The sequence below is a fragment of the Pelophylax lessonae genome (genome assembly GCF_965119305.1).
Source record: "Pelophylax lessonae genome assembly, chromosome: 4".
Lineage (NCBI taxonomy): Eukaryota > Metazoa > Chordata > Amphibia > Anura > Ranidae > Pelophylax > Pelophylax lessonae.
Genome location: NC_138771.1, coordinates 137,988,478 through 138,049,392, shown reverse-complemented (window position 1 = coordinate 138,049,392; position 60,915 = coordinate 137,988,478). Strand labels below are relative to the sequence as shown.

At 40.7% G+C, this 60,915-nt stretch overlaps 1 protein-coding gene across 1 annotated transcript; it reads right to left on the bottom strand.

The window, feature by feature from the left end:
- Positions 1-11,532: 11,532 nt before the first annotated feature.
- SH2D7 (SH2 domain containing 7) lies at positions 11,533-55,262 on the bottom strand. Its single transcript, XM_082255898.1, has 6 exons — positions 55,151-55,262; positions 52,686-52,775; positions 27,572-27,737; positions 23,943-24,089; positions 19,548-20,276; positions 11,533-11,707 (listed from the first exon to the last, which is right to left on the bottom strand). Exons 1-6 carry the CDS (start codon positions 55,159-55,161, stop codon positions 11,663-11,665), a joined length of 1,188 nt encoding a protein of 395 aa, XP_082112024.1. The 5' UTR covers positions 55,162-55,262; the 3' UTR covers positions 11,533-11,662.
- Between the last annotated feature and the right edge of the window lie 5,653 nt (positions 55,263-60,915).

Sequence of the window (60,915 nt, the reverse complement as noted above, 5' to 3'; positions counted from 1 at the left end):
AGTCCATACATACAGAAAAAGAGAAGATACTTAGAATGCGGTGCACCCGGGAAACACAACAGTATCACAACAGCAATGGAAGACTCAGCCCAGCCTTAGGCGATGTCATTAAGGCCCTGTTCACAGGTAGTGATTTGGGATCACAGGCTGGCAGTATCACCGTGATTCTGCCTGCAATTCCAAATCACACTGCAATGCTGGCAAAACGCAGCACGTGTGTTTGTGTTCCTTTTATTTTTAGTGGCACCAAAACATGGTGTGGTTTTGGATCCTTGTGTGATAAATCACTCAACAATCACAGCAAAACCACACCACATTTTGGTGTCACTAAAAATGAATAGAACACAAACACACGTGCTGTGTTTTACCAGCATTGCCGTGCGATTTGGATTGGAATCTGGATGTGGCGGGCGGCGGAATCACAGGGATATTCTTCCCACAATCCCAAATTACTACATGTGAACAGTCAGGGCCCAACAGGCTAACACAACAGCAATTATAGAAGACTCAGCACCCAGCACCTCAATCAACCAACTTTGCCAGCAGTTCCCACAATCTTAGATACCTAGTTATAGTATGAATCAATGACAGGAAGAAATACTGCCCTTTAGTTTTAGCCTGAAGAGCACAAAAGGGAAAGAGGCACACACACACATATATACTGTGTATATATATATATATATATATATAATACAAAATTTGAAACTGTGCATGGAAAACATCATTATTAAAACCACAACTAATTGTTGATATAAGCAGCGACTCTGCTCTGCTGTGAGATAATTAACACAGAATACATTCAAATATGTAACAAAAAGGCCGCGCAAAAATAAAGTGATAATAAAAATAATGTGATAATAATAATAATAATGTATGCTATACATACTAGCACATTATGCCATCAACTTTCAGGGAGAAGATTTTTTGTGGTTTACTGCCACTTTAAGCTAAGACCAGTAGGCCTAGCATCGCATGGAAAGGGTCAACAACGTCCTCAGTAGGACTACAATGTAGCAGCTAGCAGCATACATTTAAATAGGGATTATTAACCTTCAGGGCTGCATTCAAATGTAGTAGCACAGCACTCCATATAGCTAAGGGTAAATCTCAGAATGTTCCCACTGTTATGTGAATGTGCTGATAGCACACACATGGGGAGAGAGAGCCTGTTCATTTGTAGGTCGCCTTCCTTTTTTTCAGAGCCAATCTTTGTCATAAAATAGATAACACAAGAGCAAAAAAAAAAAAAAACCCATCCTGCCCACTGTGCTTATATTCAGAATGGCAGGATTGGTTTTTGTAAGAGATCATCAACCTTAAACCTATTTTACACTCTAATGTTAAGTCTGAGGTATGCATTACAAGCATGAAATAAGGGGAGGATAAGAAGAGTTATTATGAAAGAGTTTATAAAAGAATAGAAGAAAAAAACTGAACTTCAACTGTTCTAGCAGCCCTGAACTTGATCCATGGTTGAAGTTCAGATCTAGATCACAGCACACAGAGAGAGACACACCTGGTGGTTGTTGGTGGTGTCCTCCTGGAGTTAAGGTTAAAGTCCAGACTCCAGCACAGCAGCACTTCTCTGTGTTATCTATGTCCCTGGGATCAACTGCGGGTATAGGATTGTGTATAAAAGATTGTATGGTTGTGTTTTCATTACTGTTTTTTGTTTTTTATTGGTTGAGCCAGGTGGACTTTTCAACCTGTCTTTTTTCAACCTAACTAACCATGTAACTGTGAAGGTTAGCCATGCAGTCTGCATAAAAACTTCAAATCCTTGTAAACTGCTACCTAGACTTCCTATTAGTTACCTACAGGTGCTAGATGTGTTTTATAATTCTTCCCAAAAGCACAAGGAGCTCCATAGGCTGTAAAAATCTTTAATACAAATGCCAACCAGATTATGCATTGACTAGAGATGGCCCTGTGGTTCACCTGGTGGTCCGTTTGCGGCGAACTTTGCTCGTTCGTGATTCGCCGAACATGCGAACATATGGCGATGTTCGCGACCGCCATATTAGTTTACATTGTGAAGAGCTTTGACCCATGACACATCCATCAGGTGGTACAGGACAGCCAATTGAGACATTTCAGTACATGGACATAACCCCTACCTTATAAATAGACCTGATCTGGCTGCCATTTTACATTCTGCCTTTTGTCAGTGTAGGGAATGGTTTGCTGTGTGGAGCAGTGACAGATTGTTAGTGACACAAATCGCTAGCAAATAGGTCCACAAAAGTCCTTCTAAGGACTGGTATAGGTGCTTTTGTCAGTGTAGGGAGAGGTTGCTGTGTGGAGCAGGGACAGACTGTTAGTGACACAAATCGCTAGGTAATAGGTCCACAAAAGTCCTTTTAAGGACTGGTAGAGATGTGCTATTGTTTGGCCTATATTCTGTCTTTTGTCAGTGTGCGGAGAGGTTGCTGTTTGGAGCAGGGACAGACTGTTAGTGACACAAATCGCTAGGTAATAGGTCCACAAAAGTCCTTTTGAGGACTGGTATAGGTGTACTATTATTTGGTGTGCAGTATATAGGGGTGTAATACACTTATAATATACTTTCAAATATAGAAAGCATATTATAGTGGATTTGAAGCGGGTCGTTATATAACAATATACTTTCATAATAGTGCATTTGGGTACTGCAGAAATTTTGCCTATTTCACTGCGTTCCCTCTGCTACACACAGTGACAAACGCTACTGGGAAAAAAAGTATTATAACTGGTGTGATATACCAGTGGCCCCCCAAAACGACAGATTGAAGCGGGTTGTCAGATAACAATATACTTTCATAACAGTTTATTTTGGTACTGTAGAAATTTTGCCTCTTTCGTTGCATTAACTACACACAGTGACAAAAGTTACTGGGAATTTTTTTTTATAACTGGTGTGATAGACCAGTGGCCCCCCAAAACGACAGATTGAAGCGGGGTGTTATATACCTTCTTCCACATATACTGGGCTTCTCTAGAGACTTTTTTCACAGGGTCATTTAAAAAATGACAGGCAGAGGAAGAGGCAGGCCCTTCTGCAGGGGTGGTAGGGGTAGGGCAGGAGCACCAGGCTGGAGCCAAAGTGGGAAGTTGCAGAAGGTACGTTCGATTACGTCAAAGGATGCACCAGACTTGCTTGAGTGGTTCACTCAGCCTTCCTCTTCTGCACCCTCATCCTCTCTATCTGCACCCTCTTCATTCTCTGCTATGTGCACCCCCAAAGACTCCACCACCAACACCACCACCATATACCCTCCGCTTGAGTCACAGGAATTATTTTCCGATCCATCACAAGACATTTACGATGCACAGCCATTCTTGGCATCGGATCAGGCAGAGGAAGTAGCAACAGCCGCCACTCAGCAGTCTGACGACAGTACCCAGATAAGCCCAAGGTGGGTGGTCCCTGCTGTTGCTGCCTACTCCGAGATCTCTAATGTTAGTGGTGGGCAAGGTGACGTCGATGATGCAGAGGCAAAATTTCTGCAGTACCCAAATACACTATTATGAAAGTATATTGTTATATAACACCCCGCTTCAATCTGTCGTTTTGGGGGGCCACTGGTCTATCACACCAGTTATAATACTTTTTTCTAATTACGTTTGTCACTCTTTGTAGTTGTATTATCGCTGCAGAACTGCTCACCAGTCACAATGCTGCACAATATAAATCCACCATAAAATGTTTTCTATATTCATCCAGCACTGTGACTTCCTCATCTTCCTGCTCCTCGACGGCTTGATCAATGACACAACGCAATACACTCTCCAGAAAGAAGGCGTAAGGTACGATGTCACTGATGGCACCCTGGCTGCGACTGATCAGTTTGGTGATCTCATGAAATGGCCGCAGAAGTCTGCATGCGTCACGCATGAGCAGCCACTGGCATGGTGAAAAAAATCCAAGCTCCCCAGAACCTGTCCTGCCGCAGAGTTCATACAGGTAGTCGTTAACTGCATGTTTCTGCTGGAGCAGCCTATCAAGTATATACAAGGTTGAGTTCCATCGCGTCGGGCAGTCACCAATAAGACGTCTGACGGGCAGGTTGTATCGCCGCTGAATGTCAGCAAGGCGAGCCATTGCTGTGTAAGATCTTCTGAAATAAGCTGAGATTTTCCTGGCCTGCCGCAAGACGTCCTGTATCCCAGGATATTTGACAACGAATCGCTGCACGACCAAGTTCAGGACGTGTGCCATGCATGGCACGTGTGTAATTTTGCCCTGTTTCAGTGCGCTCAGCAGATTGGCACCGTTGTCGTACACCACTTTACCAACTGTCAAATTGAGCGGTCTTAGCCACTGATCTGCCTGTGAACGCAAAGCTGAAAGGAGTGCAGGACCAGTGTGGCTCTTGGCTTCCAGGCACAGACGCAGTTCAGCATGTCAATGTCTCACCTGGCATGTGGAATAGGTTCTGGGGATCTTGGGCGGCGCAGCGGAAGAGACGGTAGCAGCGGAAAAGGAGGAGTCAGCCAAGGAGGAGAGGGAGAATGGAGTAGGAGGAGGAGAAGAAGAGGCAGGCCTGCATGCAAGCCGTGGCGGTAAAACCAAATCTACACAGGTGCCACGGGTTACATGCTTGACGGCCGTCAGAAGGTTCACCCAGTGGGCAGTAAAAGTTATATACCTTCCCTGCCCGTGTTTGCTAGACCATGTGTCTGTGGTCAGATGTATCTTGGCACCGACACTGTGTGCCAGAGATACATTCACTTGCTGCTGAACATGGCCATATAGCTCTGGGATGCTCTTCTGCAAGAAATATTTCCTTCCTGGGACCTTCCATAGTGCTGTTCCAATGGCCACAAATGTTCGAAAGCCCTCCGCGTCCACCAGTTTATATGGCAGTAGTTGGCGGGCTATCAGTTCCGACAAGCCAGCGGTCAACCATTGGGCAAGAGGGTTATCCAGCATCATCATTTTTTTATGCTCGAACATTTGGGCCACTGAAGCCTGCCTTTTTCTAGAAAAATGTGAGGACGGCATGATGGAAGGTGGAGTGGAGGAAAATTGTGAGGAGAGAGGAGAAGGAGAAGAAGAAGAGGCTGGACGGTGAGAGCCTGGAGTGTGGCTTTGTGGGTTCTGACGGTGTTGCTCCCACTGGGCTCAGTGATGGGAGTCCAGGTGCCTTCTTAAGCCCCTTTCACACAGGCGGACCATTCAGATCCGCCTGTCCATTTTTTTTACGGATTTGAACAGTCCCCCCCAGGCATGTCTATGGGGCATCGGATGTCAGCGGAGACATGTCCGCTGGCGCTGACATCCGATCTGTCAAATCTGGATGGATGGAAACCCAATTTTCCATCTGTCCAGCGGATCATCCCTAGGAGAGTGTTGGGCTTACTGCGACTTATGCGTTGACTGCAAAGGCTCCAGCATCAGGGAACGCATAGACCGACAGGTGTCCGACTACATCGGGTTAACGACCGATGTGGACGCTCTGAGAAGTGATGAACCCCTGGACTACTGGGTGGGCAGGCTTGACGTTCAGCGCAGCAGGGGGGATCGTGACCGATAAGCTCACTTGCCTAGCTCACGACAGTGTTGACTACCTCACATTTCTAAAAATGAATGAGGCATGGATCTCGGAGGAATTCAACACATGTGACCAGTAGACCATGTTTGATTCAAATTCCTCATGACAGGCCACAAATATCCACCACCACCCATAACAATTCATGGTCCCTGTCTTAGGTAAATACAGCGGCATAAAAGGCCTTTTATATCCGTTGAATGCCTAATTGCTACAGTCTGTCCCTGCTCCACACAGCAACCTCTCCCTACACTGACAAAAGACTTTTGTGGACCTATTAGCTAGCAATTTGTGTCACTAACACTCTGTCCATGCTCCACACAGCAACCTCCAGCCACAGAATACAAAGTTCTTTGCTGTCAGGTGAACGCCTCTGGGCTAATTTTTGGGGCCTGTAATGGCTGACACTTCTGTATCCTGTGAATGCCTAATGTACCTCCAGCCACAGAATACAAAGTTCTTTGCTGTCAGGTGAACGCCTGTGGGCTAATTTTTGGGGCCTGTAATGGCCGACACTTCTGTATCCTGTGACTGCCTAATATACCTCCAGCCACAGAATACAAAGTTCTTTGCTGTCAGGTGAACGCCTCTGGGCTAATTTTTGGGGCCTCTAATGGCCGACACTTACTTCTATATCCTGTGACTGCCTAATGTACCTCCAGCCACAGAATACAAAGTTCTTTGCTGTCAGGTGAACGCCTGTTGGCTAATTTTTGATTCCTGTACTGGCCGACACTTACTTCTTTATCCTGTTAATACCTCATTTTTCAGACTGGAATTGAAAATCATTTTACAGATGTGTGAATGGACCCCATATGTATTTGACATGTATTTACCAGCTTCTGTCAGTTCTGGCTGATTTAGAAAAAAATATATATATATTTTTGCTGGAAAAAAAAACAAAAAACTTTTTATGGCAACTTTTCCAATAGCAATACTTCTGGTATGTCAGTGCCCATGTTGTGGGACTATGATGTGTGCATAGATAGTAAGTATTTTGTGGCTGCAAATATGACCTGGAGGTTTTTCATGTTCACCTGCCATTAAAATGAATGGGGCCCGTTGCGAACCTGTGGTTCGCAAACATTTGAGCGAGTTTGCACGAACCGTTCGCGAACCGTCCCGGCAGATGTTCGTCCATCACTAGCATTGACCAGCCATTACTCCTCTACCACACCTACAGTTGCTAAATGTAATGTGTGGCCGGACTGACCAATAGTAAGGAGCAGACGGGTACATGCCACAACTTTATCTTCTTGCCTTTACTGTAAGGTTCAGCTGGTAACTTATTAGGGTTAAAATAACCACAGGTTTGCTTTAAGTTAAATGTGATGAGCCTTATAGTTGTCAATACTAAACTATCCAAATATACACCATGTAATCAAAAAGAAGCTATGAATTTTGTTTCTTACATATTCCATGACATAAAAAACATAATATATGGATCAGTTAAATCTATACTAGTAAACTTTTAATCAAATTGTAAATATAAATTAACAAAACAAAATCAAAATCATTAAACATATGTGAAATAAAATAGTGGTAGAGAGATGAGGTGATCACCAGTCTTGTCAATTCTGCCTATTCTAAATCAAGATCCATAATCATGCAACTGTGCAATATACTGTATACCTTGTATAATGCCATAATTGTAGTCAACATTTTTTTTTCTCTATAAGGAGCCATGTGTGTCCCATACATAAAGCTGTGTGTACAAAGCACAACATATGGACAAGGACCTTTATTTTAAAGCCCCGTACACACGTAGCGAACGTCGGCCGAACGATCGGCCGTCTTTTGTCCAGGGCTGTCGTGTCGGCTGAAAACTGCAAAAGACTGCACGTGAATTTTGTCGGCCAACAACAGCCGACTGCAGAAGTGATGTCATGTGATGGTTAACTTTCCGTGTGTTTTTTCTTTTCTGAGCATGCCCAGTCTTGCTAATCGGCTGTTTGTCGGCCGAATTCTGTACTGACTGGCGAACAATCGGCCGTTCTGGTGTTGGCATACAAAAATTTTAATGCCTGCACAACAGATTCTGTTCGGCCGAAAATGCGCTGTCGGCTGTCGGAAGCATCATACTAACAAGCCTACAATCGGCCGATCGGTCGTCGGCCGAATATTTACGGCCGACAATCGGTACGTGTGTACGGGGCTTTAGTCTTGTCATTTTCTAAATCCCCTTGACTCTCTGCTGTAAATAACTGTCCAATTTATTAAGTTAAGTTCCTTAAAGTATAACTAAAGGCAAAACTTTTTTTTCTTTAGTTGTGGATAGAGTGGAGAGAAATTAGAACACCTGTCAGTTTTTATTGCTGGCTGTGCCCCAGATTAAGAGGTTCACCCTCTCTATTTGTCGTGTCCATACAAATTTTGGGTTGTCCTACATAAAGTAATAACGAGGAAATCTTTCAATGGGGACACTTGTTCTGGTGACCTGGGGGTCCCCAAGGAGTTCCCTTAATTTTCTGGGATTTCCTCTCACTTCCTTTTTGGCTATGGGACAGGAAGTGAAGGCAAATCTCCCCAATGGGACACAGATGGCGAAAAAAAAAAAAGTATGACATGGGTTATAACCCTCCCTTACTCTATCCAAAATGAAAAAAAAAAGTTTTGCCCATAGTTCTACTTTAACCTTGTATGTTAGCTTTGTGAATTGAGCCTATAGACATTAATGTGGCAGACGGCTTATGAAAACTGATTCCTATGTATGGAAGCAAGTTGCCTCTTGTGTGTACCGCTGTCTGCACCTCCTTTGTAAAACACTTGCACATATTCAAATGGAGGGGAGCCAAAAAAGGGGAACAGTTTTCATTCCTGGACATGTATTGTAGTTCCCTACAAATAACCCTTCAATGCCATTTTTCAAATGGAAGCAACTGTTTAGGGTTCTGAGGATGCAAGTTTTTCTTTTTTTTTCTTGGTTGAACTCAATGGACATGTTTCTTTTTTAATCTGGTAAAACATCTATATTTCTGGGGTTAGGTTTCAGCAAACTGTTAATCATTTCAAGGTGACCCTGAAGAAGTCCGCAGGACATGACGCATAGGGCAGAGCTTGCTGATGTAAGCGTGCAGGCTGGGAAGATTTGAGGACAGTCAGACACATTTGGATTATGGTTACGCTGTCTTATTATTGATTCTTTGTGCACAGAAGTAGTGTACTTTTTATGTAAGTGTTATTTTATGCATCTTAAAGTTGAATTGCTGGGAAACTACTCTTGCAGTGGGACTCCACTTACACTGCAATGGTTAAATGCTTGTTTCTGTCAAGGATACCATAAAAAAGCACTTTACTTACCTTACCCCCCCCCCCCCCATTATGATTACCTTACTCCAGTAACAGACACTTTCCTATTGCCTCCATTGCTTCAGGTTGTTGGGGGACCCTCAGCGACCGCACTTCCAATACAGAACTACGTGATGATGTCAGAGTGTGACTGATGAATGCAGCACTGAAGAAAAGCATCTTTGGGGGACCAGTCTCATGGAGGGGAGGAGCTTGTGGGAATGCGGGATAAGATAAGTAAAACTTTCATAAAATACCCTAGGCAAAAACAAACATTTAACCCATGCATTACAGGGGGAACCCCACTGCAATTGTAGTTATGTTATTTGCCTAGAGATGAGCTTTTAATAAATGGTTTATTGTATTAAGCTATGAGACTCATAAAATGTCAATCTATTGAACCCGAAAGAGTACATCCTTTTCATCTAGTGAAGGATACCAAACCTTGGTTGTTTTATAGCAAATTTGATCTTACTCTTTATATATAGTTAAGGTCAATCCAAAAGCGTAAAGTTTGTATCCAGGATGTGGAGTGGTACACTGAGGGGGTACACAGGTGGAATTGCAGAGATGTATCTTTATGAACACAATAAATGAAAAAGTGTCACTTGCACTATGTTGTCAAAAGTATTGGAACGCCTGCCTTTACACGCACATTAACTTTAATGGCATCCCAGTCTTAGCCCGTAGGGTTCAATATTGATTTGGTCCACCCTTTGCACCTGTAACAGCGTCAACTCTTCTGGGAAGACTGTCCACAAGGTTTAGGAGTGTGTCTATGGGAATGTTTGACTATTCTTCCAGAAGCGCATTTGTGAGGTCAGGCACTGATATTGGACGAGAAGGTCTGGCTTGCAGTCTCCACTCTAATTCATACCAAAGGTGTTCTGTCGGGTTGAAGTCAGGACTCTGTGCAGGCCAGTCAAGTTCCTCTACCCCAAACTTGCTCATCCATGCCTTTATGGACTTTGCTTTGTTCATTGGTCCAAATCATTTGGTGGAGGGGGGATTATGGTGTGGGGTTGTTATTCATTGGTTGGGCTTGGCCTCTAAGTTCCAGTAAAGGGAACTCTTAAGGTGTCAGCATACCAAGACATTTTGAACAATTTCATGCTCCCAACTTTGCGGGAACAATTTGGGGATGGCCTCTACCTTTTCCAACATGACTGCGCACCAGTCTACAAAGCAAGGTCCATAAAGACATAGATGAGCGGGTTTGAGGTGAAAGAATTTGACTGGCCTGCACAACCCGACAGGACACCTTTGGGATGAATTAGAGCGGAGACTGTGAGCCAGGCCTTCTCGGCCAACATCAGCCTAACCTCACTAATGCGCTTCTGGAAGAATGGTCAGACATTCCCATAGACCATTGATGGCAAACCTTGGCACCCCAGATGTTTTTGAACTACATTTCCCATGATGGTCAGCTAAACCGCACAGTGCATGAGCATCATGGGAAATGTAGTTCCAAAACATCTGGGGTGCCAAGGTTCGCCATCACTGCCATAGACACACTCCTAAACTTTGTGGACAGCCTTCCCAGAAGAGTTGAAGCTGTTATAGCTGCAAAGGGTGGGCCAGCTCAATACTGAACCCTACAGACTACGACTGGGATGTCATTAAAATTCACATGCGTGTAAAGGCAGGTGTCCCAATACTTTTGACAATATAGTGTATATGAGGATTGTATATGAATTTGGGAACTATTAAAAGATTAGATGTTATATTTTTATGGATTGATATTATATCAGAGACTATTGGTGGTATACAGAGTGTACTTTTCATATATTGATTTTCGTGTTATATTTTGGTAAGGTTTAGAGATGGTATAGTATATGAGACTTATGTAGATATACTAGTTAAGGTAATAATTACATTACTAGTATACATATCTTTTTATTGTAGTATCTCTGTAACCTTAGGTACTTTCCATTGGATTTTAAAAACAATGGGAGATTTGGGCTTTTTAATAAACTTACAGACCACTTTATTAAAGTACAGCCTTCAATTGAACAGACCAGTTAGGTCACCATCCAAACTTGTAAACTACAAAATGTATGCCACAGAAGGTATCCAGAAAAGGAGAATGGCGGGTTTCCAAGACTGGCTGACCAACAGTTGCTAAAAATAGTAAAAATAGAAAAAAAAAAGATCGCATTGGTACTGTTAGCTGATGGATGTGAGTAGGAGCACTTACAGGAGAATGAGAGCTCAGGGTTGACCAATGTTGTGATATCCGCTAGTCCAAAGAGCACACAGGAGCGGGAGCAGTGACATGGAACAGTTTCCAAAAGTATTACCATCCATCATATTGTACAACACATGCAAGTGGATCACAAAAGTATGTACATTACTTTGAAAATCCTTTGACAGATAAACCGGTTTCTATACATAGGTTTCTATATATGACATGATATTCTATATCAACAGATAAATTGCATTTGGGATGGAGATAAGAGAGATGGAGGACACTGGTTTTGCTTTGGGGCCCCCAAAAAATTAGTAATGCTCCAGAGGCAAAATCTTTTCTTGCAGATAATAATTTCCGAACATTTACAGTATAAGTTTTGAACTTGTTCCACAGGAACTCTCTATATTCCCTTATATTTCTAGAAAACAGGACACAGATGCATGCTCTGTAACGTTATACTGTTTCCACAAACTTATACTGGAATGGAAGGTAGCAGGAGCCACAATGCATGGTGAGATCAGGTATGTGCTACCAAGGACATTTTATACCTCATTCCAGTAAGTATGGTTCTAATCAGGTCCTGTACATATTTTACATACATTGCATAAAATAGGAATTCTTCCGATACATCTGCTTCTTTAAAATGAAGATTTCATTTCTTTTTGTCTCCAAAAAAGAATCTTTTTGGTTTCTCGTTCTGTGAATAAAGCAAGTCAGCTGTTAGTAGTAGTACAAGCACAAGTATGTACCATGCTCAGGGCTTTTTTTCTCAGACAATAGGTGCAGGAACTCCCCTCTTTCCGAGGTACTCCTTTTCTCTGGCCCTACAAACCTCCGAGCACCATTCCTTGGTCCCACCTCCGAGCACCATTCCTTGGTTCCACCCCCTACCCACCTCCGAGCACCATTCCTTGGTTCCACCCCCTACCCACCTCCGAGTACCATTCCTTGGTTCCACCCCCTACCACCATTCCTGGGTTCCACCCCCTACCCACCTCCGGGCACCATTCCTTGGTCCCACCCCCTACCACCATTCCTTGGTTCCACCCCCTACCCACCTCCGAGCATCATTCCTTGGTTCCACCCCCTACCACCATTCCTTGATTCCATCCCCTACCCACCTCCCAATACTACCCTTTCAGACAATACAGAACCAAATATCATTTTGTTGTGCTAAGTAATTTTGTATATAATTTGGGAGTGATAACAAGAAACATAGTAAAATAGATCCCCTGCAGCCAGCAACAATAGATCCTCCTAACAATGGATCACAAAATCTCCCCCCCCCCCCCCAGGAACAATAGACTCAGGCAGCAATAACAGATCTCCCTACAGCTAGCATCAATTGACCCCTCCCTCAACAGTAGATCTCTCCCAGCAAAAACGGACCCCCCCCAGCAACATAGAACCCATCCCCAGCAACAATAGCTCCCCCACCAGCAACAATAGACTCCCTTGCTAAAATATATCCCCTCCAGTTAGAGTAGATCCCCTCACAGCAAGCATCAATAGACCCTGCAGCACACCCCAGCACCCCTTACTATTACATACAGTCAGTTCTGGAGGTGCCGGAACTGCGTTCCCCCACGTTCCCGCTGAAAAAAAGCCCTGACCATGCTTATGTAAATGCATGCATTATATAATTGCAGAAGATGTAAGGTCTCAAATCTTTAACACTATAAACAGTATACTGTAATACTTTAGACAGTATTTTTGTACTACAAATAAAACAAAACTTACATAAAAATTATCATGTAGGCTTTGAATATAACAGTTAGCTCACCATGAATAATTTTGTCTTTTACATGTATCCAAAATGAAAGTAAGAAAAACAAAATATACTCTATCTATCTATCTATCTATCTATCTATCTATCTATCTATCTATCTATCTATCTATCTATCTATCTATCTATCTATCTATCTATCTATCTATCTATCTATCTATCTATCTATCTATCTATCTATCTATCTATCTATCTATCTATTATATTGTCAAAAGTATTGTGACGCCTGCCTTTACATGCACATGAACTTTAATGGTATCCCAGTCTTATTCCGTAGGGTTCAGTATTGAGTTGGCCCACCCTTTGCAGTATAACAGCTTCAACTCTTCTGGAAAGGCTGTCCACAAGGTTTAGGAGTGTCTATGGGAATGTTTGACCTTTTTTCCAGAAGTGCATTTGTGAGGTCACATACTGATGTGGACAAGAAGCAGTGGCGTACCAGCGGGGGGTGGGGGGGCTGTCCTCCCTGGGTGCCACGCACTGGGGGATGTCAGGCAACTCAGGGGTGCCTGCCGGCGCTGCCAGGCCAGCCCGCACTTCCCTGTGAAGGCAGCTGCAGTAGCAGCGCCTTCAGTCCACGCTGCTCACAGGGGGCGGGAAAAAGGTAAGTGCCTGTGCAGCCTCCCTGTGTGCCTGGATAGGAGAAGCGGCCAGGGCAGCTGCATATAGAGGAATTGATTTTCCATATTACTCCTGCAGCTGCTGAATGCCTGACTCTCCTCCTCTCCCTCCTGCAGGCATTCAGCGGCTGCAGGAGGAATACAGAAAGATCAATTCCTCTATATGCAGCTGCCCCACCGCTCCTCCTATCCAACTTCTTTTGCTGGCCCCCCCTAGTGCTGTCCAGCCCCCCCCTTTCCAGCAACCCCCCCAGTGCTCTTCAGCCTTCCCTCTCCAGCCCCCCCCCAGTGCTCTTTAGCCCCCCCTCCCAGTGCTCTTCAGATCCCCACAGTGCTTTTCAGCTCCCCCATGCTCTCTGGCTCCCCCCAGTGCTCCCCCCTTTGCTCCCTGGCTTCCCCCTCAGTGATCTCCAGCTCCAGTTCCCCCCAGTGGTCTCCAGTGCACTCCAGTGCCCCCCTCCCCCATTCTCTCTGTCCCTCTGGTTTTCCCTGCCCCCCCCCCCCATGCTCTCCACCCCGCGCTTTCTAACCCCCCTGCAATGCTTTCCAAGAACCCCCCCATAATTCTCTCCAGTGTTCTCTGCTTCCTCTGTGCTCTCCGGCCCCCCTATTGCTCTTCTATCATGTCTGCAGTCTCTGACCTTCTCTTGTATCATGTCCTCAGTCTCTGACCATCTCCTGTATCATGTCCTCAGTCTCTGACCATCTCCTGTATCATGTCTGCAGTCTCTGACCATCTCTTATATCAAGTCCGTAGTCTCTGACCATCTCTTGTATCATGTCTGCAGTCTCTGACCATCTCGAGTATCATGTCTGCAGTCTCTGACCATCTCTTGTGTCATGTCTCAGTCTCTGACCATTTCCTGTATCATGTCCTCAGTCTCTGACCATCTCCCGTATCATGTCTGCAGTCTCTGTCCATCTCTTGTATCACGTCTGTAGTCTCTGACCATCTCTTGTATCATGTCATCAGTCTCTGACCATCTCTGACCATCTCCTGTATCATGTCTGCATTAAATTAATCAGAAATACATTCTAGACATTGTTAATGTGGTAAATGACTATTTTAGCTAGAAACGGCAGATTTTTAATGGAATATCTACATTCAGTGCCTTGCGAAAGTATTCTGTAAAACTGTAATTTTTTGTGAAGAATCAACAACAAGTGGGACACAATCATGAAGTGAAACAAAATTTATTGGAAATTTCAAACTTTTTTAACAAATAAAAAACTAAAAAACTGCAAAATTATTCAGCCCCCTTAAGTTAATACTTTGTAGCGCCACCTTTTGCTGCGATTAAGTCGCTTGGGGTATGTCTCTATCAGTTTTGCACATGGAGAGACTGAAATTTTTGCCCATTCCTCCTTGCAAAACAGCTCAAGCTCAGTGAGGTTGGATGGAGAGCATTTGTGAACAGCAGTTTTCAGTTCTTTCCACAGATTCTCGATTGGATTCAGGTCTAGACTTTGACTTGGCCATTCTAACACCTGGATATGTTTATTTGTGAACCATTCCATTGTAGATTTTGCTTTATGTTTTGGATCATTGTCTTGTTGGAAGACAAATCTCCGTCCCAGTGTCAGGTCTTTTGCAGACTCCATCAGGTTTTCTTCCAGAATGGTCCTGTATTTGGCTCCATCCATCTTCCCATCAATTTTAACCATCTTCCCTGTCCCTGCTGAAGAAAAGCAGGCCCAAACCATGATGCTGCCACCACCATGTTTGACAGTGGGGATGGTGTGTTCAGGGTGATGAGCTGTGTTGCTTTTACGCCAAACATAACGTTTTGCATTGTTGCCAAAAAGTTAGATTTTGGTTTCATCTGACCAGAGCACCTTCTTCCACATGTTTGGTGTGTCTCCCAGGTGGCTTGTGGCAAACTTTAAACGACACTTTTTATGGATATCTTTAAGAAATGGCTTTCTTCTTGCCACTCTTCCATAAAGGCCAGATTTGTGCAGTATACGACTGATTGTTGTCCTATGGACAGAGTCTTCCACCTCAGCTGTAGATCTCTGCAGTTCATCCAGAGTGATCATGGGCCTCTTGGCTGCATCTCTGATTAGTCTTCTCCTTGTATGAGCTGAAAGTTTAGAGGGACGGCCAGGTCTTCGTAGATTTGCAGTGGTCTGATACTCCTTCCATTTCAATATTATCGCTTGCACAGTGCTCCTTGGGATGTTTAAAGCTTGGGTAATCTTTTTGTATCCAAATCCGGCTTTAAACTTCTACACAACAGTATCTCGGACCTGCCTGGTGTGTTCCTTGTTCTTCATGATGCTCTCTGCCCTTTAAACGGACCTCTGAGACTATCACAGTGCAGGTAGATTTATACGGAGACTTGATTACACACAGGTGGATTCCATTTATCAACATTAGTCATTTAGGTCAACATTGGATCATTCAGAGATCCTCACTGAACTTCTGGAGAGAGTTTGCTGCACTGAAAGTAAAGGGGCTGAATAATTTTGCACGCCCAATTTTTCAGTTTTTTATTTATTAACAAAGTTTGAAATATCCAATAAATTTCGTTCCACTTAATGATTGTGTCACACTTGTTGTTGATTCTTCACGAAAAATTACAGTTTTATATTTTTACGTTTGAAGCCTGAAATGTGGCAAAAGGTCACAAAGTTCAAGGGGGCCGAATACTTTCGCAAGGCACTGTAGGTGTACAGAGGCCAATTTGTAGCAACCACCAGTCCTGTGTTCTAATGGTACATTGTGTTAGCTAATCGTGTTAAAAGGCTAATTGATGATTACAAAACCCTTGTGCAATTATGTTAGCACAGCTGAAAACTGTTGTGCTGATTAGAGAAGCTATAAAACTGGCCTTCCTTTGAGCTAGTTGAGTATCTGGAGCTTCAGCATTTGTGGGTTTGATTATACTCTCAAAATAGCCAGAAAAAAGAGAACTTTCTTCTGAAACTCGACAGTCTATTCTTGTTCTGAGAAATTAAGGCTATTCCATGCGAGAAATTGCCAAGACACTGAAGATTTCCTACAACGGTGTGTACTACTCCCTTCAGAGAACAGCATAAACGGGCTCTAACCAGAATAGAAAGAGAAGTAGGAGGCCCCGGTGCACAACTAAGCAAGAGGACAAGTACATTAGAGTCTCTAGTTTGAGAAATAGACGCCACACAAGTCCTCAACTGGCAGCTTCATTAAATGGTACCCGCAAAACACCAGTCTCAACATCCACAGTGAAGAGGAGACTCCGGGATGCTGACCTTCTAGGCAGAGTGGCAAAGAAAAAGCCATATCTGAGACTGGCCAGTAAAATTAAAAGATTAGGATGGGCCAAAGAAAAATTGTTATGGACAGAGAATCTAACTTTGAGGTGTTTGGATCACACAGAAGAACATTTGTGAGATGCAGAACAAGTGAACAGATGCTGGAGGAATGCCTGACACCATCTGGGAAGCATGGTGGAGGTAATGTGATGGCCTGGGGCTGCTTTGGTGCTGGTAAAATTGGAGATTTGTACAAGGTAAAAGGGATTTTGAATAAGGAAGGCTATCACTCCATTTTGCAAAGCCATGCCATACCCTGTGTACAGCCCTTGATTGGAGCCAATTTCCTCCTACAACAGGACAAAGACCCAAAGCACACCTCCAAACTATGCAAGTACTATTTAGGGAAGAAGCAGTCAGCTGGTATTCTGTCTGTATTAGAGTGGCTAGCACAGTCACCAGTTCTCCACCTTATTGAGCTATTGTGGGACCAGCTTGACTGTATGGTACATAAGAAGTGCCCATCGAACCAATACAACTTGTGTGAGGTGCTTCAGGAAGCGTGGGGTGAAATTTCTTCAGATTACCTCTACAAATTGACAGCTAGAATGCCAAAGGTCTGCAAGGCTGTATTGGACCTTCAGTATATGCATAAATCAATAATGACGGAAATTGATAACTCAATATATATAAACAGCGTGCACAGTGACTTGCAATAACAAATATTAAATATAAGGTGCATATATTATTTATAAATAGTGGTACTGTGCAATGATGCAAATCTTCAAAGAAGATATTAATTAAATATAAAGTGCATAAATGATGCTGTGCACTAATGCCAATCTTCAAAGTAATAGTGCATATAATTATTCATAGTGCTAGTGCCAATAAATAAATTAAACAGTGTTATTTTTTACAAGGTCCATATATTCTTCTTATTTAAGACAAATCCATTTTACAAAGTGCTTCAGTGTCAAAAAAAAAAAAAGAAAACGTGCCAATAACCCAGCTAAAAATTCAGTATCCTCTAATACACCTCTTTAGTATGTGAGTGCTGGTGTTCTTCAGTGCCAGGCACTTCTAGTCATGCAAACCGCTCACCTTACTGCTGCAAATACTACGCTTTGGTATTATTGCCAGTGTGGTTGCTCCACTCTTATCTCATCTTGGCTATCCTTTCCTCTCTTTGCGGGACTGTGGGTACACTTTTCCAATCCTCTGGGGTACTGCGGGATACTATCAGGCTGTCCTGTATCGCAATCTCCTTACATCTGACTCGCAGCTTTAAGGCAGATTGCTGGGAATGTAATCCTTCTGGACATTGGCTGTACCCGGCTCCGGAGCACAGCGCTATGTATAACGCGACTTTCCCTTCTGCTGCTCTCTCCTCACACTCTGCGAGGCAGATCATTGTAAGGAGATTGCGATACAGGACAGCACGTTTTTTTTTTTTTTTATATATATACATGTATATTTGAAGGAATCATATTTGTCTGCACAGGATTGACCCATCACTACACTACATGGGCAACATCTGTATGACTTTTACTAGAACATTCTAAACCCATTATTTTCAGAATATACTTACACACTCCCTCTTATCTGGTAGCGCCATACACCAACACTCACATTCCATACACTGAAGGTGATACAGATGGCATGACTGTCTGACTGTCCAGTCAGAGAAGGCTTCATATTTATTGAAAAAAAAATACAAAGCATTTTGTAAATGGGCAGAGAGGGAGCTGCAGGAACAGCGCCCAGAAGATCACAGCTGTATGTAGTGCAGGACATTCAGGTTGGTGACCTGAATTTTCTCTACTGAAGAAAATCAATACAGTTAGGTCACGCCCCCCCCCCCCCCCCAACATGTGACTGGGCAATGAAGGTGTGACATCAAAAGGATGGGCAAAGAAAAATTCCTAATGCACATGTTCTTGGAAATGGCTGTAAGGTAAGTGGGTCCTGCAGCGACCAACCAGCTGGGAACCGGAAGCAACACAGAAGAGAAGATGTGTCATTATCACACCAAAGATCTCTGAAAAGTAGATCAATACTAGTAATAGAGCAGAAGCAACAAACATCCTTTGACTTAGTACAATGAAAACATGCCTGGTTGAGAATTTGGGGTCACAATCGCATTCTAGACCCTGGCCGGGCAACGCTCTGCTACAATGGTTTTAATCTTGGTTGGTCCCTGCTGAACTGGACAAGATTCAAACCATCTATGTCCAGGATGTTATTGATTGCTATCTTTATGCTTACATAGTTTGAAAATGTGTCAATGTTTTTTATTATTCTAATTGCATTTTCGCAGGTTTATGATGTTATTATGACACCAGGGGACAAGGAGTGATTCATTTAATTTTTTGGTTTTGTAATTGTTGAATGGTTCTTTAAGAGCCGGTTCACATTAGCGCGACACGACTCCTTACTACTTCGGGGGCGACTTGTGCATTACATTGCACCACGACTTCGGAGCGACTTGCAGGGACTTCACATAATGGAAGTCTATGCAAGTCGCTTCGAGGTCGCCCCGAAGTAGTACAGGACCCTTTTCTAAGTCCGAGCGACTTGTGTCGCTCCTATTAGAACGGGTCCTGTAGCGGTCAATGGACCGCGAGGGAGCTCGACTTGTCAGGCTGACAAGTCGCCTGACAAGTCGCGCTAAAGTGAACCAACTCTAAATATCATGTTGTTTTATACTGTACTGGTCCCATAACTTCTCAGTTTTTACACTGTGATGTAATAGTGTAATAAATGTTTTGGACCTTCTGATATCCATGGTGTGCTGGTGACATATCTTCTGTTCTGCATTGAACAAATGAGCATAGCTGCTTACATTAGTGTTTTTATACCTTTCTAGAACATAGACACTGAGTAAGAAAACATACCTTAGCAATTATCTGTTTTCTTCCTGCCAGCTTAGAAACATCCCTTGAAATAGTTTCATAAGCGCTATCTTGTGCAACGCTGGTAACAGCCACCTTCTTGTTAAATTCTCTAGAAGTGATTTCTTTAGATGTTCGAGTAGAAATATGATCGTAGGTGCTTGTAGAACTCACAGAATAGTTGGAAATTTGGTTTATGGCTTCATATTCGCTTTCAGATCTAGAACCTCTAAATGGTATTTGTTCATAAGTGTCCTCAATCTCAGGATCAGATGTAATTTTAGAATACAAGAATGAGCTGTCTAAATTTTCACCTCTGCCACGCAAGAAAGGACCAGTAATTGTTTTACTGTTAACTGTCTGAACGGATGTTGCAAACTTCATCTCCAGAACTTCACATTCTGAAAGATCCCTCAAACTGCTGAGCAGTGTGGGTGTCCTTGTGTCCTGAGATAACTGACTTAAGGACTGTGGGGAGCTTTGTAAGTGTCCGAGTGCTGAAGGCAAACTGTCCAGTTTAACCTCAGAATAAAGAACATCTGGAAAACTGGTCTTTACCATATTCTTGTGACTGACCTGGCTTTCCTTGACCATAGAGTAGAGGACATCTGTGTCCTTTTTAGAAATAGAATACAGATCTTCGTTAGCATCTTTGCTAGGCTTAGAGTAGATTTCCTCATTATCATTATTACTGATGCTGCATTTTCTCTCCGGTAATGGTGGTGCAGTGTCCTACAACAAAAAAATGAACAATTATTGCTACAGATTAAAATGAACATCAGCTATGATGGTTTAAAATCCTCATAATCTCTGCCTCTCTTATACAGTGTATAATTTATATTAACCACTAAAGGACCACGCTATAGCAGATATTCCTCCTAGGGGGTGCACGCACGTGCTTCCGGGAGGCCGCTTATGCTGTGATTACTGCTAGCAGAAGCCAATCTGTGGGTGCCATGCACTCAATGTCCGCCTACACCCACCAATTGTTGGGCAGAGACACAGAATGTAGCTCTGCATATGTAAACAAAGGGGGAAGGGATGGATCTTGTTTCCCTGCAAAGCATTATTGGATATGTTTTATAGAAGAAAGTAAAAAATACTGTTTTTTTTTTTTCAAAATGGTCAGACTTTTATGTTTATAGCGCAAAAAATAAAAACCGCAGTGGTGATCAAATACCACCAAAAAAAGGCTCTACTTGTGTGAAAAAAGGGACATGAATTGTAAATGTAACTGAATATTGAGTTAGCCCACATTTTGCAGCTATAACAGCTTCAAATCTTCTGGGAAGGCTGTCCTCAAGATTTAGGAGTGTGTCTATGGGAATGAATGTTTGACCATTCTTCCAGAAGTGCATTTGTGAGGTCAGGCAATGATGTTGGACAAAAAGGCCTGGCTCGCATTTTCTGCTCTAATTCATCCCAAAGGTGTTCTTTCGGGTTGAGGTCAGGACTAGCCGTGCAGGCCAGTCAAGTTCCTCCACCCCAAACTTGCTTGTCCATGTCTTCATCAACCTTGCTTTCTGCACTGGTGCGCAGTCATGTTGGAACAGGAAGAGGCCATTCCCAAACTGTTCCGACAAAGTTGGGAGCATGAAATTGTCCAAAATGTCTTGGTATGCTGACTCCTTAAGAGTTCCCTTCACTGGAACTAAGGGGCCAAGCCCAACCCCTAAAAAACAACCCCACACCATAATCCCCCTCTACCAATTGATTTGGACCAGTGCACAAAGGAAGGTCCATAAAGACATGGATTCACAAGTTTGGGGTGGGGGAACTTGACTGGCCTGCTCAGATTCCTGACCCCAACCCAATAGAACACCTTTGGGATGATTTAGACCAGGGGTGTCAAACTCAATTTCATCGTGGGCCGCATAAGCATTATGGTTGCCCTCAAAGGGTCGGTTATATCTGTAAAATTAAATGTCCAAAGCACCCCACACCCCTTACACCCTTACATGAGATGTCAAGAGCCCCCCACCATCATAAGTCAAGTGTCACCCACCCTTACTTACATTACAATGCACCCCCTTACCTTGTGCTACTGCCAGGAAGAAGATGCGGATGGATCTGGGAAGAAGAAAGTGCAAGGTCTGGAGGAGGTCCAGAGGAGGGCTGGAGTCAGTATACAGAGTCTGCTGAATGCTGAGACCAGGGGAGGCACAGCAAGGTTGGGGCAGAGACAAGAGGGGTTACCGCATCTGCAGGGGAGGCGCGAGGGCCACATGAAATGGCCTAGGGGGCCGCATTCGGCCCGCCAGCCTTGTGTTTGACACCTGTGATTTAGACTGTGAGGCAAGCCCTCCTCCAACATCAGTGCCTGACCTCACAAATGCGCTTCTGGAAGAATGGTCTAACATTCCCATAGACACTCCTAAACCTTGTGGACAGCCTTCCCGGAAGCTGTTATAGCTGCAAAGGGTGGGCCAACTTAATACTGAACCCTACAGACTACGACTGGGAGGCCATTAAAATTCATGTGCATGTAAAGGCAGGTGTCCAAAAACTTTCGGTAATATAGTGTATGTTTTATTATTATGAGCAAACCAGAAAATAAGGGGGTATAAAATAAAAGTGGGATAAGGGAAATTTAAGTATCAACCGTTATAAGTATATGAGCATTACAACAATTGCCACAAATGAGCATTAGCAAAATTGGTTGAACATCTTATAAATTTTACATCAAATAAAAAAAGCAAAACATATGAGAGGGTCTACAAGCTCATTATCCAAGGGTAAAGACCCAAAAAAAGGAGTAAGAAAGAAAAGAAAAAAAATAAGGAGAGGGGAAACAATTGAGCTGAGAAGGTGGTTGACACGAAGAGGCCCAAAAAGACTGCAAAACTCCTATAAATCTCCTCTAAATGGGTCGATCTTTGTGGAAGCCTAGATAAAGCCTAGATAAAACATCAGGAGGGGGGCCAGTGGAAGATCAGGAGATGGGAGAGGAGGCAGGTAAACCCATGTGTTCCCCACATCAAAGCCATCCACCCAGGCCTAAGGAGGGAATCTACTATGAAACTTTTCTGAAGGGGAAAAGTGAAGCCATATGTACCACAAATTGGTGTATTTTTCCTATACATCCAGTTCCTTACAGAGATGCAAGTTAAACATGGTGTATTCTTGTTAAATTCTGCATTTTACATTTGAATGTGAGAATTTTTGAGCGCTTTTCATTTCAGGATTTGGTATTTTTATTGGTGGAAGCTGAAGCACAAAAAAAGAGGAAAGAGAGTTGAAATAAAATTAAATAAATAGTAAGTATAAAGGGAAATTCAAGAGAATCATTAAAAATGAAAAAGAAAATCTAGAATGGAGGAGCAAAGGGCTTAATTACATAATGAAAAAACTGTTTTTAAGGTTATTAGGGTAATAAAAATTATGTTTTATATCCAGTGGGTTAGATGCATGAGAATATGATGATACAGATTAATATTATTTAACCGCTTGCCGACCAGCCGCCGTAGTTTTACTGCGGCAGATCGGCTCTGTCCCGCGAAACAACGTACCTGTACATTGCTTCGCGGGACTGCTAGCGAGAGCGTGGTCACACTGCCCATTAGCCACAGGGGGAGCCAATCAGCGGGTCCACGGCCACGATTGCCGACGGGCACCCGTGATCGCTCCCTGCGGAGACAGAATGGTGGTCTGCCATTGTAAACACGGCAGACCGCTGTCCTATCAGTTATGAACACACGGATCCTGTATTTCTCTTATTTAGGAACACAGGTCTCTGTAATCATCCAGCAAGTCCATCCCCCACACAAATAGAAAACACCCCCTAGGGACAAATGTAACCCTTCTATCGCCCCTGGTGTTATTATTACAGTAACAGTGTATATTTTTAGCAGTGATTACTGTAGTAATGTCACTGGTCCCCCCCAAAAGTGTCAAAAATGTCCACCGCTATGTCCCAGTCCCGAGAAAAATCGCTGATTGCTGCCATTGCTAGTAAACATAAATAAATAAAAATGACATACGTAATTCTTTCCCCTAGTTTGTAGACGCCATAACTTTTGCGCAAACCAACCAATATACACTTATTGGGATTTTTTTAACAAAAATATGTAGCAGAATGCAAATTGTCCTACAATGATGAAAAAATTTGATTTTAATTTTTTTTTTTATTGGGAATGTTATATAGCAGAAAGTACAGAGGTGATCAAATACCCCCAAAAGAAAGCTCTATCTGTGGGGAAAAAAAGACATTATTTTATTTGGTTACAGCGTCGCACGACCGTGCAACTGTCATAAAGCAGTGCCGAATTGCCTAAAATGGCCTGGTCATTAAAAGGGTAAATCCTTTCAGCCAGAAGTTGTTAAACAATGTCAACAGCATGTACCCAGCAGTGGTGGTTTATGTCATGTACATAAGGCATCTAGTAGAATAGGACATACCTCTGCAGCAGGCATACTTTGTTTTCTGTGTCCGTACTGAACTCCACCTTTGTTATTTTTCTGTGTTACTGTCTTAGTTTGAGAAAGAGCACTTTCTTGCCTTTCATTTGATGGCTCGATGTTGTCATAAATGTTTTTTTCAGAAAACTGTAAAATGAATTAAAAAAAAAAATCACAACAGTCTTTATGAACATTTAAAAAAATATGTTTCTAATGACAAAATCATAAAAGTATCTCACCAACTGTAAATACAATACTCTCATCTTTCTGAGTGTCTTACATATGTTTGCTCATTTAATAATTGTGTAATATGTTCCTATTGCTGAATATATAGGACAAGGAACAGGGTGTTGCCAGCGCTATCTGGAAGGAAGTGGCATGATGCCAATATGTTGTCAATAGTGCAAAGACCTATTTAATCAAATGAACATGAATGCTACTCTACAATTACAGTGCCTTGCGAAAGTATTCACCCCCCTTGAACTTTGCGACCTTTTGCCACATTTCAGGCTTCAAACATAAAGATATAAAACTGTAATTTTTTGTGAGGAATCAACAACAAGTGAGACACAATCATGAAGTGGAACGAAATTTATTGGATATTTCAAACTTTTTTAACAAATAAAAAACTGAAAAATTGGGCGTGCAAAATTATTCAGCCCCCTTAAGTTAATACTTTTTAGCGCCACCTTTTGCTGCGATTACAGCTGTAAGTCGCTTGGGGTATGTCTCTATCAGTTTTGCACATCAAGAGACTGAAATTTTTGCCCATTCCTCCTTGCAAAACAGCTCTAGCTCATTGAGGTTGGAGGGAGAGTGTTTGTGAACAGCAGTTTTAAGTTCTTTCCACAGATTCTCGATTGGATTCAGGTCTAGACTTTGACTTGGCCATTCTAACACCTGGATATGTTTATTTTTGAACCATTCCATTGTAGATTTTGCTTTATGTTATGGATCATTGTCTTGTTGGAAGACAAATCTCCGTCCCAATCTCAGGTCTTTTGCAGACTCCATCAGGTTTTCTTCCAGAATGGTCCTGTATTTGGCTCCATCCATCTTCCCATCAATTTTAACCATCATCCCTGTCCCTGCTGAAGAAAAGCAGGCCCAAACCATGATGCTGCCATCACCATATTTGACAGTGGGGATGGTGTGTTCAGGTTGATGAGCTGTGTTGCTTTTACGCCAAACATAACGTTTTGCATTGTTGCCAAAAAGTTTGATTTTGGTTCCATCTGACCAGAGCACCTTCTTCCACATGTTTGGTGTGTGTCCCAGGTGGCTTGTGGCAAACTTTAAACGACACTTTTTATGGATATCTTTAAGAAATGGCTTTCTTCTTGCCACTCTTCCATAAAGGCCAGATTTGTGCAGTATACGACTGATTGTTGTCCTATGGACAGAGTCTCCCACCTCAGCTGTAGATCTCTGCAGTTCATCCAGAGTGATCATGGGCCTCTTGGCTGCATCTCTGATCAGTCTTCTCCTTGTATGAGCTGAAAGTTTAGAGGGACGGCCAGGTCTGCGTAGATTTGCAGTGGTCTGATACTCCTTCCATTTCAATATTATCGCTTGCACATTGCTCCTTGGGATGTTTAAAGCTTGGGAAATCTTTTTGTATCCAAATCCGGCTTTAAACTTCTCCACAACAGTATCTCGGACCTGCCAGGTGTGTTCCTTGTTCTTCATGATGCTCTCTGCGCTTTAAACGGACCTCTGAGACTATCACAGTGCAGGTGCATTTATACGGAGACTTGATTACACACAGGTGGATTCTATTTATCATCATTAGTCATTTAGGTCAACATTGGATCATTCAGAGATCCTCACTGAACTTCTGGAGAGAGTTTGCTGCACTGAAAGTAAAGGGGCTGAATAATCTTTCAGTTTTTTATTTGTTAACAAAGTTTGAAATATCCAATAAATTTCGTTCCACTTCATGATTGTGTCCCACTTGTTGCTGATTCTTCACTAAAAATTACAGTTTTATATCTTTATGTTTGAAGCCTGAAATGTGGCAAAAGGTCGCAAAGTTCAAGGGGTGCCAAATACTTTCGCAAGGCACTGTACATATTGAATACGTCTCTAGTGGATAACTCAAATTTGATTTTGGGTGGCTTTTTATGTGGTCATAGTTCCCTTTAGGAAACACGCCTATTACTTCTGATTTTTCTTATGGTTAAATATGGAAGAGCTTTGTTTAAGGCATTTGGCATATGCTCGAAGCAAGCTTTAAATACAAGGCTTTAGATTTCCATTTTGTGCAGTATCTGAGACTGCATTTGACCACCTTTCCTCTTCTTTGTAAGGAGCAAATCCTTACCATGCAAAACAGGTGAACTCTGTTGGATGGTGCTACACTGAGATAAAAAATGCATCCCTCATTAATGTATCAGTACCAGGATCCCATTATTATCTGCATGCCTGTTAAGGCGGAACTTAACTCCAAAAATGGAGTTTGTTCTATTCAAACCCTGTCCTCTCTGTAATCGCAAATGTCATTTTTTTCTGTGCTTATTTATTTAAAATTTAATTTTTTTTTTCTGGCCTCACCCCCCACCATCTCTGACCTAGGAAAGAATGTCATGTCCATGGTTCTGTGGTCTCCTGGGATGCTCATGTTATATCTCCCATGTGCCTGCAGGACTGCTGGGTGGGTGTGCCCAGGGCACCATTTGGAGCTGGCTTCCTGAGCCCCAAAGGATCAGCCACCTGAAGAGGACCAAGATTGCAGAGTTGTATGTAACCTGAACAGTGGATTGCAGTGGGACAGCCCTGGATTCGCTGTGCGGGTGAATATATGTTTTAAATATTAATCGTCAATTTCCAGTAAATGTGTGTGGGGGGGGGAAGCATGGTGAGGAATTAAAGTGGTTGTAAAGGTAGAAGGTTTTTACCTTAATGCATTCCATTCATTAAGGTAAAAACCTTCTGTACACTGGATCCCCCTTGGCTCCCCCCCCCCCCCACCTCGCCACCAACACTTAAACTTACCTGAGCCCATTCTCGATCCAGCGCTGTGCCAGAGAGCAGTGGTTCTCTCCACCCTCTCCCTCCTCACAGGCCATTTGCTCCTGCTGCTGTCAATCAAATCCTTTGACGAGGGAGCGTTGCCGGGGCTTGCTGTCTGTGTCTATAGACGCAGACAGCATGGCTCAGGATTAATTTAGTAGGATGTAAGCTCTTAAATAGTGGTAATGACTCAGGATTGAACCCACATTTGTGTCACCATAGGAAGCAGCTACCTATGGTGGCACACCGAGAAGAGGAGGAGCCAGGAGCACCATTGGAGGATGAGATCGAGGCTGCTCTGTGCAAACTCATTGCACAGAGCAGGTGAATATAACATGTTTATTATTAAAAAAAAAAATAGGTTTCCAATCACTTTGTGTAATGCTTTAGCTACCAGATAGAACCAAATGTGCTAAATATGTTAGCAGTGATAGCTACCATATAAGCAACAATATTTTTTTATGATTTCTTTCACAAAATCCTCACAGAAATAATAGTCTACAATATATATTTTTTTCCATCAATACCAGGACCACGTGTTGATTGTCAGTAGAATTCATATATGCCTGTGTCTTCATTATTATATAACTAATAGCCAATTGTAGCTTACAGTTTACCTTAATGTAAGACTGTGCCAGCTTCTCTCCAAAAGGCTGTATAGCTGTGTTCTGATAATGCTTTATTAGTGCCGGCAAACTATCATGACTACAGGATTCTCCGGACACTACCAATTCTCCGTTGGCCATCTGGTTTATTACAAAATGGCGACATCTTTCCTTCCCCCTGTAATAAGAAAAATGAAGTATGATCTCAAAATACAAAAGATGGGTGGCTATGTCATATTTTTACATATAGCCTATTTCCATCTCACAAAAATATTCTACTTAATAATACTCGGCAAATAAATGTATAAAAATGCAACTATCCTGGTCAGTTTGGAATCACTTCCGACATTCCTCTAAATTTGCTTCCTACCTCTGACCTTCCTGGTACAATAATTAATTATATTTACCTTCTCCTCGGATTGAACAAGGTGGCCCCATTTGCAACGCCTGGGTCTCCTGCTCCCTCTCTCTTCCCTTTCCCCTCCCCCCCCCCTTTTTTTTCCTCTCTTGTGCTAACAACCGCCCAAAGGTCTCTATGCCTTGGATATAAATGTTATGATATATACTTACTAAAAGATAATAATTAAAGTTGATTTATATACGACCCACTTAATTAAGTGGGCTTGTGCCATGGTCCCTACATATATAAGATGCACAAAACGATATGTCATCTTACAATATTGTATCAAGTAACTAACCTACTGTTATTACTTTGTATTATACTAATCACGACTTGTTTCCAAGTCGTCAAGTTCCATTTTCATGTCATTGTCATCTCATCTTGTTGTTATATGTATTTTCATACCTTAATAAACACAGATTCAGGGCTTTTTTTCAGCGGGAACGCGTGGGAACGCAGTTCCGGAACCTCCAGTCTGAATGTATGCAGTGGCAAAGGGGTGCTGGGGCCAGTGGGGTGAGCTGAAGGGTCTATTGATGATGGCTGCTGGGGGATCTATTGTTGCTGGGGTGAATCTATTGTTGCTGGTGGGCATTTTGTTGTGGGTGGGGCTTTGTTGCAGTGGAGGATTTATTGTTGTTGGGAGTCTATTGGTGCTGATTGCAGGGGATCTATTTTACTGTTTTTTTCTATTGTTGCAGGGGAAGATTTATTGCTGCTGGGGGGATCTATTGTTGGGGGAGTGTCTATTGTTGCTGGGGTGAATCTATTGTTGCTGGTGGGCATTTTGTTGTGGGTGGGGCTTTTTTGCAGTGGAGGATTTATTGTTGCTTGGGGGAACTACTGTTGCTGGGGGGCTATTGTGGCGGGGAGTCTATTGTTGCAGGGGAGGATTTATTGGGGGGGTGGAGCGATTGTTGCAGGGGAGGATTTATTGTTGCTGGGGGGCTATTGTTGTTGGGAGTCTATTGGTGCTGATTGCAGGGGATCTATTTTACTGTTTTTTTCTATTGTTGCAGGGGAAGATTTATTGCTGCTGGGGGGATCTATTGTTGGGGGAGTGTCTATTGTTGCTGATTCCAGGGGATCTATTTTACTGCTTTTCTAGTTATCATTAACAAATTCCATACAAATTTCCTAGAACCACCACAACATAATACTTGGTTCTGTATTCTCTAAAAGGGGGGGTACTGGAAGGTGGGCAGAGGGTGGAACCAAAGGACAGCGCTCGGAGGTGGGTGGGGAGTGGAGACAAGAGGTGACTCAGAAGAGGGGAGTACCTGCACCTATTCTCTGAGAAAAAAAGCCCTGCACAGATTAAACATAAAAATGCAACTACTGGTGAAAAGAGGAAGATGTAAGGGACCTTCCCGCTTCTCCAAAATATTTCAGGCTACTGTACCTAAAAATGAAGAAGAGGAAATCTTATCTACAGGACGAAACATGGAAAACTCCTTCACTTTCCTATCTTCTAGATTTATGTATGTGAGACATGTAAAAGGTTACATCCTGACAATTTTTTTCTGTGTTCATTTTTTAAAGACTGCGTACTGTTTGTAAATTGAAATTACTTAAATATATTTATTGTATATGAATTCCCTTCTTTTTGCTTAGAAGAACTGCACTATTATGGCTTCACTGCTTCATTAACTCTATGGGATTGACTTATAGTAGTACAATTTTCACTTGCTCAGAGAGGCCATATACACTTTCTTTTATCCAATCAGACGCAAATTCCTGTTTTTATTTAATTTCTCTGCACAGGATTGTGTTCTAGGTGTATATGGGTTTATGGTTTAAAGTGTACATATAGCCAAAACTACTTTTTTTTTGACAGAATAAGAAAGAATATGAAATACTGTCCAGTTTTATAATCACTCTTTCTATTTTTCCTAGTGACAGTTTTTACTTAGACAGAAAATAATGAAAAATCCTACATTTTAGAGTTGTCACCAAAACAAGCGGTGAGGGTAAATCTGACACCGGGGAAACCTTTTCTGGGGACAACTGTCTAGAGATTTCCTTTCACTTTCTGTTGCATTGGATATGGAGTGAAGAGAAACCTTTCCAATAGGACATGGAAACTGTTTGGCTATACATACACTTTCTTAAAAAAAAAAAAAATAATAATGTGTGCCTTTAGTAATTCACCCACAATGAGTCAGGTCTATACGGTTCAGGCCTGGTTCACACCTGTGCATTTTTTAGTGCGTTTTCAGTTTTGCAAAAACACACTACAGTCTATGGGGGTTCCATATACTATAGTTACATGCACAGGTTGATATGCATTGTTTTTGATGTATTTTTGTTTAATGCAGTAACCAGATACATGATTGATACATTACTTGTCCATTTATTCTTTTGTTTTTGTTTACTGACATTTTGCCTTGATCATCTGACATGGATACTCTGGTGTTACTGGCTGGTTGGCTGGGCTATTTCCCGTTGTTCTCCCCGGGAGCTGCGATGTGCGCTGTATGCCTACCCCTCCCCCTCCCCAGCAGGGGATCGGGTTGGCGGTGCCACTGCACATCGGCGTCACGTCCTGCGCCATGTGGCGTCATCTGACGTCCACACGCCGACGACTGTTTTCCATCTTCGACCGCCGGACGGTTTGGCTTGGTCGGCCGTTCCCGCGGTTTCTCCCACAGATGCACTGATGTGATGTTGGACGCTACAAGATTGACGGTCTCTGGCGGCTACCTTGCACACCCTCTATATGTTCCTACTTTGCACTTACCTTTCTTATATTTCTCTCCTATTTTTACCATATTCTTCGGTTCTTGCACATTTCTTCTCACTTCATTCACCTCACCCGCGTCCTCCTCAGGCACAGTGTTCGATTGGGTTTTCATAACCCCATCTTTCCTTTTTTCCTTTCTCCACTTGGACACCTATCCTTATTGGCTTCCCATGTCTTCACTTTATTTATTTGTATGCCCTACACCTTGTTGAAATGTTCAACTCTCTCACCTCACGTTCACATCTCTTTCCTTCATTCACAGTCACTTTCACATATCACTCACTATTTCAATCATTCAAGTCATATGATACTCTTCCACATAATACATATAAAGTTATTACTTATTTTTACTAATTTTGACATATGATACTCTTTCATATAATACATATATAATTTATTACTTATTTTTACTCAATTTGATATAGATATATGCCATCCACTATTTCATCGATATTTCCTTTATTCAATCTCCATCTTTCATTTAGAGTATGCAAGCAATACAATACTATATATATAGATACATATTTGTTACTCGTTACTTATTGCTACGTATTTGCTACTTATCTGATACAGATTCACACTACTAAAAACATTTTTGCAACTCTCTCAACTTATCTGCTTGTGCGTGGCGTCTCTTGCCTGTGCCGTTGACCTTATGCGCCCTCAGCTCCCGTGGGAGGCACTTTGGGTCTTTGCCTCCACCTCCTTTACCAGTTAGCGCCAGGGTTACCATGTAAGTTTTTGCAACTGTAGGGATTTTGTTCCCTCTTTTTTCCCCCTTTCAGCTTCCGTCAACCATCATTCCATACTTGAGTCTTATACGCATTTTTTGTTATAGATATGGACCACACATCTACTCTTGAAGAAGTGGCATACTTAGTCCACGAAACGCGTCAGTTTACGGATGTGATGATTATACCCTATTACTCAACATGATTGTTCATTGTTATGCTGGTTTGTTGAGGCTGTCCTGGGGATCAATTTCTAATATATATTTATCAATTCAGTTATATGGATACTATGCATCCTGTCATATCATGTATATTATGTCTGTACTTGCTGCATACCATTAAATGTGATTCCTTTCAACCATGCAAGCCTTGTCAGTGTCATGTCTCTCATTTAAAGTCCCAACCTCTCTCTTTTTTGATACAGTCTATTTACATGGTTTCCTATGGGTCACGTTCTCAGGTGTGTATTTTATGGAAAGGGCCAGGTACTTTTTTCCTGGTTTTTGATTCCATAGACTTCCATGGATCAAAAACGTGTATTGAAAAATGTAAAATGCACCTGAAATATGCAACAACTGCAACCTGAATAGGTGTGAACCAGGCCTCAATGAATACTAAAATAAGCAGGGGAAGGATTCCTCTAGATCAGGGGTCTTCAAACTATGGCCCTCCAGTTGTTCAGGAACTACTATTCCCATCATGCCTAGTCATGTCTGCGATTGTCAGAGTTTTACAATGCCTCATGGGATGTGTAGTTCCGCAACAGCTGGAGGGCCGTAGTTTGAGGACCCCTGCTAGATTGTGTTTGGGATGTGATGAGTGTAGCCAGATACATGTGGGTTCAGGTGATTCAGATCGACTTTACCTAAACATGATTGCTTACATTTCCTGATATAGAGTAGAAATGTCCAATAGAAGGAACATTTACAATTTATTCCATGAAATAACTTTATTAATAAATACATTTTAAAAAATAAAGATAAATGTGTACTAAAAATACCTAATATTTCCCTTTAAAATTTCATGTACACTAAACAGCCAACACAGATATTTCGATTTTAAGACAATTTATCAAAGTTATGGGAAGTAAGACAAGGTTACAAACAGTTGAATGTTGTGTAACAGAGATGATTATCATCTTTGCCAGGTATTGATAGAGCCGGTTCACACTGGTGCGATGGCAGACATCGCATGTGATATGCACAAACTATATGGTTGAAATCACATGCCATTCGCACCAAAATGGTGCAGGACCCTTTTTTTGGTCCGCACTGGAATCGGATGGGTTTTCACTAGGGTTGCCACCTCATCCCTTAAAACCAGGACACACATTACATACACAGGTTCTCTGGCTGATTAAGGTGTTATTCAACTCAGTTGGTGCCTTATCTGCATTATATCAGCCTCAGAACCTGTGTCATTTATATGTGTCCTGGATTAAAGGGATGAGGTGGCAACCCTAGTGTTCACACCTATGCGATCCGATTCCTGCACCATTTCACAGTTCGCACTGTGATCTGTGAACTAATCTGGGGGTGTCATTACCTTACATTGACACCCCCAGCGATTTGCAGATCTCAGTGTGAACCACTGTGTGATTTTGGTGCGATGCGGGAAACGACACTGAATCGCAGGGTTTCCCCCATCACACCAGTGTGAACCGGGACTCAGACTCCTAAAAGACTTGTCATACTGACAAGTCACACTGACAATAAAAAGTATGCTATAAACCAGGGCTCAAAATCAAGTCATGAGCTACTAGCCAGGCCTTAAGAGTTACTCGACACTTGTTGCCCCACCCAAACCCTACCCTGCTCCGCCCCTAAACACGCCCTCGTAAAATATCTCATAAAATTACACTGTTAAATGTTTTATTCAGAATTAAGTTACAAAAAAAAATATTAACAACAACAACTTTAGAGTGCCCACAGTGTGCCCCCTTAAATGCAGAGGGCCCACAGCGTGCCCCCTTAAATGCAGAGGGCCCACAGCGTGCCCCCTTAAATGCAGAGTGACCACAGCGTGCCCCCTTATATGCAGAGTGCCCACAGCGTGCCCCCTTAAATGCAGAGTGCCCATAGCGTATTCATTCGCTATTGTCACACAATGGGTGGGCTTAGGGCGCACTGCTCTGGGTCCACCCTTTTCTTACAGCACAGCCCTTACTTGCCATCCTCATCATTCCACTCGCAAAATGCGAGCAGGCGAGTGAGTGAGGGCTGCTATAAACGGCCATTGAGCTCTAGTGAACTACAACCAAAAATAAGCCACTGTAGATACCTCAGTTCAACGTCATTTCAGAAGTTGAGTTAAAAGATAGTTTATTTAGTGACTCAATTTATGACTCAATATTACAAAATGTAAATCTTAGTGCAATTGCTGCCTGTTCTGGAAAAGTTAGAAGGATCATAATTACATGACTATAATCTTTACAGACACCACCTGGGTAGCCAATCCTGGAGGGAAAATGTATTAGGCCGGGTTCACATATGTGCGAATCGGATGCAGTTTTCACCGCATCCAATTCACATGACATGCAAGTGTGACCGGCTTTCAAAAGAGCCGGTTAACACATGTCCGGGGAGGCCGTGGTGCGGTTTCCAAAAGGATCCTTTGCATTTTTGAGTCCGGTTCAAGTGTGAATTCAGGCAAAAATTCGAACCTAATCACACCTGAACAGGTGAACAGAAACGCACCGGAACCCAGGCTGGAAACCGCTGCCGCACATCTGTGAACCTCGCCTTAAAGAGATAAAGTCAGCACAGGTATTTCTGCACATGAAAGCTTTGTATATACCAATGTACATGATTCTGCATTTCTGTTTTCACAAATCACTGTTCAGTAGGTCTGACTGCAATTCTTTATCTATGACTACCCCTAGATATTGTGTGGTAACATGATCTACACCAAAGTCATGTTCATAGTTTGTGAGCGGTATATTTTGGGAAATAGCAGGTCTTCAATCTGCACAGCGCACAAGTCTAAATAAATGACATATGGAATGCAAGGAAGTCCTTATACAAATTATTTATTGTTGTAAAAGTTTTTTTTAAAGTCCATTTTTACATTAAAATGATCACCAAAAGTGGAAGCTCATTGTCAATGCAAAGGTCCAGTATAACACAAGTATTTGAATATCAATGATGAGGTGATGTTAACACACTCCATGGTATTCATGCTACCTTGGTAGACAAAACTCTACTAAAGTATTGAAATATTGTCATATCAGACTCCACCTTTGTTAAAAATGTTCCTGATTTTGCCAAAAACTTTGTAGGTGTGAAAGAAATATGGGTGACCCCAATATTACAGCCAATACTGAGTAATGTATCTGCCTAGGGGTTTATTCTAAGCGTGTTCATGTTACCTTCTTATACAGGTCCTGGCAAAACTGTAACTATAATTAAGGGTGACACGGTGTCATACACCTGTACAGGAGGAAATATACTAGTTAGAGCAGTGAAGGTACTATTTTTGTTGGAAGTTACTGAAAACGTACATTTATACAGTTTTTTTTATGTTTTTGTTTGCAAAAACCGCTACTTTACCCCTAGTACACTAACCCACCCATTAATTTACTAGGATCCACTTTGCCTAATAATCTTCAACCAATATTGGTTCAGCTCACACATAGAGTCTGGAAAACTCTGCCCCTCACTCCAGTGGGAAAGAGTTAATCTGATAAAGATGACTTTTCTACCAGAATGTCTGTATGTGTTTTGTAATGTTCCAGTTTTGATTCCTAAGGTTTTTTTTTTTTTTTTTATATAAAATTAATCAACTCCTCTCCACATTTATTTGGCTAGCAATGTTCCTCAAATTGCAAAAAACACACTACAACTACCTATGATGATGGTCAGTTTAGCTGTTCCAGATTTTAGACAATACTTTTGGGCGGCAGTTCTGGTGACTGTCCGATGGTGGTTCCCTCAATCCTGTAGCAACCACGTAGGTAATTCGAAAGCAGCTCTATTGGGCTCTTATGCTGAATTGAGCAACATTATCTTTATAGGGCCCCATTCCTATCTCCACATTACAATCCCAATGCATACCATGATTGTGGTTTGGCAGCAGGTTACAAGAACCCAATACTATCTCCCCGCATACGCCCATTTGGGACAACTCCCTGTCTTCCCTATATTCAAACAGTTCAAGACCCAGTAGTATGGTATCACTCTTAGGCATATTATTTCAAATGGTTCTCTTCTCTCCTTTGACAGTCTGAAGGTAGAATTTCACACAATATCAACAACAGAATGTTTTACAGATAGCTCCAGCTGTGGCACATGGTTCGGGCGCAATTCCTTGTTTCTGTTGCCTTAGCATCCCACTCTGTGAAAAGCTTTCCTACCTGTAAAAATGCAGATAGAATCCTCTCCTCCCTTTTTTTCTCCCCCTCTGATCATTGTTTTGCTACGTATTTAGGATGTGAATATGGGGAGGTGTCCCTAGAACTGGTTTAATATAGAAATACAGATCCTCCCTTTATCTCTGGATCTTGGAGAAAGAGACAGCTAAAGTCACTCAACTCTTTCACACCTGGCACAACGATCTACCTGCCCTTATGGCTGATGACTGGGGTGAGGGCATCCAACAATACACGCCCCCGAGGATTTCAGCTAAAGTTAAGTACATCCAGTTGAAGTTTTTCATCAGGCTTATTACACATCTTAGCTGCTATCTCTTGTTAACCCTACAGCTGATAGTCACTGTCCAAACTGTAGTTTAGGGGTTGGAACCTTCATGCATATGGTTAGGTCCTGCTCCTATATAAAGATGCTCTGACAAGGGGTTGTTGCAGGCCTTAATGCTATTACTGATTTGGGGATTCAATTAGATCTTGTTTTTCTCCCGTTGGGCATGGTTGATGGAATGGAGGCAACCTTTCACCAACAGTGTTTCCTCCTTTATGCTGCCTTTTACAGTATGCAAGGAAAACGATCTTGTTTAAATGGAAGTCAGCAGAGTTCCACACAGTCCAGCAATAGAGAACCAAGATCAATCAAGTGCTCAGTCTGTATAAATTGATCTATAAGGGTAGCAACTGCTCTATGAAGTTCCAAAAAATCTGGGGTCCCTGGGTGGAGGTAAGAGGAATAGCTCTGTAAGGGGTACCCGGGTGTTTTTTTCATTTATGATATATGGTTTGGCAGGGCTGCTGTTAGAAATCGCGGGGCCCCGTACAGACTACCTGGCAGGGCCCCCTCAAGAAAATATTAAAGATCTATTTAGCTAAAATTACAACAAAATCACTATTATCAGACACAAATATAACATAACTCGCATAATTCCTGCTAAATCTAAAAAAAAAAAAAACTATGTTAAATAAAAAAGTAGATAAGATGAGAAAAATATACAGGCTGGGCAGTTGGAGCTCAGTGATCAGAGAGACAGAGAGAGAGAAACAAAGTTACAATTTACAAATAAACTCCTGAGCAGAGATAAGTGCTGGGAGGGGGGGCCACACAAGGGAGGGGGATTAGTGAGAGACGACTGTCTCTTTCTCAACAGATAAAAGCTGATATCAGGGAGAGGGACAGATCAGATTCAGGTGCTGGAGGAAGATTTCTGTAATTGTTGTCCATCACTAATCCCCCTCTTTGTGTGGGCCCCCCTGTGTGCTCGGGCCCCCTACAAGAGGGCTGGTGGTCCCCCCCTATCAGCGGCCCTGTGGTTTGGAGACTTTTGCAGTCCCCGATATATGGCTGCTGGCAATGGTGTATTTTCGTCCAATAGCTTGAACAGGGCTCCTTTGGCTACTATAGACAGAGCTTTATCCCCCCCCCCTTTGTTTTTCTTTTCCCCTGTCCCTTACTTTTCCTCTCTTTCCCCTCCTCCTCCTCCCCCTTCCTTTTTTCCCTCCCTATCTCCCCACTCATCTTTGAATTACTCACTTGATCAGAGATCCCTAGGCAGTTATGACTATATGTTGGCTTTTTTGTCTCCTCTATGATGTACCATGGCTGTTTGAACATAGGAATTTCTGAATTTCATGCCTATATACCAATCTGTATACTCTATGATCTTCTATGTACCTATATTGGACTGTTAAATTGTATACTTCCATTTTTGTGTGTCACAAGGTACTCTGTTCTGTATATTTTTATTTTTCAATAAAAAAACGATTCTGTGAAAAAACGAAATTTAACAGTATCCACAGCAGATACAACATGGGTCCACTCTCTTGTCTATTTTATATAAGACTACAATTTGATCTATGAATAATTACCAGTTGTGTTAAGCGGACAGATACACGAATGGCACTAAATTCAAAATTTCCTTTACCTCTTTTTCTATGAAATTTTTTTTTTTTTTTAGGTTTTAGCAATAAAACGGCCCTATAGAGAGAGTTATATTGGCCTCATAAGTGAGGCCAATATTACCTCTCTCTCCCCCCCATTTAGCTTTATTGGCAGAACGAAGTCTAGCTTAATATCTGTGCAACACAGCATCATGTTACCATTCCCGAAAATCAACCTTTTACCTCCAGTAGCTTTAATTGTAGCTTTCACAGCTGCAGCGGGGTTTAAATAGCATGTTTTAGTTGCAAGCATTGAAAAAAATGGATTATAGAATAAACCTCAATCCTGCAACTGCTTGATTGAGTTCCGGAATGCATAGTGAAAAAGACTGATTATTTTTGTGATACCTTATTTTCTACTGAATGACTATTTTACGCCCTCAAATATCCAGAGTCCTCAGTCCAAAATAATGCATATGTTTAAAAAAAAAAAGTGCACTGTCTTATTATTAATATATTTTATATTAAAAAAATGTAGCTGAAGCTTATTCCCCATAAAAGGTCTGTTTATTTATGCACAACTTAAAATCACAATACATTAAACATTATGGAAATCTGGATGCCTGTTTTTGGAGACAATATTATATTTATCAATTATATCAAAAGTACAAACAATCACATTTTTACAACATACATTATTGATCAGGTTTAATGGAATGAACTCTGTGAGCCTGCCATAACCCTTGCATGGTACAAGGGGGCATGTACATATATATATATATATATATATATATACACAGTATATATATATATATATATATATATATATATATATATATATATATATATATATTTATATATATATTTACTGATCTCAGGTCTTTTTGGCCAACGTGTGCTCCCCACAGATGATCCTTATTTGCCTTGGCACTGTACAGCACCTCTGTTATTTACAGTTCCTCATTCAAGGCAGCCATCCTAAATGCCATGTATGTTCCCCCATATATCAAGCTGTAAATTCCTGCTTTTGGGTCACTAAAAAATACAGTATATAAAAAAAATAAAAAAAATACAGTATATTGTACAGCAGTTTCTTGCATATATTAATTGGGGGTATCATGTAGCCACACTAATACCTCCATGGACAAACACTAAAGCCTGGTACACACAATGAGAATATCGGACAAATAATCGTCCGTGTTTTTTTTTTTTGTTTCTTTTTTGAATGCTAGTCTTATATCGAAAATGAAGAAGTTAGTTAACTTACGAAAATTTCCTACAACAGAATACAACTTCGGAAGTGATGTAATGTGTTGAATTGTTTTGTAATGTTTTCCAGCATGAGTAGTGTTGCTCTTACAATGTTTCCTGGATGATAACTGTACTAATTAACCACTTCTGGACCGGAAGGATTTGTCCCATAAATGACCAGGCCATTTTTTGCGATTCGGCACTGCGTTATTTTAACAGACAATTGTGCGGTGTTGCAACGCTGTACCCAAACAAAATTGATGTCCTTTTTTTCCCCACAAATAGAGCTTTCTTTTGGTGGTATTTCATCACCTCTGTGATTTTTTATTTTTTGCGCTATTAACAAAAAAACAGCGACAATTCTGAAAAAAAAACAATATTTTTCACATTCTGCTATATAAAATTCCCCAAAAAAATATTTAAAAATCAAATTTTTTTAACATTTTAGGCCAAATTCTTTTCTGCTACATATTTTTGGTAAAAAAAAATCGCAATAAGTGTATTTTGATTGGTTTGCGCAAAAGTTATTGTGTTTACTAAATACGGGAAAGATTTTTATTGTTTTTTTTTTTTTTACTAGTAATGGTGGCGATCTGCGATTTTTAGCGGGACTGCGACATTGCGGCAGCAGATCGGACCCCTAACTGACATTTTTGACACTTTTGACATTAGTGACATTACTACAGTAATCAGTGCTAAAAATATGCATTGCTACTGTAATATTGACACTGGCAAGGAAGGGGTTAATACTGTGGATGATCAAGGGGTTAAATGTGAGCCTAGGGGAGTGATTCTAACTGTATGGGGTTGGGGCTTGTGAAATGATCCTAGAGACCTGTGATCCTATATAGAAGGATCACAGGCGCTCTGTGATCATTCCAGAGAGAAGAACGGTCAGCTGTGTTTACAATAGCTGACTGTCCTTCTCTCTCAGCGGGGAACGATCGTGGGTGTCAGGTGGCAATCAGAGCCACCTGCCCCGTGCTTCTGAATCCCCGCTGCCAAGTGGGGGCAGGAGCGTGCCGCTGGTGGCACGCACTCGCCCCCTAGCTGCAGGCGCGCGACCGACATGTATCCGAATCCCCGTTGCCAAGTGGGGGCAGGAGCACGGCGCTGGCGGCACGCACTCGCCCCCTAGCTGCAGGCGCGCGAGCGACATGTATCCGAATCCCCGCTGCCAATTTGGGGCGGGAGCACGCCGCCGCCGGTGCGCTCTCGCCCCCTAGCTGCAGGCGCGCGACCAATGTATACCTACATCGGTTCGCTCGGGAGGGGCTGCCTGCCGTAGTATAAATGCGGCGGGTGGTCCTTAAGTGGTTAAGCAAAAATCGGACATTGTGTTCACTAGCAATAAACATTTTATAGCCTGCACTTTCAGGTTTTGTCATCCGAAAGATCGAAATCGGCAGGTAAAAGCAATATACTAACAATCAGATAATGAACCGATCGTTTGTCATGCAAAAGTTTTCTTCCGATCTTCTTATCATGTGTATGGGCCTTTATTCTCAGTGTAGCAGAGATGCCTGGTAAAATCCTAATCTACTATGTGGGAACAGAATCATATTCTTGCCTTGTGATGGAGTTGTCATTCCTCAGTGGGCATTATTTCCTGTAAATGGTACAGTGTCCCTCGGCACGTTACTTGTTTGTACAAATCATTGCTGCAGAAAATCATAAGCACTTAGTGGCCTTTCTATAGCCTTCAATAACACTCTGCTTGAATTACAAGTATGCATTCTTGACTGTAGCCAAAAGCATCCATACAGATAAAACTATGGTCAGCAACAGTCTTACCCACATGCAATGTAGCACTTCACATATAGTATACAGTATATATATTGGAGGGACATATAAACAATTATACAGCACACTCTCAATTATATACCGAACAAAATTATAAATGCAACACTTGTTTTGCCCCCATTTTTCATGAGCTGAACTCATAGATCTAAGAAAACCGGTATTCATCCGTGAAGAGAACACATCTCCAAAGTGCCAGATGCCATTGAATGTGAGCATTTGCCCACTCAAGTCGGTTACAGCGACAAACTGCAGTCAGGTTGAGACCCGATGAGGACGACGAGCATGCAGATGAGCTTCCCTGAGACGGTTTCTGACAGTTTGTGCAGAAATTCTTTGGTTATGCAAACCGATTGTTGCAGCAGCTGTCCGGGTGGCTGGTCTCAGACGATCTTGGAGGTGAAGATGCTGGATGTGGAGGTCCTGGGCTGGTGTGGTTACACGTGGTCTGCGGTTGTGAGGCCGGTTGGATGTATTGCCAAATTCTCTGAAACGCCTTGGAGACGGCTTATGGTAGAGAAATGAACATTCAATTCACGGGCAACAGCTCTGGTGGACATTCCTGCAGTCAGTATGCCAATTGCACACTACCTCAAAACTTGCAACATCTGTGGCATTGTGCTGTGTGATAAAACTGAACATTTTAGAGTGGCCAGCCTAAGACACACCTGTGCAATAATCATGCTGTGTCTAATCAGCATCTTGATATGCCACACCTGTGAGGTGGATGGATTATCTCGGCAAAGGAGAAATGCTCACTAACACAGATTTAGACAGATTTGTGAACAATATTTGAGAGAAATAAGCCTTTTGTGTACAAAGAAAAAGTCTTAGAACTTTGAGTTCAGCTCATAAAAAATGGGGGCAAAAACAAAAGTGATGCGTTTATAATTTTGTTCAGTGTAGATACAAGGGTTTACAGCCACTATAGGTGAATGTTAGAGTCCTATCCTGGCTACATCCAGTGTTCTTTGGCAGGTATCTCAACGGCATCCACACTCATCCGTCTTCTCTTCCTGACCGTTTTTGCCAGTTAATCCCGAATGTGTCGATGATCTCAATGCAATACAATAAGTTTGGGCTCACAAGGATATTTTTTAAATACTCAACAGAAGGATGACATTGAAAACATAAAAGTATAATGTTTTATGGACGCTAAATAGTTTAGGTGGTGCATGTTTTCTGGCGCTATTTAGCCTGAGGGAAGTGATACATGCCCCTATTAGAATACCAACAGGGATTTGGGCAGGCGCACAAAGACGGCTCCATTAAAGCTGAATAATTAAAGTGATTGTAAACGATCCCCTTGTAAAACAACCCATTCTGTTTTAAAAAGAAATGAAAGGTGAACCATTTTATAGATACAAAATAGATAGATTACAATTCCCCCCACCCCCTTTTTAGAAGTGATCACATTCCCTCTGTTCTTAGCTGCATAAGAGCTAGTGGGAGGAGGAGAAGCAGCAGCACACTGAGCTTCCCAGGGAATGGCTGTGCAGCAGTTGCATGTCAGGACAGGTCTGATCATTGGAAGGGAACATGCTGAGTTCCCAGGACAACTAGAGAACTGACCACTGTGTGCTCTCCTGCTTAGTGTGGTCAGTTTTTGGCCCCATTCCCACTTTAGTGTTTTTTAGCTTGAAGCTTGAAGCTCCAAAACGCTGGAGGAGAAAAAATCAATTATTCTCTACGGAGAGAGTTCACATCTCCACTCCAAGTCGCCTGAAGCTCAAAAAAGTTCTGGAGCTTTTTTTGTAGCTTGAATCGGGCAGATTTGAGCATTTTGTTGCGTTTTTATTCCCATAGAAATAAACGGGAACTCATTATTCACGTGTTTTTTGTGCGCATTTGTGCATTTTGTCACGCTTATGTGCGCGATTTTCTGCGCAAATTAAATAAAATAGTAAAAATATATGAATAAATAAATGTAAAATAAATACAGAAATAACAAAAATCATCATAAATAATAAATAAATAAATAAAATAAATTAATAATATGTAATAATACATAAATAATTAACTCCTAACCTTAAAAAATATATAAATACATTTTATATTAATATTATTATTAAAAAAATAATAGTATATAAACACCAAACCTCCAAAAATAAATAAATTATTATTACTATAATAATAATAATACTTTATTTATTTATTTTGTGTTAGGGTATTTAGCTTTTTATTATTATTATTATTTTTTAAAGTTTAAAGGTTTAAGTTAGGGGTTAATTATTTATTTATTTATTATTACTTAGTACTCATTTATTGAATGCAGGGCCGTCTTTAAGGCAGGGCAAAAGGGGCAGCTGCCCTGGGCCCCATCATTGTTGTGGGGCCCAAAGCAGCTGCCTCATACTTGCCAACTATCCCTGTTTAAATTCTCTTAAAGTTTTAGTCCCATAACTGCCCAGCTTTGCCCTATTGCCATGTACAGATGACTCACCTGCAGACCCTGTGTTTACCTGTAAATAACCTGCAATGATATGTGTTAAACAGCACAGCACCCTGAATTTTGGTGGATGTGAATACGCACATCTCAGCAGATGCGTGAGGGTGGTATTAACAATTAATGCCACTGCTGTGTACCAGGCGAAGGGTAGCAGATTTCTGTGGCGTCAGGAAAGCAATTTTGCATGTTTTCCTGACACAAGAAATGTGAATGCAGTCTAAATGTCTCAGTTGCATTGGTGGTCAGTTTAAATCTTCTCATTACATTGGGCTTGGTGAAAAATCCTTTCATTCACACTAGTGGCCAGTGTAAATGTCCCCCTTACTTTGGTTGTCAGTGTAACTTCTTCATTACATTGATGATCAGTGTACATTTCCCTTTACAGTGGTGGTAAGTGCAGAATTGCCCTTACATTGGTGGTTAGTGTAAATCCCCCCTAACATTGGTGGTCGGTGTAAAAATGTCACCTTACAATGGTGGTCAGTACATATCTCCTCAACAATGGTTGTCAGTGTAAACTCCCCCTTAAATGGAGGTCACTGTATATTCCCCCTTACACTGGTGGATTGTAAAAATGCTCCTATTACATTGGTGTCAGTGTAGAAATCCCTCTTTATATTGGTGGGGGGCATAAAATCTCCCATTGCATTGTGGTCAGTGCAAATCGCCCCTCACATTGGTGGTCAGTGTAGAATCTCTCCTCACATTGATGGTCAGTGTAGAATACCCCACTATATACTTGCCAAAGATTTCCTGCTTTGCTCTACATGATTCAGAATTTTCCACAGTGTACTGCCTCCTGACTAATCCCATCCCCCCCACCACTGCAACTGATCCCATCTACCCCTCAACATTGCCACTGATCACCCCCCTTCCCCAGCAATGCCACTGATTACAGGAGTCCTAGTATCCCTAGGAGTTTTCTATCTATTGATGGGTCCCCTCACCTCCCCAGTCCATGGTGTGCAGGCAAGCAACCAATCAGTGGGCAGTAATGATGTGCACTAACCTCTTGCAACCAATTATTGATTGGTAAGGATGTGCAGTAACCTCTAGCAACCAATCAGTGAGCAGTAATAATGTGCAGTAACCTCTAGTAACCAATTAGTGAGTGGTAAGGATGTTCAGTAATCTCTAGCAACATATCAGTGAGCAGTATTATTGTACAGTAATCTCTAGAAACCAATCAACAAGCAATAGTCATGTGCTGTAACCTCGAGCAAATAAACAGTGAGCCATAGTGTGTGCTGTAACCTCTAGCAGTCAGTCAGTGAGCAGTAATGATACACTGTAACTTCTGGCAACCAATCCCAATTGCTGCCTGATCTGATTAAGGAAACTGATTTTGAGTCTAGCTGCTGTTTATTGTATGTTTCAGAGAAGGTGGAGAGCGAAATTGCATGGGGGGCCCAAGAAAATGTTTGCCCAGGGTCCAATCAATATTAAAGACGGCCCTGATTGAATGTATTTATTATTAACTATACATAAACTCCCGACCCCCAAAAAAATAAATAAATTACCATAACTATAATAATAATGATAACAATGATAATTTATTTATTTTGTTTTAGGGTGTTTAGATATTTATTATTATTATTTTATTTTATTTTTTTAAGGTTTGGAGATTTAAATTAGGGGTTAATTATATATATATATATATATATATATATATATATATATATATATTTCTTTTTATTATTACTTAGTACTCATGTATTGAATGTATTTATTGTTATTTTTTTTATCTGTGTATATTTTACATTTGTTTATTAATTTATTATTATTATTATTATTATTACTATTATTATTATTATTATCATTGGTAGTACTAGTAGTAGTATTAGCCTGCAACCTGTGAAGCTCTGGTGAACTCCATGCCCAAGAGGGTTAAGGCAGTGCTGGAAAATAATGGTGGCCACACAAAATAGTGACACTTTGGGCCCAATTTGGACATTTTAACTTAGGGGTTGTTGACAGCGGTTTAGGCATATTTGGCTGTGTGTTGAGTTATTCTGAGGGCACAGCAAATTTACACTGTTATACAAGCTGTACACTCACTACTTTACATTGTAGCAAAGTGTCATCTCTTCAGTGTTGTCACATGAAAAGATATTATAAAATATTTACAAAAATGTGAGCGGTGTACTCACTTTTGTGAGATACTGTAGGTACAGTGCTGCTGAAAATTAGACTGAGCAGGAAGGGGGTGAAAGTGTCCAGTAGGCAAGTGGTTAAAGCATGTGCCATCAGCAAACTATTCATAATGTGCAAAAAACATCCACAAGATCCAAATATAATAAAACAAAATTAAATCATTTTAAATAAAGTCCAATGCACAGGAGTGATAAATATGTGATAATAATCACCGCAAAGAAAGTGTCTTCCACAGCTAATGGAAATCCTCTCTACCATGCGTAAGCAACAGAGCTAAAATGCACTCATTGCATAATTACCTTGCCTATAATTCTGATACCCATTGCGATGGCCAGAATTCTAACTATATTGGTGATTTCTATTGTTTTATCTGTATGGTGTGTATGCTCTATTGTCTTGTGGGGATTTTATTAAGGTTCTTTGATGATAATCTCTATATTCTCTTACCATCCTCTTGTTGTCACGAGGACAAGGTCTATCTGTATAGTAGGTGTTATCATTTCTTCCTCCTATTATTTTATATTAAAAAAGAATAGCGCACACATGCAAAAGAAATGACTATCAAATATGAAGACAATCCATAAATAAAAATGGGGATTTGGTCCCACCATATGGCCATATCGTGCTCAAGCCCACCACTGCGTCAAAGTACCCCATTATCAGTGGGTCCTACACTATCCATAAAAAAGGATGAATTATTTTATGTCTTGGAATGTGCAATTAAGGGGTTTTAAATTCCAAGTACTTTCTTTCACCTGGGGTTTCTCCATCTGTATTTCCTATTCCAGTGATGTGCAGGCTGAATCAGATTTGTTCGGTTTGCCACAGGTTTGTTCTGATAGTCACTAAGGACCCTCATATATTTCTTTCTCTTTTTAGCTTTATTCTCAAGGTCCTTCTTTTGCCTATCCTTATTTAGATCACATTTGTTTCTCAAAGTCAGAATTATTTTTAAATGGGTCCACTATATACTTATACTCCTTAATCTTTTTTAATTTATGTAATTTCTTTGTTTCCTTTTAATAAGGAATTCCATTATCTCTTTACCTTTAGCGTTAAAAAAAAATATATCATTCCTCTATGTTCTATTCCTCCTGTAGTCCATCGTTAATGGGAACATCCCACCTTAATTTTCTGGGGACCATTACACTTCTATACAGTATTGTTTATTGTCTATTGTTAATGTATGAAATTGTATGTATATATATCTCAAGATTTAAGATATTTTGAGGTAATTGATTTTATACCATTTGGTTATTTTAAAGCAAAACTTTACCCATAACAATTTGCTTCTTGCTGAAGGCTGCCATTTTGCCGCAGCCCAGAGCCCCCAAACAGCAGTAAATCATAAAGCAGAATTAAACAAATTGATTTAATGGTTTCAAAAAACAGATACATCCCTGGAATGCCGGGATTGCTAACTGTCACATTTGCTTGTGTCCTCAACCAAACTGTCAATCCATCAAATGGCCATAACTGATCACATGTGCAGCACCATGACAGTTGCAGTTTAAACAGAAGCAGCTTCCTTTGCTGTAAAGGATAGGAGGGTTTAATTCCACTTTAAGAATTGTCAGCAGATCGGCCTCTACTAACTCAGCAGAGCCTAAAAATGCCTAAAATGGGAGAGCAACTGAGCATGTGCAGAGCAGTGGAAACAGTGTATTACTGGATCTTATACAGTGTAGGCACTTATTTTTAATGTTTTACATACTGTAGCTATACCTGCAAAAGTTGCCAGCCTGAAGTGATCTAGCAGGACTTCATTTTCTGACTAAAGTTCCACTTTAAATATATTTTAAAAAAAAATTGACAAATCAAGGGATTTATATATATTTTAGGGGGGTAGCTATTAGGATTTTTTTTGTTGCTATTTTAAATATTGTATATGTCTTTTATTTTATTTTATTTTATATGCAGTAGATATAAACATCATGTACAAACATGTACTAGGGAAACATCATCAATATGTGATCGCAGGGATTAAATATATGGCATTGGGATCTCAGGAAGAATGGCATTGGGATCTCAGGAAGAATGGCATTGGGATCTCAGGAAGAATGGCTCTTTAGGAAGTGTAAGGAGACTACAAGAAAATGGCTTCAATAGACTGGTATTTAAGTCAGAGCGCTGTGCCGACCAATCAGAATCCCCCCGATAAAGCCATGTGACTCTGTGGTGTAACGTGTAGGGGAGGGGCTTGATGACATCACAATGCTCCACAGACATAGAGATAGTGTGGTAACTGTAAACTGGAGCCTGTATATTTGCGATCTTGTACACATTGTGTATGCTGCATGCGAGGCATAGTTTGGTGCGCTGTTCTTACCTTGAACAAGTGAGTGTACAGTATATCTGGAATTTGTTTTTTGGGTAATAAATTAAAGATTAAACACTATGTTTGGAGGTTTCCCTTTCATTATGTATGGCTGTTTGGAGACATCCAGCATAGGTATCTGTGAAATCCTACAATCCTGAGCGTTTGTAGTCCACTGAGTGGGACACAAGCCTATATAGACCATACCTAAATGTACAATCCTATACCCCAGGTGAGAGTACATCTGGTGGAGAGAGCACAAGTCACTGATTTGCTTTGAGCACTATTGGGTGGAACCAATAAGGAATCACTTAAAGAGATAGACCACTTTTGTAACATTTGTATGGACTATATTTTATGGACTATAGTTCTTAAAGTGTTACTAAACCCAGGATCCTGCATTCACATTATCTGGTCTCCCACAGTACACAGATCATGGAAATTAAATAGTTTTAGTCATTATAAACTGCTAAATACCTTTTCTTATCAGCAGTATATAACAGTCTTGTGACTTCTATGAGTGTCTGGTTAAAGCTTGTAGGAGGAGTTTTCATTCTCCCCTGATTGTCCTATGAGGCTGCAGGGAGGATCAGAGAAGACAGGATCAAACAGCCTTTTGCAGATGATTAATCCCTTAGGTTCCACAGCGAGTATAACAAGCATGTTTACTGCATATACAGACTGATTTTACTGTTGTGGGTTTAGTAACACTTTAATTTTATTTGATATAATGGCTCTTTGATATAATATGAGCACGATATAGAACACTGTTTTTGGATAATAATTTGGTGTTTTTTTACAAACTGGTTTATGTGTAAGGTATTCGTGAAGTATGGCACACATCATTATTTATATAATAAATCAGATGATCCCTAGCCAACACTAATCTGGCAAAGGGAGCCTCCCACATATCATGTCAGTTGTCATTATCGAGTCTAAGACCATCTGCAATACAAGCATTTATATGTGGTGTAAGAAGTTATTTGCTTATAAATAGTAGAGAGTGCCTTGAAGAGAGTGTCATCTTACAATAATGTCTCAAGATCACTAGAATAAAGAAGGATCCTATCACAGCCAAACTGAGCTTGAAATGCATGACTAAACTGCAGAAAGGGGAAAAGGAAGAGTTGGGCAGACGATACAAGGACTTCAACCCATTAAAGTGTGGCAGAGCCCCATTGTAGACAAAAGCTTTGATACCATGCATTTTCAGGCTAGCTTAGAAAGTCTAATCTGAGCTAGACATTCAGCTGCCTTCTGTTCTTTACCAACAACGGTTTCTCTCTTCAGAGTAATTTGCCGGGTGTCATGCACTCCCTGAAACCGTTGTTGGTCTTTCCTAGATGAATCCAGCCTAGCTTTCATTAAACTCACCCCAGTCCTGCCCAGTCCTACCCAGCACCGCCTCCTCCCATCCTTCAGCAGAAGCTCCACCTGTTGCTATGGAAATGACGCTGCCGAACAATATATTTGTTGAGAGCATTGTATTTGTTTTGTTGTGTTCATGTGCATTACCATTGCTTTACCAATCTGCTTTGTTATACTTGTGGCAGTGTGCCATCTTTGCACATCTGCTGTGAGTAACCGATCAAAGTATCCTGGTGGTGTCAGTGAGAGTGAGGCCTTGCCTAGGACTAGAGAGCAGAGGACCCAAAATATGCAGCGGCTCCTGTGGGGGTAGCACTACAGGTAGTTCAGTTTTTCTTCACAAAACATTTTGTAACAGGCATAAAAGAATGTGTGCCACTGGCCAGGGTCTGCGCCTCTTATACAGATTGGTTATGTCATTTGTTGTGACCTGAATGACAGATTAGGCAGGACATAAACACACAAAACACAACCCGCAAAGGGAATGCTCATTTACAAAGTGATTTTGTCTTCACCTAGTAAATGTGGTAGAAATTCACTTTGCAAAGCGTTTCCAAACAGGGAAGAAAACTGTATTTTTCCTGTACATGATTGAATGATGGAAGTCAACAGAGCTTCACCTCATTCGCTAACCTAAGGGAAATTCCCTATCAAATTGCAAATTGCCTTTCAAAGTGAACAACCCATTTGCCATTAGTAAATCAACCCCATAGAATCAATAATAACTAATCCTTAGATTTTAGCTTTAGGCTACAGTACAGATGAAGTGTGGCTTTTTTCATTAGGGTTGGAATTACTATAATCTGTGCATTGTTTGGATGTTAGTGAATTGATGGACTGATCTGTGGGGTGAAACCAGATTGTCTCATGGTTCTCAAATCTTCAGGGTTGGCAATAAGCATTATAAGAATAATTTCATTTTGCAAAAATGGTGCTGTATACAGGTATCTTGAAAGTGTCTTTATGATGTAGATATTGTTGTTGTGGTGTGCTAGCACAGGCTGTCAGCCTGAGTGTCTCCTGTATCACAGATAATGACATTTTCTGAACCATTAGCAGTTGAAAATGGAATTATGTTACAGTAATCCTGAGAGTGCAGGAAGTATACAGGAGAGCAACAAACAACAAACCTACAAACAAAATCCCATTAAACATGAAATATCATCAGAGGGTGGCACTGGCTTTATTGAAGGTATTATACCTCAGTCATCTCATTCTCAGTATTTCTCATAAATCATATAATACTAAATAAAAAGCAACCATATTGATTGTACTGTCATGCCTATTTAATACTTTGAAAAGCATTTCTGTTTGTTGAATGGGTTAAAATGTTTACGTCCTAAAAAAAATTGCTAATTGTATGAATAAACAACAAGGCATAGAGCAGTTTGGGGAATGTAACTGAAGGGGAAATGAGATTTGCTGATACTGAAGTGCTGCTATTTTCTTGCTAACTTCCATTTTATATTACCAGTTGGTACAGCATGTCAAGCTGCAGTGTGTTCAGATTGTGACAGAAATCCCATGGCAACACTCAACTGACGTCAGAGTTGTATAAAGTACTCGAAAACCCATACTTGAGTAAAAGTACAAGTGCTCGATCAAAAAGTGACTTGAGTAGAAGTGGAAGTGCTCGATCAAAAAGTGACTTGAGTAGAAGTACTAAAGTATTCAACATTTTTTGTACTTAAGTATTGCAAGTAGTTTTTTTTTTAATTTTGCTACTCAAGTACTGAAAGTAAAAGTACCAGTAGTTTTGAAAAAAAAATTGCTACTCAAGTACTGAAAGTAAAAGTACAAGTACTGTGCTATGTAGTTATTAAAGAAAGAAGTCAAAAGTTTGACCATCAAATTGTTTTTTATTATTTCAAATGCAGCTTTTATTTATGCATACAGTAGCATTTATTTTCGTATGCGCTGATAATACACATGTTTTGAGCTTCATGAAACCTGCCATCTACTGTTCTGGCAGTGGTAATTTTTATAATTGTAACGAGTAACTATGCAGCACAAAAAAAAAAATATCGGAGTAGAAGTATTGAAATCATCGAAAAAATGTAGTGAAGTAAAAGTGGAAGTAGGAGAAAAAAATTCTACTCTAGGAAAGTACAGATACCGCCTTTCGGTACTTAAGTACAGTAGTGAAGTAGTTCTACTTAGTTGACAATAATGATATTGCTGCGCCAAGTGAACCTCAATATTTTCAGATTTCACAGGTGTTTTGTGTTTGGCACTGATTGTTTGCAGCCTTGTGCACGAGATTGATTTTTTGTTTGAATTTGGTTTGCGCTGATTATCTTTTTCTTATAGTTCTACTTAGTTACTATACATCTCTGACTGACGATCCTTCCATTGTCATATATCGTGTATATAACCATGGGCTCCTTCCTGTTGTTTTATGTAACCAAGAACTCATCCAGGGTCTATAAAAACCCACACCCATCAATTAATATAATCAATTTCAATAAATGGGAATAGCTTTTATACAAATCTGAACCCTATGTTCTTGCAATTGCAAAAATGATACCATAATATGGGTGCACTGACTAACGTAATAACGGAGAAATTCCTTACTTAACTTATAGCAAAGTGAATGCTTCGGGAAGACTGGAGAGCACGGTGTATAGCACAGCATGTAGATTGCGGTGGTTCTCCTCAGTTCCCCGCGTCTCCTTGAGTCCTCCCGCCTCCTCCTCAGCCAATGGCATGAGTTCGACTTTTGGCCAATCAGGAAGCGGGTCTCGGACGCCAGGCTGCTGACTCACTTGCTGCTAAACTGACTGAGTAGTGAGGAGAGGCGGCATAGGCGGGGCTTGGCTTGCAACGCAACCCCACCCTACACCAATGGACAGGTGAGGCACAGTCCAGCCCCACCTCGACCCGCCATTTTCAGCTATAGGGCGGCCGCGCTGGACATCTACCAGCCTAAAGATGGAGGCAGCCGCACAGAGTGTGTGAACCGTGTATGCAGAGTCAGACAGACAGGGTGACATTGCGGATGCGCCCCCCCCAGATGTTGCGCCCAGTGCGGCCGGCCCCCCCTGCACCCCCCACACAACGCCACTGCCTCAACCCAACAGAAAACCTTTAGGATGAATTAGAGTGGGTGCTAGCCAGGTCTTCTCACCCACATCAGTGCCTAACCTCACAAATGTGCTTCTGGAAAAATGGTCAAACATTCCCATAGGCACACTGCTAAACCTTGTGGACAGCCTTCCCAATAGAGTTGAAGCTGTTATAGCTGCAAAGGGTGGGCCCACTCAATATTGAACCCTACAGACTAAAACTGGGATGCCAGTAAAGTTCATGTGTAAAGGCAGGTGTCCCAATACTTTTGGTAATAGTGTAGGAGCAATAAGGAAGCAATTGAAATTGCAGAATGCGGATTCTCACCTGGACAAGATAATCATATATATATATATACATTCTATATTTATGTTGAAAAGTGTTTCTAAACTCTTGTCCTCAAGTACCCCTAACTCTAGTCCTCAAGTACCCCTAACAGATCATGATTTCTAGACTTTTGGGAGAATAGCTGCAGTAAATATAAGCCAGTAAAACAGAATACTTGAATATAGCATAACCCCACCTCTGCCTCAAGTACTAAACATTTATCTTCTATCTTAAAAATCACATAAATACATATTTGGTAGACGTATGATGAAAACTTACTTATATGACAGGATGTAGCCAAAAGTCCTTTGGCTTAATGTGATCATGAAGGTCCCAGTCTCCCTGTTCTTCAGTAGTTCTTCAGATTCCCTTTTACAGAAGAACACAAATTTATCAAGAGGTCAATATATTTGTTTTGAGTATAACTGTTTAAAATTCTATATTAATTTAAACTGAATATTCAAAAATTAGTTAGGTACTACTTGAAATACCACAAAATGCTTCTATTGGAAATTATGACAACAACTTTATGAGTTGTATAAAAATGTAATTACTATTGCTAACATGAAACTCATGTGATCAAAGATAATATCTTTTGTATACCCTAAGGCCCCTTTCACACATACGGTCCGTTCAGTTCATCAGTTCAGTCACGTCAAAATGTATCAGTTTTTCATCTGTTTTTCATCCGTTTTCCATCAGTTTTTCGTCTGTTTTCATCCGTTTTTCATCCATTTTTAACCCGTTTTTCATCCATTTTTTTTTACATCCACTACCAATGCAAAAACGGATGAAAAACGGACCGTTTGTTTACATCCGTTTTTCGTCCGATCCATTTTTTTGACGGATGAAAAATAGGGCATTCATCTGTTCCAGAAAACGCACATTGACGGAAGCGGATGAAAACGGATGTTAACGGATGATCATCCGTTGTCATTCGTTTTTACATAGAGATGCATTGATGTCCGTTTTTCATCCGTCAACGGATGGATGAAATACGGACAAACGGACCGTATGTGTGAAAGGGGCCTAAGTCACACATGCATAACAATTAAGTTGAGTATAGTCATTACAAGCATGTTATGCCTTCACTTGTGCATACTATCCCTGGTTGGCTTTGATGGTCTAGTTTGACACTTAAGCTGGATACACACTATCCAACTTTTGTGGTTAAATTTTCTTCAGATTTACCTTTTCTATGTAGTGCAAGGGCCTGCCAGATTGCATACAAATTGAAAGTGTTTAGGTTTGACCTCATATTATATGGTTTTGTTAAGTCTAAAGGAAAAAGTCTTCAGAAAATCTTATAGTGTGTATGGCCCATTATGAGTTTGCTGTACCTACTATGTACGACGCCACTGTTGTTTGTTATTCTCGAATGAAGTCTCACCTGCGTTGCTTGCAAGTTCTACCTACATTTGCCATAAAACTTCTTTGACTGCACTGTTCTGTATTTGTACTAACAGTAAAACTTGACATAGATGGTTTGAATCTTGGCTGGTTCAGCAGGGACCAGCCAAGATTTGAACCATCTATGCGCAGGATGATTGTACCCAAAGCGATCCAATGATCAACTTGGGTACATCCAGCATGTCAAAGTTTCCATGCGGTTATTGCCAGTGGCTATAGCCTGCGGATGCAGAAAAGAAAATCGCACTATCTATTGCTGGCTTAAACCTTTAATAAAAGGATTAAAATAGAAAAAAATTAAAGAGTCCTAGTTTATAATAAGCATATATGTTGATATGGACACAAACAATTCTAAAATTATTAATTCACCAGAATTATTGATAGTTTGATTTTTAACACGTTAATCTTCTTTGTACTAATAGGGCTTATTTAGGGTTTATTTAGAATATGTGAAGTGTTCTAAGTTATAAAAGAAATATCTGACTTCAACGTTTTGCTGTCTCTATGTACAGTACTGTGCAAAAGCTTTAAGCCGGTGTGAGAATGCTTGAAAAAATATAAATTTTACTTTAAAAATGTAAAAATTCAGAGTGAGCGAACAGAAGAAAAATCTAAAGGAAATCTATATTTGAATACCAAAAAGCTAGGTTCCACATTTTGAAAGTAATAATACAAAAAAGAGAGGTATCTATCCATGAAAATATAGTGAAAAGTCCACAGAGGGACAAGGGGGGAATTGGGACTATGCAATACCAAAACAAGAAAAATGTAATAGGGAATAGAAATATTTTGAATACCCTTTAGCTTCAAAACAGCATCAATTCTTTTAGGTCTACTTGCACTCAGTTTGTGAAGGAAATCAGCAAAAGCCAGCAATATGTTTACATTTCAAATTCGTTTTAAAATTTAAATTCATTCGAATTCAAATTTGGACGAAATTTCCTTTCATTATCATTTATTTCGGATTTGTTTACATTAGTTCCTATTGTGATTTAGAAATTTGGATACATCCAAGGTGCAGAATATTGAAAAATTAGTCCACATTTCGATTCAGAAGGAAATGAACTGTACATGTCTAATACCAACCACAATAAACTTGTTGCTCAGATTTACATACACGAAAATATCAAACCATGTCATGATTCCCAAAAAAATCCCAATGAGCAAAGTAAAAAGATTTCTCATATAGTACTTGTTATTGTAGTACATCAGGCCAATTTTAGTATTATTTACTTTACTTAAAGGGAAACTATAATGGTTTGGGTTCAATAATAAGAATCAGCAATGCCATACCTGTAATAGTATAGAATAGTCTTGACATGACACACACTTACCTCCTTGACATGAGTCCATGGAACCAGTCAGGAAGGCCACCCTCTGAATGTGGCTTTACAGGCAAATCTATTCCATTAGGACCTAGTGGGTTTTTTCTGTCATTTTTAGACATTCCGGACTGTGGCTGACTGCTATAAACTGACTGAACAGTGAACTGCCACAAGATTTATATGCTGGCTTCATGTCATTTGCCTATTTCACTTCTGCATCGCTTCCAGGTGAGTTTCAACACACCTATTGTTTTACAACAAAGCATCATAAATGGAGGTAGAGACATGAATATACCAGTCCATCAACTTATTTTACAGCAGTACCTGATAAAGTTAAATGATCAGAAAACAAGAACAAATGTATCTCATTGTATAAAGATTTTAATTGTGCAAACAGCTTTTCATGTATGCAAAAAAGTGTGGCATGAAAGTGAAGTAAGTGGAAATATTTTTCTTTCCAATACTTCTGAGAGTAATGGAAAATTAATATAGTACATTGAATTTTATTATTAGTATAAAATATATATTTCTAGCAGTATTAGTATAGTTATTATGGTATGCTACTAGTATCTTACAGGTATGTTTACATACTCTCTGCAGTGTCACAACAGTATACAGGTTCTCTTTGGGATCAGAAGCCAACCTGTAGGCAGGTTGTCTATGTTAGTTAGTCCAGGCTGGGGAAGGGGGTTAATATTCTGCAGCTCCTGGGTATGAAGCAAAGTGAATACAAAAGCTTTACTCGGCAACAGAAGCCGGAGGAGTCATGCAGTTGTTATAAGTAACCAAGAACTAATGCAAGGTACATTGCAGCCAGTCGGGAAGTATGGTACCTGGTGTAGGTGAAAGGTCCTCAGGTAGCGAAGGGTCGTGATCTGGCTTCTTCCCCAGTGGTCAGTTTCCCAAAGCAACCAGGACCAAACTCATGTTATGGAGACCCCTAACCTGGCCGCATGCTATGGGAGAGAAGGAGTTAACCAGTGCACGCATGAGGGTCACACTAAGTGCACAGTGGGGCCCCGCTCTGTCACTGAGAGTGAGGTGGCAGAGGTACACTGGACCGGGGGAGAGGACATGGGCCCAGCAGTGTCCCTCCTAAAAGTAATATACAGAAGCTGCTACAGAGGGACTCTGTGTAATTATTTACTGCACATATTGTGCGGCTCATCTCTAAATCGATGAATCAAAATCATAATGTATGATTTTCACATAAACTCGGTCTCTGCCTGGTCCCGGGCATTGATTATCATTATCCACGTGAAAGGTACCCCCACCTGGAAGCCTCGTGGCCCCACCCACAAATATATAGAAGAGGAACAGAGGAGCAAGTTTTGCAAGTTGTGCAATTTTTTTCATTCTAAACACAGTTTGTGGGAGGGCGCAGCGTGGTGCAGCAGCAATAACAAAGACAGTCCAGGTGCAGTAAGTAGAACTTGTATTGAAGTAAAAAGCAAAACGGTTCACAACAACCCAGTGGGAGAGGGCCCAAATGGGAACACTCACTGATGCCAACAGCATGGAGTGGAGCAGGTATCAGTCGAACTGACAGCGTCTGTTTGCAGAGGCAAACTGCGGCCTGGCTGTCCCTTACCCAAATGGGAAGATGTCCAAAGAGATTGCAAAGCCCTAAGCTCTCCTTTTTTAACTGGAACCTTTTCCTGCCGCATATACTATCCCTGAGAGATGGGTGACCTGTTCCTACACTACCCACACATAAATGTGCACCAAACTGAGGGGCCGGGGGTCTTAAATAGACTCTGCCATACCCAAGATGGCCCCCCAGAGTCACATGAGCGACAAGCATCCAATCAGTTCACTGCCCAAATAACTCAGGAAACCATAGAGGAACCATGTAGCCCATGACTTCCTCTCCCTCTGCATCACTGCTGCAGTTGAGCGCCACCTGCAGTGGAGAATACAGACTGCACCTGCCTACAAGTTACTTCTCATATGCATGGAAACAACACATTATATGGGTACATACTAGTGTATATGTAAAAGGAAGTTGGGGTGAGATTAAAATCTAGTGTATACAGTATGCCCCGACACTATCCCTCATATGTGACAACAAAATGTGAGAAAAGCATTCACCCTCATACTCCTTAGGAGATCAGGGATGAATAAAGAGGGATTTCAGTAGTGTCTGGCATAGAGAGACATTTCAACTCACATTAAAAATTATGTCTTTTATTAGTATCAAAAGATATAAAAAGCACAACAAATAACTATAGTATGGAGTACATCATGTCATATGGTATATCATCAGATGTGGGTCAATCTGAGGCTGGATCTACGCGTTTCGGCCAAGGATAGGGGCTTCTTCAGGATGCCATGACAGATAAAATAGACACCACTAGAAGCATAAAATACAGTCAAACAAATTTCAATATCCATTAGTATAATTATGTTTGAATAACATCATATAGATAACAGGATAGTGACAAATACATCTCCATCCAAAACACACAATAACATTTAAGAGCAATCAAAGGTCAGGATTCAGTAAAATCAATATATACCAAAAAAAAAAAAAAAAAGGGGGGGGGAGGAGGGAGGGAAGACACAACCCATCAGAGGAGTGATAATCAAAAACCCAAAAGAAATAACAAAGAAAGGGGGAGCGAGATAAATGACCAACAGATCATCTCCTATATAAAAACCCTAAATATATACCAATATGTATGAGAATACCGTACCTTCAGTGATAAATAGGGAGAGTAAGTTGTTGCCCTGGCCAACAATACTCTCGTCAAGTGAAAGAATATAGGATATACTCCAATAGGAACATAAATATGTATAAAAGCAGGATAAAGCCCAATCAGCTGACACAGACAAATCGCTCTATGGTCTGGAAGGAAAACATACATACCCGTGTGAGGAAACCACAAAGGAAAAACAAAAAGTGAACAGTGCATAGTGAAAAATCACAGCTAGTGACAAAAAATATATATACTGTATACTTACTTACCAAAGTTAAAGAAGTATGCTGAATAGCATTCACTATGTCTGTGCTGGCATTATAAAGGTATAGAAAAACAATTAACACAGCGCTAGTTTTTTTTTTATTATATTTTATTTTTATTTTTTATTTATTTATTTTTATTTTTTACTTATTTTTATTTTTTTACTTATTTTTATTTTTTTACTTATTTTTATTTTTTTATTAGCGCCGTGTTAATTGTTTTTCTATGCCTCTATCTGAGTATTTACTTGGCGAACAGCAGCTGCAATATGTGTATTGTATTTTATTTAGGGTGGCGCGGGTTTAATTTTTGTTTTCTTATATTATAAAGGTATGCCACTGGATAAGCAAACCAATCCCGCAGTGTGACCCCCCCCCCCCCCCTCGCATTCATTCATCATTTTAGGAAGGACATAGAGAATCAAACAGCTTCTTTGAAGAACAGAGAAAGTTAAGAATCTTCAACAAAGTTTGTTAAACTCCATGTGCATTGATCACACACACAGGAGATTTTTTTTTCTCAATTTACACAACAGCTATACTGTATGTAAACTCTAACAGTGAACTTCTAGTTTCTCCTTTTTGTTCTGATAAATACACATTCAAAACTTTTCTGTTATATCTTTCTGAGAAGTTGAAAAAAATACTTGTTGACCTTACAGAAAATCTTGTGAGTTGATAAATTCTTTTGCCCTCTGCCTGCACCGACTTTTATCACATTGTTCTCTGAGGACTACAGAACCACATCTTTCTATTTTAGTAGGAGAGGGGAGGGGTTCCATAGTCTTATCTTGTTTCTGTTCTTCTAATACAGATTGTATTATACAATGTCATACAATACAATGTCATTACACTACAATGTCATTCAATACAATGTCATTCTAGGACTGTTCTTGGTTGAATCACCAGCTAAAATTAAAGGAAAATGAAAATAAATGAATGCAGCCACCACAAAGAAGGACTGGTAAGCAGCAATATAAGACATTTTTGTTTTTTGGGTTTAGATATGCGTTAAGCTCCAATTTACACATAGGTGATTGAGTCAGAAGACTAAATCATCCAATTCCCTCCCTGGCACAGCTTCTGCGGTGCTTCCATAGAAAACTCAAACATTTTCCCATATTTTCATGCATATGAAGCTGTCTAACAAAAGTGACAATTAACCTCCCTGGTGGTATGATTCTTTCCGATTTTAGGTGCTGAAAGCGGTACAATTATTTTGCATGTAATTCTTAAGAAAGAGCAGCCCAAACCAACTATTTACATATGATTTTTTTTACTGTGCGTTCTTCTTTATAACATCTCAGGTATGATAAAGTTTGAAACACAAAATCATAAATTATAATATAATAAATGACTATAAATAAGTTAAAGTATGTATGTATTGTATGTATGTATGTATGTATGTATATATATATATATATATATATATATATATATATATATATATATATATATACTGTATGTATGTATATATATATATATATATATATATATATATATATACTGTATGCATATACATATATATATATATATATATATATACTGTATGTATATATATATACATATATATATATATATGTATATATATATATATATATATATATATATATACGTAAAAAACGCTGACTTTAGGGGCATCAGGCAATTTTTTTTTCTCTCTAAACGCCCCTCCATGTTAGCTTATGTGTTCATGCACACATAGGCATTTAGAGGCGTTTAGAGGCAGGGGAGTGTAGAGGCTGAAAAAAAACATTGCCAGTACGTCCAGGAACAGCAGCATTTTGGCAGAAAAAACACTTGACGTGTGTAAAAATGTGGCCAATAAGATAAATTAAAGCCCCGTACACACACACCGATTGTCGGCCGAACGATCGGCCGTCTTTTGTTCAGTGTTGTTGTGTTGGTTGAAATGTGCTCTAGACTGCACAAGAATTTTGTAACAACCAACTGCAGAAGTGGTGTCATGTTCTGGTCTACTTTTCGTGTGTTTTTTCTTCTCTGAGCATGCCCAGTCTTGCTCATCTGATGTTTGTCGGCCGAAATCTGTACTGACTGACGAACAATCGGCTGTTCTGTTGTTGGCCAACAAACATTTTATAGCATGCAGACCAGATTTTGTTCAGCCGAAAAGTCGCAGTCGGTTGTCGGAAGCATAATACTAACAAGCCGACAATCGGCCGATCGGACATTGGCCGAACATTTACGGCCGACAATCGGTACGTGTGTACGGGCCTAAACACCCATTGACCTAACGTCCCTAAATGCACCAAACGTTTTTCTGCCAAAACACTGAAGCCAAGAGGAAAGGCATTTAGGAGAGCTGGACAAACGTTCTATGTGCATGGAGCCAAAGGGGGTAGCACAAATTATAACAGGCATGCTTCCAATGGTCACCTTTTTTTTCCCAACATTTACATTTTCTTTCTCAAAAAGTGCCCCAGCAGTATTATTTATAGACAATCCCCATTCCCATCACTACCACCTTTGCTGGACAGCTTGGTGCGCATTTAAATGCAATGAAAAATGCAAGCAAACGTATGTGTAATAAAAAAGTTATTCATTTACTAAATACCAACTCACAGTTACCATAATAATATACTATTCCCAAAAGCGCTCCTTTAAGAAAAGGATATAAGAAACATTGTGGGAAACAAAGGGGTTGATTTACTAAAACTGGAGAGTGCAAAATCTGGTGTATCTGTGCATGGTAGCCAATCAGTTTCCAGGTTTTCTCATGAAAGCTTAATTGAACAAGCTTGAGTTAGAAGCTGATTGGCTAGCATGCACAGCTGCACCAGATTTTTCTCTC

Coding starts and splice junctions, on each gene's coding strand:
- SH2D7 (XM_082255898.1), bottom strand. Junction 20,277..23,942: donor AAAGTATGCCTGCTGCAGAG/GTATGTCCTATT, acceptor TTTTTGTTGTAG/GACACTGCACCACCATTACC. Junction 11,708..19,547: donor GAAAACAGATAATTGCTAAG/GTATGTTTTCTT, acceptor CTTTATTCACAG/AACGAGAAACCAAAAAGATT.